The sequence below is a fragment of the Bombyx mori genome, chromosome 1 (genome assembly GCF_030269925.1).
Source record: "Bombyx mori chromosome 1, ASM3026992v2".
NCBI lineage: Eukaryota > Metazoa > Arthropoda > Insecta > Lepidoptera > Bombycidae > Bombyx > Bombyx mori.
Window position 1 is genome coordinate 6003442 of NC_085107.1, and position 59272 is coordinate 6062713.

Genomic DNA, 59272 nt, shown 5'->3' on the forward strand with positions numbered 1-59272 from the left:
AAAATCTTATAAATATACTATAATTTACTATAATTTTTTATATTATAATGAAAAAAAGTTCGAATATTCATATTATTTAACGACGGAAATTTACATATATTATAGTACATTCGTTTTTTATCAATACTTGGATTCAATGTAGCAAATTGGTATGACAGCAAACACTTAATCATACTTTTAATTTTATAGACAAATTCCAGTCAAAGGTGCACATTTATCACAAATGCGTCTTTCTTTAAAATCAATTCACTAATTGTTATACTTTAGAACTTTTATTTATATAAATTTTTAGAACTATTGCTCATAAATACATTTTGAGTACGAAATTTTACATAAGGAATTGAAAGTATTTATCTGCTATAATTAGATAGTATATAGTACATTATTGTGTACTTCATATATTGCTATAAGGATAATATTATGCTTGAATGCGCTAAGTATCTGTGCCTTCTCGATGGCTACGCCAGTGAATCCTCTATTTATATTACATGTATTAAGAAAATAAAGTTCTTGCATTACAATTTAGTTTCATTTTAATTAAATTGAGTTAGTCAATTAATAAAAAAATATAGTATTAAAAATGTACTATAAATAAATTTTAAATAATAACTAGACAATGATAAAATGCATCACTTTTACCTTTGGTATCACAATAATGAGTAGTAATAATAAACTAATATTTTTTGCATTTTAAACTACAATCTGGTCTTTTTAGAATGCAATTATTATTAGTCCCAATTATTATTAACTTAATATAAGTCTACAACACACGGACATCACACAAAGTCTTGTGCGAGCAATTTCACATTTGAATTGATTTGCTCCAATCAAATTTCGATAATTAATTTTTATCGCGAACTCCTTCACAAGCACAAATTTCTTTAACATTACGATTTACGACGAATAATTAAGATGTTTCCACCAATACTTTATTTCACTTGTCGAAAATACTAAAAACATTCAATAAAAACAATTATCATCTATTTCCTATTTGGTCGCTGTGTGTTGCAGTAATTATTCTTCGACATGAACTAATGTTATATTCTCAATAAATATAGTATCAGCCTTTTTGATCACCGAAGGGAGTAGGCAGAAAGGTGGGGGATGTGACCAATATCCGTTTTCAGTACAGACTATAGAAGACTCTCCGACAATGTCGTAACCGTCTTCGCAATCATATATCATAAGGTCCCCAACAGTATATTTGCCGTGCTTTGAAGATGGCTCTATTAGCAGACGTCCCTTTTCTGGGACTAATGGATCAGGGCAATAGATTGCTGTGGAAAAAATAATATTAATAAAATAATATGTTAAAAGACACAACTACAATTAGAAATAAATACAAATGCCTGCAAGCAGACCATAAATCCATTCTATGAAAAATTAGTAATATTTCACATCTTTAAATGAACCTGGGCTGATAATTTCACACACATTCTATAATGTAAGTAGTACTTCTTCAGTAGCACTGTAAATGTAAATTTTGTATTTCTACACGCGTTATACACAATGGGCAAATTACAGTTTGTTCTATATATGAGTCGACTATTATCAAAGCCGGCAATCTGACTTTTGGACAATGATTGGTAAATCAGAAAAACGAATTATTGACTTTGTATTCCATTGGCAGTCACAAAACTCTTCAGAACGACATCTTAGATAAATAACAGGTTAACTATTAACCTTTATTTAATGCAGGTTTTGAACCGTATTCTTTGAAGGAGACGATTATATTCAAATCAATCTGTATTGACATATCAATAAAAAAATTTTGTCCAAATGCACAGATTGCCACCTTTGATAATAGACGACTCATATTAGTGCCATTTACTCCTTATTTATATTTAAAAAAAATGGTAGAAACTAAAAATGTAACAGAAGTTCTTTGACAAGGCAACAGAGATATGGTTTTTTTATTTATGACAGCTACCTACTTCCAAAACACTATCCAAATAAGCTACCTAATGCGAAATATAAATTTGGCCTTACGTGAACAAATTGGCACCTCTCCAGACCACTGACCGTCATGTTCACATTCCAAACCTGGTGAACCCACAAGCCTGTAGCCCCAGGCACACTGAAATACGGCACGACCCCCAAATGACGAATTATATTCAACGAAACTTAAGTGAGGACCTAAAGACTTCAACATGGGACAGAAAGTTTCCAGGCATGTCGGAAGGCTGGTTGACCAATGACCTTTGAAAAAATTATGCAGAAATTATTAAATGAATTGAATACAACGTAGTTCAATCAACAATAATGCTAAAGTAGTCAAAGATACTTACCGTTTCCCATACAAGTCAAAATTGCAGAGCCATTAAGATGAAAACCAGATTGACAACTAAAGTGGGCCGAATGACCAAGTCTAGTTCCTTGTGTAAACTGACGTAGCCGAGGCGAAGACACGTTTATTGTTGGACAAACTACATCTGTAAATAAGTTTTAATGTCAGTATATTTATAAAAGTTCAGAATGCAGTAAATCATTATTATTTTAACTAACAATTGATTTGGATATGATTAATCATTCGCGTCAGGCATATATATAAAGCAGCATTCAAGATATACCGTGGTTCGTTTAAATGCATTAAAATACATAACATTATATACGATACGCACTTTTAATAAATTAGTTAAATGCCAAATTGATGTTCGTTGGGAAAACGAGCGTATGGTTTCAAAGTTGTGCTATGCGTTGATTCAGTGAATAAGTACCATCAACTTTGACCAACCATGACTAGCGAACAAACTCACTAACAACTTTAACGATCACTGTATTGGTGTGTCCCGTTGGAGTGGCACAAGTGTACGTGTCACTATGACGCGCGGACATCTTTGACAGCGTCAGTCTGTAATGGGTATACTTCTCGCCTTCGTCCGATGACCAGCCTGAAAATATTCAATCAAATATTAAGAAAATTCACCAGACATCAGAATCACAACAGTCGTATATTATACTTTTTGCAGGTTCGAGTCTTGTTTTTATTGGAATTCGAACATAAAACTATAACTTCTAGATAAATTAAATTTATTGTGTTTTAAAAATAGTTCCGTATTTTTCTAAAATGAACTAAAAAGTCTCTGAAGACTGAATATTCAATTTCAAAACTTCAGAACCGTCTTTACGCCTCCAATATCGTGAAATCACCTGTTAGAATATAATAGGGACATAATCTAAACCGAATAGAAAAACAAAGAAAATAAGGTGGAAAAAATGGCTAGACTAGATTTCACTTTGTTGTAACGTATGTAACTATACGTACTACTAAGGAGTTGGTTCAGTTACGTTACAAAAGTAAATGTTTAAAATAAAATAGAGTAATAATTCATTGAAATAAACTTACTGTCCACAATGACCTAATATTTGATCAGAAATCATCTTTATAAAGAAAGGAAAAAACAAGTAAACGGAGCCCACATATTTTATAGTGGCTGTATACACTTAGCACCAGGTAAGTTATGAGCTCTAATGCCCATCGACAACAATGAATAAATGGATAATTGAGTCAATCAGCGCAAAAGTGGCCTAAGCTTACTATAGTTAGTACGGAGCCAATGAGGTTTTAATTTTTTTTAGACTGCTTCATAGGAAAAACTACGCGCAAAAATAATATTTACAAAGCAAATATTTACAATCTGTAAACCAGGGGTGAAACTAGGGATAGGCCGGTTTTGTATCAACATTTATTATGTTTTAAATAAATTGCAATATATAAGCACGAATATGAAAAGTTGTGGGTTAGGCCACTTTTGCGCTGACGGCCTCAATTATACCTTAGAATAATATATTCTACAAACCGGTTTCGTAATTTCCAAGGGCTTGCGTCCAACTCCATTCCGGGTTGCCTAAAGCTCTTGGAGTAACACAGTCTAGACGTAGAGTACTGTCAGGGAAAACGAACAATTCTCCTGTGGGTTCTACAACTGCTGAACCACTTATAATTGCGTACTGTATAGTGGGTGGAGCGTCGCCTAAAAATTAATAAAAAAGATGTCACGTTTTTTAAGCTGTAGATGCAGTTGTATTAGTGCTGCTTCTAACTGTATTAGGTAGGCGCTGACACGAAGGATGTTTTACACAGTGAGTATAAATATGTACTGCTAATGTAAACCATTTACTGAAGATAAGTATGTACACAAACAAACTATAACAGAAGTGGTACGATAAAGAAATAACATATAGGAGTAGTAAAGCACTGACACGAACGATATCACAGCGAATATAGATATGTACTACCCGCAGTTTCTTCAGATTCCGAAGTGTTGAACAACAATAATAGATGATTGGCTGAATTCATAGGCGACAGCGATTTTGTCAAATTGTAAGGCGGTTGCCCAAGTAGTGGCGGATAGGTGAGTCGCCACAAAGCTTACTACAAAGTATAGTGTCTCATTCATTCTCCGCAATTTTCTTGCGATGCTCTCCAGTTCTTAGATATGTTTATTCAAATTCGTAGCTTAATTCGTAGTTAAAAATTTATTACTTCACTATGAATAAATGAATAAATTAGAGGAATCCCCACAAACAAACAACAACCAAGAAACCGAATAAACAAAGAAGTTTGTGGAGATTAGTATAGAAAGAAAATAATGCAATTAGTATAGAAAGAAAATAATGTGAACTCCAAAACTGCTATGTAATATACACAAGCCACAAACTAATAATAATAACAAAATTAAAGTTCTCATTTCAAGACATTATAATATTTTTTTTTATTGCTTAGATGGGTGGACTAGCTCACAGCCCACCTGGTGCTAAGTGGTTACTGGAGCCCATAGACATCCACAACGCAAATGCGCCACCCACCTCGAGACATAAGTTCTACTGTCTCAGTATAGTTACAACGGCTACCCCACCCTTCGAACCGAAACGCATTACTGCTTCACGGCGGAAATAGGCGGGGTGGTGGTACCTACCCGTGCGGACTCCCAAGAGGTCGTACCACCAGTGATTACGCAAATTATAATTTTGCGGGTTTGATTTTTATTACACGATGTTATTCCTTCACTGTGGAAGTCAATCGTGAACATATTTTGTTGAGTACGTATTTCATTAGAAAAATTGGTACCCGCCTACGGGATTCGAACACCGGTGCATCGCTACATACGAATGCACCGGACGTCTTATCCTTTAGGCCACGACGACTAATCTCATAATGTGTTAGTATTACAAAAAACTTAATATCTATTTAATTCATAAACTAAAACAGTACACCGAAATTAATTTTGTAAATGGATACCTGTAAAATTAGTGATGACACTGGTCGGAACGCATTCTGGAAACTTTGGCACCCACTCCCCATTCTCACAGTGCATTGTGTTATCTCCTTTCAGCTTATAAAAACCGAAATGTATACACCTTGCCACTATTGAAGAGCCATGTGGAAAACTAGTTTCTTTCTGAAAGAACATTTCATGAAGCTTGTGTATACATTTGTACGTATTTTTATTAATATTTAATTAACTGATGTATAAGTTTGTGTTATTGTAAAGCGCGATATTATTGCAACACTTTTTTTTAATGTCGTCGTCGATAAGTCGTCCGGTGCATTCGTATTGAGCGATGCACCGTTTCTAATGAAATACGTACTCAACAAACGTCCACGATTGACTTTCACGGTGAAAGAATAACATCGTGTAATAAAAATGAAACCCGCAAAATTATAATTTGCGTAATTAACCACCGCCCTGCCTATTTCTGCCGTGAAGCAGCAATGCGTTTCGGTTTGAAGGGTGGGGCAGCCGTAGTAACTATACTTGAGACCTTAGAACTTATATCTCAAGGTGGGTGGCGCATTTACGTTGTAAATGTCTATGGGCTCCAGTAACCACTTAACACCTATGTCTATGGGCTCCAGTAACCACTTGGCTACGTTATGTCTATGGGCTCCAGTAACCACTTAGTGGGATGTGAGCTCGTCCACCCATCTAGCAATAAACAAAAAAAAAAAATTTTAGCTTTATTTTGCTACTCAAGCTTCTTCTTGACGTGTAGGTGAGCTCACGGGGCTCAACCCGAGTGTTGCTAACACTGGCCCTAGCCAGAGCCGTGCTTCGCAGAATATACCACCGGATCGGAAATGCGACCCACTGAGAAGATCCGGCGAGAAACTCATTGGGCTGTGTCTATGGGTTAATGCAATCATCGAGCCTCATTCGTCGCAAGCGATGGGTTCGACGAGGACGGTGACCGGTGCTTGTGGTACCTAAAAGTACTGTTAATGGATCGGGATACACTCTAGCAAGGGACAATAGTACTGCTACAAAAAAGTGAAGTGGATGAATTCATATATCCATCCATCCATGTATCCAACTCAGTATTAGTTATTAATGGTGGCAGGACCTCTTGTGAGTCCACACGGGTAGGTACCACCACCCTTTCTATTTCTGCCTTGAAGCAGTAATGCGTTTTGGTTTGAAGGACGGGGCAGCTGTTGTAACTATACTGAGAATTTAGAACATATATCTCAAGATGAGTGGCGCATTTACGTTGTAGATTTCTATGGGCTCTAGTAACCACTTACTTAACACCAGTTGGGCTGTGAGCTCCTCCACATATCCACCCATAAATTTATGTCACACGTGAATAGCACTTTCTTGATAAACTATCTATGTTTTTTACTGCAGCCTTGAAAATGCATATCCATAATTTTATTTTGATTGGTTATGTAATGGAAGTCATATATAGTATAGTAACCGGCAAACTTCTTGAGCAAATGACCTTGACTGCGCAGAACCGAATTTTAGATCACTTTGGTGGTGAGGGTGAGGCGCGACGGCAGGGGAAATCGTATCGAGCGCGTTATTGGTAGATCAGTCGAACCTTGCGTCCCGCACCGCGCCCTCGTTCCGCTTGCTCCCAAAAGTACGCTTGCGTACAGTGAAAAGTCTATCGTTATTAATCGTTAAGTTATTTGTTATAATTGCTTGTTGACTTTGTTGCCATTGCTATTTGTTGAGTGTTTGTTGATTTTTTATAAAAAATACACTATGCCGCGACAAACTGGTGTAGTATTTAAAAGAAAGGGTAGAAAAATTGTGTACGACGTATATTGCTTCATTATAAAACAAGGGAAGAATGATATGGACAAAGTAAAACAGACTTCGGAAGCAACAAAAACAGGGGATCAGGGAAGAAGAAAGTTACCGGAATGGATAGTTTCGTTCAATCTGTAATAAAAAGATGTAATCATAATAACTACATAACAAGCAGCGAAACTCCGTACCGTAGAAAGGCTTCGAAAAATTTAAAGAAGATATAAATTTTAATGGCTCGGTATGAAGTTTACGACGAATTATGAAAGAGCTAGGCTTCAGATGGAAAAAAAAACAGAAAATAATCGGAAGCTGGTAATTGAAAAAACTTGCATTCGATTACTACGAATCGAATAACTTCAAAAAATAATTAATTATAGACAAAAAAGTAGACCGAACCGACCGAGTTGTAAACTACACCGATGATCCCTATGTCGACTCATCACGATGATAGCAACTCGGGTGATAAAAACAGTGATGATGATAGTCAAGATTATGATAACGAAAAAAAAATTACAAATACCTGCTTCGCTTCAACTGAACCAAGACCTGGCAACAGCTCTAGTTTTGACTTAATAGAAGGAATATCTATTTTACCCCAAGATAAAATTTTTAATCTATATTTTTTGTTGATGTTCTCATAAATATATAAATAAATACATATGTTGATTTTAATAATTTAATTGCATTATGACGGAGAGTAAGTAATGTTTTTGCACGTGAGTGTACCATGCGCAAACTTACCCCCACTACGTCGACAAATGCTCAAGAAGTTTGCCGGCTATTATAGCTGTTGTCTACAGCTTCACTCTCCTGACCAAATATTATCACTTTAAAAAAAATGCGTCATTTCATTGCTTTCAACGCGAAAGAAGGACAAGTTAACACATTCACATTTATTTTATTAGTCGGTGAATATAGATTTTAATATGAAGTTTCGATTATAATCTACGTTAAAATAAACTACAATGTGAGTTAGTGCAGTGAAGCTTACTTCAATTGAAGAATTTCTAAATGAAATTGCTAATAGTGGATGTTCGTGTTTGTATAAGCACTGCCTTAATATTGGTTGGAATCTACCATCTGAAACAGAAATGTGTAGTTAACTGTAAATGTGGGTAGTAATTGCATTTAATAGTATTTGATTCTTTTATACTATTTTAATGATAACTTTTGGAATGATTTCTAAATTTAAAAAGACTTAAGTTTGGTTCAAGAAATTTTGGTTTAAGCTCTTAATTACATTTGACAGAGGTAAATGTAATGTATTTAAGAACATTTAAAGTATACATTACCCGGAGTACTAGCGCAAAGCGGTCCTACCCAGTTCCCATCGATGCACTTAATTTTGCAGATTAATCTTTCATTTAATGGACCAATCAAACCAGGAAATTTAACCTGTAAAGTGCATAGCACAAAATATATCTCATTTGATATTTCTATTTATACATACTTTTAAAAACTTGAATAGATAATGTATATATACTTAATAAGATTCCAGCCTTTATGAAATAAGTTTAACAAAGTTTAAATAAATTTAAGAAACAACATTTAAGGTTTTTCTAAATTTATAATCCTAGTTGGTTTTTTATATTCATTCATTTCTACATTAGACAAAATCTAATGAGTCAGCTTCAATTAAAACTTTAAACTTATATATTATGTTTAAAATTATCTCTTATAATCATAACATTACAACAGGCTAAGCATTTCAACACTCAAATTTTTGTAACCAACAGGCTAAGCATTTCAACACTCAAATTTTTTGTTGGATCCACAAGTTAAAATATTGCTATTATTTTATTGTTTTCCTTTCATTTTTGTATTAAATTGTAATACAAAAATGTAAAAAATAGTAATGATATTGTAAAAGATATTCCATTTCCTAAACTGGATTACGGAGGTAATATTTTACTACAATGATTTAGTCATTTTTAAATAAAACATACCTCAGATATTTTAGAGAAGTCCGCACGAATCCTATTTATATCAACTTTTTGATTAGGACTGGTTACATCAGGTAGGGAGCACTTAAAATCTTCTGAAAAAGTAATATTTTTTGTTGAACATAGATATAAAACATTTCAAGCTGTACATACAGTGCCTGCGGTTTTATACTTTTGACATTTTATTACTACTAATTTTTGTGATCTGAGTGATTATATGGTACCTAAGAGGTACTTTCAACAGTTACGGTGATGGTGTTTTATGTTTTGTATTGACTTTATGAATCCTCTTAGTCAGAATGCTTATCAAGATCTTTAATGTAAAATATAATGAAACAGCAATCTTTTTTGTTTGCATAAAGCAGCTTGTCTGATCATAATTTTTGTTTGCATAAAATTGGTAAACCTCAACCCATTAAATACTTTACACTTGAGTATTTTTTCTTTGTGGACTAATAAGCAACTTAAAAAGTTTTTAGAGACAAGAAATTTATTAAATACAAAACTATTTAATGATTTTTTTGTCTCTAACTTAAAACGATTACACACATATCATAAAAACTTTTTTTTAATATTTCTTTATTTGTTCTGTATATTATTTCATAATATTATACTTTCAGATTTTCCTTTGTGATGCATATTTTTGTGACACATATTTCAATTGCTGAGATGCATGCCTGGCTTATCAGGAAATGTATTACAATATTATTATTAAATCATTTGATGTCTTTTGCTGCGATTATTTCTTTGACAGCAGATTTTGCAACCCATTCTAACTCCTATCAAAATATTATGCAGCTTTTCACTTGAGCTTTTGAGAAAAAGCCACCTCTTGAGTGTAAAGGATTAATTTTCAGTACCAACAAGGAATTGAATTCTGTAGTGTTACCATTCTAAACAGATAACACTAAAAACCATGCCCCAACAAACACTTTATAGTAGTGGGGTAAAGTTATTGAGTGATATTAATTTATACTAAGATATGACTATGAAAAATAGTACTCTGAATTGTGAGTGCTTACCTATTCAGAGGTATTTATTTTTTAATTAGACTACATTTAGCAACTAATTATTTTTTTACAATCATTTAATAGTACTGTTTGTGACATGTTTTGTTTAACAAATATTTAATCAATAAATCTTGGGCCCTCAAATTGGAAATTATTGCCACTATGCACCCCTTCACACACCCCATAGGTCAAACTGGTAGTAGATTTTGCAAAGCACCACTACTACTAGATGCCATTGTTAAGTTGGCAAGGTTAAGTTGTTGGGGGTCACCCAAATAGAGGCATGACATTCCGTCCACACATAGATAGTCCTCAACCAAGCCACATTCTTACATGGTTGTCTCTACTCCATGATCTGCAAGCTAAGTTAATTACCCCTTCACAATAAGGTATCCATGTAACCTCTCTTACCAACCAATCCCGTTTCTACAGGATAACTGTCAGAGTACTGTAGTATGTGAGGAATGAAGATCTTCATGATGATTTCCAAGTAGGTAGTATATGATGACAGTATCGGAACGCTTCTACGAAAAGGCGGCGCAACACGATAACTCTCTTATGTCGCACCTCTGACTGCATATCCGACCCAGGCGAAGGGGAAACGCTGCCACCATCGCCCTAAGCATGGGACTATCGGACCCTATCGATTCTTTTGTTTTTGGGCTCTACAACCTCCGTTCTTCGTTCTTGTCGAACTCTTCGAATTTGTTATCAAGTTCTCTTCAGTTGAAAGCCTGAGATCACCTACCCGTCGGCGGGTAATTGAAATAGCCCTTTAGGCAATGGACGATTAGGTAGGGAAAAAAAGAAAGTAAAGCAGTTTCATTTACCTTCTGAAAAATCATCAATACCAGTGTCCTCACTGACCACGAAGGGAATAAATATTAGCAACAAGAGCTGCATGATGGTATTTATTGATTGATTATTTATTAGTTTTTTTTACTTTTACTAATCGCTTAAACGATCACTTATGAGCAGCGATATTATTAAGTAATATAGTCAGTTTAGTTAGGTATGTACATACATACTGTATAGCTAATTGTAGGTATTTTCATTTTCATTTTACACTGGGAATAGTTTAATTTGAGGTATTTTACCGTTTTTCTTTTAGACTTTTAAAGTTAAATATTGTCGTCTTTTTTTAAGGGATTTCATGACCTGGTAACTGAGACCTTTAAGTCATGTCTTATATTAATTTATATTCATATTTTTATGAAAAATTATATTGTGGAGGGAAATGAAATGAAGATGATTAATTTGAGACATTAATCAACTGGGATGAAATTAAATGAGATGATACGGGATGAAATATATTATAATCTCAGTAAAATGGTGGTCAAATGACCAAAAAGTCCTTGTCGTATTATCTACACTTTGTAGACCATAGATGATACCACACACTCACTTTTTGGCGGGAACGCGAGCAGTGAAGTTGTGTGATTTGTCTTATTTTGTCAATTTAGTGTTTCTTCAGATTTAAACGTGTAATAACGGTGGTTTATTAATTGTTTAATATGTGTGAGAGTGCACAAATGTGGGAAAATGAAACAAAGCCGCTGGATGTAGCTTCTCGGGATCCTCCAAAAAGTCTACTGAAAAATCTCAGTAACTGACCACCATTTTACTGAGATTATATTTCACCCCTATTCATCTCATTTCATTTAATTTCATCCCAGTTGATTAATATCTCAAATTAATCATATTCACTTCATTTAATTTTATTTCCCTTCATATTATTATCAATCAATACATATCATCATCAATCAATACATATAAAATCGTAACTGGTCGCTGTCTGCACATGGAAGATAGCTCAGAAAAACTATTATAGGGGGCTTTATGAACGCAATAGAACCCAAAACAATGATTTTTAGAATTTTTGTCTGTTTATCTATTTGTCTGTGCGTTTGTGCACACTAATCTCAGAAACAGAACTGCCGATTTAAATGTGGTTTTCACTAATTTATTGTGGTAAACTTTACTTAACATTAAGTGTTTGTTTCATGTCAACCGGTTCATAAATAAAAAGTTATGCCAATTTAAAGAATCACGTAGCTGGGCGTTTGTAGATTGTTTACGTCTGTGCAGCCGCGCGGATATACAAAGCGTGCCGACTAGCCGGTGGGTTTTTCGTACTCACTTTGCGGAGCTGGTCCCCCGATTAATAAGGACGGCCGGTTCTTTGAGCCGACTGCTCCCGAATATCGGAGGGCTGGATCAGGTTCTACGCCGCCTCTACGCGGGGGTGGTGCGATCGATGGCTCTATACGGTGCGCGTGTATGGGCTGAGCCGCGCAATCGGGCTGCTATGGCTCGGCTCCTGCCCCGGCTGCAGCGCACCGTTGCTATCAGGGTCATCCGTGGACATCGCACCGTCTCCTTCAAAGCGGCGTGTGTTGGCGGGCGATGCTGCCGTAGGAGCTGAAGGCGGAGTCGCTCGCTGCTGACTGTCGGTGGCGCAGCGAGCTTCGTGCTCTGGGAGTGGCACGTCTTTCTAATAGTGAGTTGCGGGCGCGGAAGGCCCATTCTCAGCGGTCCGTGCTCGAATTTTGGTTGAGGCGGTTGGCCAACTCCACGTGGGGTCTACGGACCGTCGAGGCGGTTTACCCGGTTTTTGATGACTGGGTAAATCGTGGCCGAGGACGACTCACCTTCTGTCTGGTGCAGGTGCTGACTGGGCACGAATGCTTCGGGAAGTACCTGCACTAGATAGGAGCTGAGCCGCCGACGAGGTGCCACCATTGTGGACACGACCTGGACACGGCGGAGCATACGCTCACTGTCTGCCTCGCTTGGGAGATGCAGCGCCGTATCCTTGTCACAAAGATAGGACCGGACTTGTCGCTGCCTGGCGTCGTGGTGTCGATGCTTGGCAGCGACGTGTCTTGGAAGGCTATGCTTGACTTCTGCGAGTGTACCATCTCGCAGAAGTAGGCGGCGGGGCGGGTGAGGCAAAGCTCTCCTCACTACGCAGAAATCCGCCGCCGCCGAGCAGGGGATCAGGACCGGGGTCCCGTCCGTAATCCGGCCCCCGAAGAGCTTCAGGCACCACCCGTTTTGTGCGGGGAGGAACCTAGGCATGGAGCGGCGTGGTTATCCGCATTCCCCCGACCGCTCCGGCGGAAGGTGTAGCTCGGCGCCATCAATACGGGCTCTTGGCCTGTCGACCGAGGGAACGGTTCGGCGTCTGGGGGACGGCGGGATGGGTGTAATATGCTCTACGTAAACCCTGTGCCGCCGTTTCAATAGCTCCGACTGTGTTCCCACCCGGTTCGGGGTAGAGCCCCGGCTGTGAGCGGCAGGAGTTTAGTGAGGTTCGACTCCCACATACGCACGTGCGGGTGGGGATCCAGCGATTTTCTCCTGTGGAAAAAAAAACCTCTCCTAGTGCAGCAGAAATGCTAAAAGGATGAGATTAGTTCGATCAGAAGAAGGTAGGTTTTTTTTTTCGGGTAGGGGGCCGAACCTCCTACGGGGACCCCGCGCATAAGGGGCGCGCGGAGTACGTGAGACTCAAAGATCTGCATGGTGTTGTGAGCAGACCGCGGGCCCAAGGATTTTAGGGCCCACCCACTAAACGACTCCCCTGCACTCTTATACCCGTCGTCCGATCCCCTCCGAGGTCAGAACCCGGTTGAGGTAGGGGGGTTACTGCGGTCAATCTGAAGAAGGTCCTGAGGTCTAAGACTCACTACATCTCAGAAACGTCAGGCGAGGTTTCGTGTTACAGAAACTTCGGCTCAGCGAGAATCTCGATTGAGTTCACATTGTTCTCAAATAATGGTCACTCGAATTAGGGTGAACAAGGAACAGCGTGACGCACGTTTGTCCATCGATCGTGAATCTTATACACTATCGCGTGAGTCTGAGACTTCCACTGATAGGGAATCCCGCCTGAGCTCCTCAGAGGGATTGGATAGCAAATGCCCGGTCTCAAGAGGCACTTGCAGAATGAGAAGCACGTCACACTGCCGATCGCGAAGCGAATGTAGTATCGCGTGAGTCTGAGACTTCCACCGATAGGGAATCCCGCCTGAGCTCCTCAGAGGGTTTGGATAGCAAATGCCCAGTCTCAGAAGACACTTGAAGAACGAGAAACACATCTCACTGCCGATCGCGAGGCTCATTTACTATCACTTGAGTCTGAGACCTTTACTGATAGGGAAATCCGTCTAAGCTCTCAGAGGGTTTGGATAGCAAATGCTCGGTCTCAGGAGACACTTGAAGAACGAGAAGCACGACTCACTACCGATCGCGTTTCCAGTGAGCCTATGCTTTGTGATGATAATAAATAAATCCAAGGTCAGGCGCTAAAAGTTGTGGGTGTAGATCTAAGTGTTAACTGCTTTTCACACAGTCAACTCGGTCACACGGTTATGTTTCTCTGTCACATGTTAACAATCCCAGCAACCTGTATGCTTTGATCCCCGATGGCTATACGTCTAATGTCGTGTATAGAGAAGCATTACTTTATATTAGATTTTTCTAAATACCCAAATGAAGGTGTTTATAAACTAAAAGATATCCTAAAACCGCTGCCCAAAGTCGCTATTGCACGCGGACGGAGTCGCGGGCACAGCTAGTTTTTCATAAAAATAAGAATATAACCTTATATAAGGTATGACTTAAAGGTCATAGTTACCAGGTCATAAAAACTCAAAAAAAAATCGTTTGTGTACATACTACATCAACTACATAGCACATTGTTGTGGAGCACCTAACATGATAATACACAAGTGCTGTTATCTTCTAAACAATTAACTGAACGATAAATTTCGTATATCTATGTAATTATTATAATTCCATTACATTTAGTGAGTGTAAATAAAAATCGACAAAATGAAATATTCAATGAAAGTTTCATGGACATTATTTATTTTTATGTGTACTTGTTTTGCTGAGAAAAAGTTTCAAAATAAACTTCCAACTGTCGGTATTTCAGTTTTAGTTCGTAACAAAGCGCATATTTTGCCTTATTTCTTCAGCAGCTTATATAATTTAGATTATCCGAAAGATCGAATTTACTTATGGTACGTACAAAATATATTTGTTAATAGATTACTTAAAAAGAATAAAAATAATGTAATATGACCTCATAAATTTATCAGTTCCTGTTTATGAAATGAGGGTATCTCGGAGTATTGTAATCAACTTAAAATCGGAACTTGCTTGAATTATACTACTTCCGCAAATTATGAATTAAAGTTAATCTAGGTATATTTCTCTTAATATTGCATTGTGTCGATAAGCTTGTTGTTTTTAAGAATCTTTCATTTACATGGAATACCGATTGCACATGTTCATTAAAATTATATTTTAGTACAGTTTGTTGACCAATTTAGCCTCAGTCTGAATATGATGAAATTTTTAAGAACTCTTCAGATTGGCTTAGAGCATAATCCTGTGAAGCTTAGTACCACTTTTATCGAAATCAAATATCGACCAGCAAAGCAGGCGGGTATTATTGGTTTTCATCAAAATCTAGGAACATGAAATTAAATATGGACTATTGAAGTCATATTTATTTATTTATTCTATTCTTATAGCCTGGAGTTCGAGTTCGTCTACTCTTCTATTTTTTAAAGATTTGGCCATTGTTTAATTTGGCGTCAATTTAAAGAATTAAGTACTTTATTTTTGTAAGGATTTTTTTTCACTGAGCCTGCATATTTTCAGGATTCACAGTGATTTCAATGAAGACAAAAGCATAGAAATTATAAACAAATGGGTAGAGAATTATGGGTCTGAATACAATGGCATGTATGTTACGACGAATACCAGTTCTGGACCCCTACATAGCGATGAGTCAAGTTCAACTAATTGGAGTCCGAATCACTTTAGACATGTGATAAACATGAGAGAAGCAGCTCTAGACTTTGGGCGAAAACTGTGGGCTGACTATATATTTGTAAGTTTTTAAATAGAAGTATAATATGCTAAACATGGTATTTCTATTCTGCACACATATTTGAAAATGATATTAAAAGGTCAAAAAACTTTATTTAGCAGCAACCATTTTAAAACTTTTAAAAAGTATTCTTTGTCATATATAAAGAAAATATATTTGAAGATGTTTTGGTGGAATAGTAAACTTGGCAATTTAGTTCTAGGCTTATTATAGTTGTAAGCATATAAATAAATAATAGTAGGGTGAATTAATAGCTCTTAATAGTTTTTTTTTTTTAAATATGATGTTTATGAGTCTATAAAGATAAAGTTTACAGAAAGTACCTTGGTAACATCTTCATGTTAGACATAATGCTACTTCGACTAATTACTTATCCAAACCATGCGTCCATCCAACATATTTTGTCAGTTTCGATCCTCGTTGCTTTTAGGCCCGTCAAGAATCGATCACCATGCTCGTTAAACTCGTAGATTACAACTAACTCATAGACACACAGCCCACTGACTTTCTCCCTGGATCTTCCCAGTTGATGGCGATTCTGATTAAGTGATAAATTCTGAGAAGCACTGCTCGCAACGGCTAGTATTAGCAAATTCTCTCAGGTTGAGCCCGTGAGCTCAGCCCGTGAGCCCTGGAATAGCCCCTTAGGCTACCAGCGAATAGATAGGGAAAAAATGTTAGCATGTTTCTGTATTTAAATATAGTTATGTGTTTTATTTGTTCATACTAAAATGAGTATCATTACTTTTTGTTCTAACAATAAGTATATTGAAACAGTTTCATTGCTGTTTGCAAAATTGCCTGTATTATAATATTTTTTTTTTTTTTAATGAGGTTAATGTTCTGACATTACATATTTATTTCAGATGTTAGATGCTGACGTAATTCTTACAAATATTGAGACTTTGAAAGTCTTAATCGCAAAAGATTTCACTGTTGTTTCTCCAATGCTTATGTCCGATGGAGTGTATTCTAATTTTTGGTTAGAATCAATATTGTGCTAACGCACATTTAAGCATGAATATTGCAATCAGGTGTTTCAAACTATGCTCAAAATTATGAATTAAATATTGCCGCATGTGAAAAACTTACAAAAGAATGCCATTTTTAATCACAAATTCACTTGCGAACTTAATATATAAGTATGTGCATAAATTATTAATAAACATTTCATTATGTAGAATTTATTTACACAAAGTTCATTTTAGATTAACCTAAATCATACTTATCAAAAAAGATAATATAGCCCAAATGAGTAATTGATATAGTTTTATATTAACATATTAATATCGTCAAAAAGGCAATAAAGTAATTGCACTTCATGAATAAAAAATGAACTACAACCAAATCTAAAACAAAAAACAAAAACTTGGAACTATAACATCGCAAGAAATAACAGTACTAAACAGTAATTCTTCTGTCTGACAAATTTTAAAGTTGAATCATTATTAAATGTACTAACAAATTATTTAAAATCAAATACTTGAATTATTGCTTTTGTCTTTTAAGTTTTTGGCATCAAAACATTAAATTAATTACTCAATAGCTTATGGTATAAAAGCTAATAAAAGCATTTAGGAAACCTTGCGTGTTTTTGACACTGCATTCCTTAAAATATTTTCAGGTGTGGGATGACAGAAAACTATTACTACAAAAGAACAGATGACTATAAGCCAATATTAAATAGAAAGAAAACTGGCTGCTTTGATGTTCCTATGGTTCATAGTGCTGTATTGATATCAATGAGATATGATGTTTCTGACAAGTTGACATATTATCCTAGTAAGATCACTAACTATGATGGCCCTGAGGATGACATTATTGCCTTTGCTCTGAACTCAAAGGCACTTGGTGAGCATGTCATTTTCCAATGTAATCGGTACCTTTGCAGCCAAATTAAAAATAGATCTTAATTAAGATATGTTTATCAACAGGCATACCGTTGTATATTTGTAATGAAGCCATTTATGGTTTTGTTCCCGTTCCCTTGGAAGATAATGATCCTCTGGAGAAGGATTATGAACAAATGCTCAATATAAAACTGGAAGCAATTAGCCAAGGTACACCTTTACCATTAAACCATATGTTGGAAGAATATGTAACACATCCAAACAAATGGAAGTTTGGTTGTGATGAAATATATATGATTAATTTAGAGAGAAGGCAAGAGAGACGGTTTCTTATGGAGCTCAGTTTCAAAGAACTTGGAATGTCAGTGCAGCATTTCAGTGCAATTGATGGTCGGTAAGTAAAGAGTTTTTGTATTTGATAGTACTAAACAATAGCATTGTGATTTCGTTTATCCTGTGCTGTATATAAATGCGTAATCTCTGCATTCATAGTAAATAGGGAAACAATACTGGTTTGAAACTGTATGGTACTTGTATTAGTGAATCCTCGATATGCCTAACTCATACATATTCTAATTGCCATTAGTACTGATGTTATTTCCGCACTATGTGTCTTTTAAAGACGCTTGACACTACTACGACCTACTGTATTGTTATGATCTTATTAAACCAACTTATATAGGGTTTTGTAACATTAAGTAATATAGCTTGGAATGATTATTTATACATGGTTCTTCATCATCATCGACCATACCACAGTCGTTCATTGCTGGATATAAGCCTCTTCTCTCAATTTACGATTTAGATTATTGCAAACTTAATAAAGATCAACACGGACATTAGAAACCTAGTACAAATTTGATCTAATTATTTAAACAACAAATACCTATTTAAATTAGTAATTTTGTTTACAGAAATTTAGACATGAATGATCTAAGAGAGTACTCTATTACATTAATGCCAAATTATGAAGACCCATATCATAAAAGGTCAGTAATTCTATATTTAATTGATAATTAAAATTTAATCCCGGTTGTCTCAAATAAATGCAATGTATTTTTTAAATATTGCAGACCAATGAAAGCCGGTGAAGTCGGTTGCTTCTTGAGTCACTATTATATTTGGCAAGATGTGAGTATAAAATTTATTTAGCTCTGATTCAATCGATAGACGTTTAAAAAATAAAGTTGAAACTGATAGAATAGAATCCATCTATCAATAAAAATTCAATTTAAATAGTTTAGCTAGAAATCGTTCCAATGTAAAAGCGATAGTACTATTGTTTATCAAGATTAACGGCAAACACCAGTTATTTCTTTTTTTTTATTGCCCTTGTAAGCAGACGAGCATTCGGACCACCTGATGGCGAGTGGTTACTGTTGTCCATGGACGTCAGCAATGCCAGAAGTAGAGCTAAGGCGCTGCCTTCCCAAGCTAAGCACTATTTAGTACCTATTTATTGTTTTGTGACGACAGTTGAAGGATACCAATACGCTCGTCCCTTGCGCAATATTGTAATTGTGCTTGTAACGTGATTTGCAATAGTGTTGTGTTTAGATCAAAAACAAAAACAAAAAAAAATTTATTTACCAGAAATATAATTTGTGATCAGGACTTACAAGATAGTTGTATTCGTATTCTCTTTCGATTCATCATACCTGATGCAACTTCGAGTCTCACATAACTTTGCCATTTTCAGATTGTAAAAAATCATCATCGAGTTGCGTTATTGCTAGAAGACGATATACATTTTGTACCGTACTTTAGGCATCGATTCATTCAATTGATGGACGAGATCAGTGAATTGGACTGGGACCTTGTGTACGTAGTGAACATCTGATGAAAAGTTATATGATTAAATGAAATAATTCAACTTCTGAATATATATTATGTATAATGTATTATTTTATTCACCACAAAAAAAAAGTTTCGTTTGTTTTTGTGTTCCCACTAAAATCCTAAAGTATTATTTACTAATAACACGCGGAATACATTTGGGGTTGATTTAAATCTAATATATAAAATTCTCGTGTCACAATGTTCGTTCCCATACTCCTCCGAAACCGCTTGACCGATTCTCATGAAATTTTTTATGCATATTCAGTAAGCCTGAGAATCGGCTACTATCTATTTTTTCTCATACCCCTAAGTGATTAGGGTCGTCCACCCCTATCATATTTTTTTTTATTTGGACATATTTTTTTTGTTATAATGAGGTATTATGTGGTTGAATGAGGTTTTGTTATTTTTATTATATATTCCCTCATCGTTCACAGCACTACATACCTCTTTCACTCATTTACCACATCCTTACACACTTACAATAAGTTAGTTTTTTTTTCTACACTAGAAATTCCCTACAAATCTTATATATGGCAGAACAATGTTTGCCGGGTCAGCTAGTTTATTTAAAAGAAAATCTCAAAATAAGAATAGCCAAAAAAAAATCTAAATTATTTCATTGTGTCAAATATCGTAAAGCAAGAAATGAAAAGAATTCAAGAATGAAATCTAGTTTGAAAAAAATCCACGAGCTTCACCACTCTCTTGTAATTTTCCATTTACATAACGGTGTTAGTTTGTACTCGGAAATCCATGTATTGTGAGCACAATCCTTATCGGCTCTATTATATATAATATATAACATGTTTTATTTCAGGTACATAGGACGCAAGATCCTTCTAGATGGTGAGGAGGAGTACGCGACTCCTCATACCACGAGACCTCTGTATTCTTACTGGACCCTCGGTTATTTGATCAGCGAAAGAGGCGCTAAGAAACTCTTAAGGGCAGATCCGTTATCGAAAATGCTGCCTGTTGATGAGTTTCTACCTATCATGTTCGATCAGCATCCTAAGTAAGTTTTAGTTTGATTTTACGTTGATCATTTCGAGGGGTGGAAAGACTAATTATTTGGTTTAAGCGATATTTTTACAACTTTACAGAAGAGCCATTTAAAGTTTGAAATTTCGAAAAAATGTCATATTAAAAAAAAAAACTTCATCAGCTATTTGAATGCAGTAAACTTAATTGAAATTCAATCATCGAACTGTTGATGCTAATCTACCTATATCTATACTAATATAGAAATCTACAGTGGTTTTTACGGATGTTCCGTTAAAACTACTGAACCATGCATCCGATTGGCTTGAAACTTGGTATTCATGTAGAAAATACATGTACTTAATGGATAGGCTAATATTTATATGAGTGTTGGACTCCCTACACCAGTTGCGGGGCATTAATGATGAGAATCTTTGTGGGGGTGAGAAATAATAATGTTAATTTTAAATGCCCCGCGTAGCGGACGGGTACAGCTAGTACCTAATAAAACGGACTTTACATAGATAAATGTCGCGTATTAAGCGAAATATCGCTTAAACCAAATACCATTTCACTCCTCGATATGAAATATATCTACCTAATTCTATTTAGGTAATCAGGCATATACACTGCAGCATGTTTGGTATTCCCAGCACAGGTACACTGAGCCGAAATTTTAAAATCAGTTAAATTAGAATTTTGTTCATTACGTCCTCCAAATGGCAACGTACGATTGCTTCATCGCAACAATAAGAAAGATTGATCCCATTCTCATTCAATTCTCAAGACCGGAGTAAGAGGCAAGATCGGAGTCGCATAGGCTTATAGCAATACATACATACAATTGTTAAATCTCTTACTCATAAGTAAATATCCATCTTCTCTGTGCAAGCAAACGATCATTTGATTGTAATAAAACTCAGTATTGTTATATTATGCTCGCACTTCTAGTAAGCTTCGTTCATTGTAGCGACGGTGAACAGGTCGTATTTTATTTGCCTTTCAAATTAGATGAGCAAACAGTCGACCTAATCGCGAGAGTTTATCTATCGGACATCCGTGTGCTTAGTGCGAGTTTTTTAACGTTCGCGATAGCGTAAAAGTTAGCTCATATTTGTTGGAATGGGATCGTTGTGTACGTTTGCCGTTAGAGGCGCTGTTCCAACTGCATACAAAATTGACTTAACTTTTACGCTATCGAGAACGTTAAGAAACTCGCACTAAGCACACTGCAATGCCAAAGCCCTGAAACCGTGTTCTAAATAAAATACGTATCCGCCACGTATTCACGAGCGACTCCCACGATGACATGAAGGAATGTGACCATAAAAATCGAATACGCAAAACTTATGAGTTACTCGGCAGTGGTACCATAGTACCAGGCCCCTAGTGTATTTATAGTAGGCTTGCAACTGGCAGGTATCGCGACCCAGTCTGTTTCTGCCGCGAAAGGTAGTAACAGACGTTGTACCATACAATTGAGACTGCGACGTCATGACTTGAGGTCTAGCCGGTGTGGTGGAGCTCGATGGGGCTTAGTCAGAAACCCTCCTCGTCTCCATCTTCCTCTCCGGAGGCGCCGGAGTTCGATATAACCCGGTCTGTTCCGAACCCCTCGACCGAGTATTCGTAAATGGATTACCCACCGTAAAAAAAAGGTCTGTGGTGGTATTTGAGTCATGAAGTCTATGGGGCCCAACGTTCGGCGCTAGTTGGCCCTTGTAATCGTTCACCAACATGACAAACGATCTCCCGGAACACATTGTTGATTAACGCAGCCGTTCGAAGAACTTCAATGGCGCGAATCGTGGTACTAAATAAAATAAAAAATCCAGTAACCACTGCAGTATAATTTAGATATAGCACAGATTAGCATACTAGATTACTGGTGGTAGGACCTCTTGTGAGTCCGCACTTGTGAGTCAGTACCACCACCCTGCCTATTTCTGCCGTGAAGCAGTAATGCGTTTCGGTTTGAAGGGTGGGGCAGCCGTTGTAACTATACCTGAGACCTTAGAACTTATATCTCAAGGTGGGTGGAGCATTTACATTGTGGATGTCTATGGGCTCCGGTACCCACGTAACACCAGGTGGGCTGTGAGCTCGTCTACCCATCTAAGCAATAAATTATATTTAGCATAGAATACCGATTTATAATTTACCTCTGTTACAGTGAAGAATGGAAGTCGCATTTCGAAAATCGTGATTTAATCGCACTTTCGGCGGCGCCATTACTTGTCCACCCCACGCATTATACGGGCCAGCCGGGATACATCAGTGATACAGAAGATTCAGACATAGTTGACCCGGATTTCGTGCATCTCCAATCAAAAAATGAGCTCTAACTCGGCGGTTTCAGTAAGAAAAATAACAGTGCATTTAATAGTTTGTAGGTAGCTAGTAAACTAGAGAAAATGTTACTATTGAAATTTAACGAATTAATGAATAGTAATAATATTTTATGTAAATACCTTTAAATCAGGAATTTCCAAAGTATTTTGGTCAAGAGATCCTTTTTTCAACATGAACTGATAACATTGACCATTATAAGCCAAAAAACTTTACTTTAAAAGTTTTATAATTTATATGCATATTTTTAAAAATCTTATCTCCTGCTTTATTCCTGTTGATACAACTTATCAATTTAAAAAACAAAGCTTTTGATTAAGTTATCGTGTGCGTTAATGGTCCATAACGACCCCTTTGCGAATTCCTACTCTAAATAATTGGTAAATTAGTATTAAATGCTGTATACCCATAAATAGCTTACAGCGTTTTTGTTTCGTTAAAATCGTGTGTGGACCCTTAAATTGCTTTGTTAATATAACACTTTATATCTGTTCGGAGCTATGTAACATAATTAATAATTAATTGAGATATAAATTTGCTTCATTAGTTATGTTTTTATCAGCGAATTACCAACTGTACCTATTTTAATTTGTGTAAAATTAGTAGTTACTATATTATATTTCATCGTAATAAATAATAATTATTGTATACAATGAAGATTTGTTCTTGTATCAATTGGGGCCAACGTTCTAAAATAGTTATTTAGTTCTTAAGAGATGTTTAATATATTACTATAAAGATTGCCATATTACTATTAAGTTAACGAATGTTTTATATTTGGTGAATAATTAATAAAATATTAATAATATACGTGAATTGATTTATGAAAAATTAAAATAAATATATATATAAATGCGTAATGTAACAAAGGATGTCAATCTCGTGATCCCAAGAAGAATAAAACTGATTACTTTTAGCGAAGTAAAATCGACCTTGTGCCTCTGAAGAATAGATTTAAAATATCATCATTTCAATAATAAATTTGTAACATCTGTTATTAAGATTCGCGAATATCTTCTCGTTCATTACAAGCCGTGTAATCGAACGGCCGAGGGACATCCACATTTGGCTGACACGCAACATACCTCGCATAACTTTACGAGTCATCCGAGCCATATTATATATTTAGGATACAATATAAATTATTATTAACGCAATTCAGATGTCTGTTTTGATATACCGTTGAGTAAGTGATTGTATTGCCCGTATTGATTTGATTATTATTTTTGGAGCTTGTTTTCAAAGCGATGTTTAGTATATTAGTTTGAATTCAAGACCGATTTTTGATAATCGATTCAAAATAAATGCTAATTTGTTTATTGATAATTCGAGTAATTTTTACAAACAGTTTAAACTAATAACAGCTAAACTCTTTTTAACCAATAATAAAATTGTTACTTAAGAAGCAAAGCATAATTAGTATACTAATATGAATTTATGAATATATTTTGAAGAATAAATGGTTTATGCCTTTGTATGACGCAGTTTGTTTTGTAAAGTATTCTCATGCTTTTCCCAACATTCATTTCCAAAATCCACTTTAATATTAAAGTAAAATGAACCACTTACCTATTTAAGTAGATATAAATTAAACTAATCAAAACTAGCTACCTAACGAACTAACTAGTGAAACAGTTAAACTAATAAAACAATTAAAAACGTTTACAGTTGTTACCTAAAGAAGTTGTTTCCCTGACTTATTGTTAACCTCTAGTGTTTGGACTTAATTTGTGATGAAAGTTTAAATTACGAAAATTGGAAAGACCCAGTACTTTCATCTCAATTCTTGGTTAAAGAGACTTATAGTTTTCGTTTTTTTTCTACCTAAGCTGATGGTCGAAACTTTAGACCATCAGCTTAGGTTAGCTTAGCTCTTTAGACTCTAAAGAGACCATATCAGCGTAATCTTAACTAGTAGGTGAGCTCACGAGACTCAAACCTGACGATGTTGCTGACATTCGTAGGCAGCGGCTTGGCTCTGCCCCTGGTATTGCTGAAGTCCATGGGCGACGGTAACCACTCACCATCAGGTGGGCCGTATGCTCGTCAGCCTATAAGGGCAATAAAAAAAAGCATGAACCCTAGCAAGAGCGGTGCTTCGCAGAATCTACCACCGGATCGGAAACGCGACCCACTGAGAAGATCCGGCGAGAAACTGGGCTGCGTCTGTGGGTTAATATACTCGCCGAGGCCTTGGTCGCAAGCGACGGATTCGACGTAAACAATGGCCGGTGCTTGGGGTACCTAATAGCACCGTTAGTGGATCGGGAGGATCCGAAATGACGTGTTTTGGACGACGTCGACAAGTTTTCGTGTTTTCTAGCTACGATGAATATTTAAAGATGCAATAAAACCACTCTTTGAGTTTAAAACAGTTTTGTATTCAAGAAAATGATAATGGCCATATAAACTTCAAATTTTACATGTGTACATCAAAACAGTTTTATTAAATAATAATTACAGTTTTGCGTCAGCCAATAACTGAAATATGAATTCGAGAATGGTTCTTGTTGGACGACCGGTCATGCCGCGGCGAAGATATGGGAAATCGCGTCCTTTGGAGTAGGCGATATTGTAAGTATCCAAATGCACCCATTTAGTATCGCAAATGAACTGTTTTAAAAAAGCTGCACAATTTGGTGAATCGCCGAACTCATCCCTGCCCGTATTCGCAACATCGGCCGTATGGCAGTCTCTTACTCGATCTTCGTAAAATTTCCATAATGGCATTCGCCAAATCCTATCACCGGTCTGACTACTCGCTGATTGAAGGTAGCAAAACAATTCATCGCTATTGGTGTAACAACCGCAAGCACTTCCGTCTAGAGTATAAATTAGTTCTTTTGACATCGTACCTATATCTATAATAAGTTTTGGCCAGTAGTTGCGTGCATATACCAAACTGTCTGCTATGAGAAGTCGACCCTCACGAGACGGTAACCTTATGTGTAAAGATTTTCCATTAGCGCTATATGCCACGTCACCAAATTTGGGACTGTTTCCATTTGGCATTAATTCGCATAATGGAAGAATGCCTCGAATATTGATCGGTAGTTTAAGTCTAGCCGCAGTTCTGGTTATGGCTAATATGCATCCAGCACCCGCCATGTCTCCTTTCATATAACGAAGGTCTTTTGGAGATTTGAGATCTAAACTGCCACTATCAAAAGTTACGCCTTTACCAATTAGCACAATTGGTCGAGTTTTCTCACCTGCTCCGTAATAACTGATCTCAACGTAGAGCGGTGGTTGAATCGATGATTTACCTATAGCTACAAATCCTCCCATCTCATGACTGGCCGCCCATCCTTGTGTCTTAACTTCTACATTTATATCTAATTCACATAGGAGTTCAACGGCAATTTTTGCAAAGGATGTAGGGTTCAGCATATTTGCGGGCATTTCTTGAAGATACCTTGCTAAATTTTGAGCTTCAGCCTTCATTTGACCTATATGCCAACCATCTATATCACAATCGTCGTGAAGATAAATTTGGGATTTAGGGAGAATTTTCTTTCCCAACGTACTTTTATATTCTTCAAATTGCCAATTTGCTAAATATGCACCTTCCGCTGCGGCTTCTGCATTTCCAAAGGATTCTAAATGTATAGCTTTAGGATTCAGTGGTTGAAGAGATATTGCACCCACACCAGCAGCGATTCGGATAGCTTCTTTGTTTTCGTCCAATTGTTCACTAACATTGTAAGTTAAACATTCTGACCCAAGACCAGATACAGCTACGAATGCAAATGTTGGATCTAAGTCGAAAAATATTCTTGATTCTCCCAATTTCGGGATGGGTGATAATTTTAACATTTTCCAAAGTTTACCACCGGATTCTCTATCATACTTTTGTGCACTTGCAGTAAGAATGGCAGGTTCACCTTTGGCGTTTTCATTATAATAAACTCCCAAGACAAGACCTTTGTCTTTATGACCACAAAGTTTCGGATCCTTTATTTTGCGCGGCGTTCCGTATGGCACACAGTCAGTACGTTGTATTTTAAATTGAGAAATATATCGAACATGTTTCAAAACTAGACTTTTGCGAAAAAAACAATATTCTAACATTTTTAATTTTGAAAAATAATACTGAAACAATCTAAGGTGTATGCATGACCTACCAGACAAACTCATTTTATTTTTAATATCAATAATTAGTACGTATTACGACAACGAAACATAAAAGTTTAGATTCAATAAATATTTCACATATCACACATCATACAAATAATAATAAATACATTTTAATAGTAATAGCATAATTTGTCTTTTGGAAAGGGTCAGGAAGTCTTCTTATTCAGCCAGTTGGGTGTGTAATGTTTATACCAAGGTGGAATATTCTTGATAATTGTTTCTTGTAACTGACGATATACTATAAGTATTACAAAGGGGATAGCTAACCTTTCATCTTTAAATAAATAAACCCAAAAAGCCAATATTAAAAGGCACATATCAACGGTGTAGTCGATTATTGATCTCACTTTCTTTTTAGCCTTAGTTTCTAATTCTTGATAGTTGATTGGAATAACGATAGTGGCCCGTTCAGTTTTCTTAAGAACAGTTTGAATTTGCGGTATGCTCTTTTTCTGTGTTTGGTTGTGTTTGTCTGAAAATGGCGGCGCCTCTAGTTTGCTTTTATTTCGATCCACTGTGATGTTATTAGAACTTTGCTTTCTTTGTTTGATGTTTTTATCCACACGATTTTGTGGTTTATTTTGAATTATTGTTTTTGGCATATTGCTTTGGCTGCTTGTATTTGTTTCAGTAATTCCATCATTTTGCGTCTTCGTCCTTTCAATATTTTGTTTTTCGGCTACTTCCTTCAAATCTTCAGTGTTAAGGTAAATTGGTGTTGATTTTTTATGGGTTCCGTATTCCTTAACAATGTTACCGTAATAGTCAATGACCGTGCGACCTTCGTCATTTATTTTGTCAAGATTCTTTTCATTTGTACTAATTATTTTTTCGATTTCGGGTTCAGAAGTGTTTTGTTTTTTGTTCATTGAATTTTTACTCAAAATCTTGGGGAAATTGAAAGGTTTTTGTACGGGCATTTTAGTAATTTTTTTGAATAATGTTAGCTTTTCTTGTCTTTTAGCTTCTGTTTTTGGTGCTGATACAAAAGATTTAGGAGGCATCAAATTCTGAGCCGGTGATTGTTCAGGAATTTCTCTCCTTTTCAGAATAGGCTTTGGTACAAAATTTGGGTCAGGAAGTGGTTTAAGTGTTTGGCTTTCCGAAAATTCGTCTTTTTCTACGATAGTGTCTTTTGTAGAAACCGGGTGAGCTACTTTTCCTCGGGGATTGTATGTTTCTTCTTCATTTAAGTACTGAGTCCTGTCAATATCTCCGTTAAAGCTACCTTCGTCCGAATATTCGCCATCAGTTGAAACAGTACTAGCAGTATAATCTTCATCAAATGAAATTTGTTGCCATTTTCCATCTGAAGCCATCGACTCACGAGATAACTGCCGCGTGTCATTACTATAGACATTATTGTCTACAAACTCGCTTTCAATCAATATCTCTGGCCCTTTAATTTTCTCAACAGTTTTTGCTGTTGTTTCTCGACTACAGCTGTTTTTAGTTTGTTCATTAAGCGGAATGTTATTTACAGTTGTACTTGTTTTACTTTGTTTGTCTTTAGTCTGTTTCTCTTTCATTTCAATGGCTTTATAAAATCGAGCCATTGCACGTTCGTGAAGTAGTTGTGTAGTACTTACGGCATTACGAAGAGTCTTAAATGGTACAATACATCTAGAGCTCAAATCAGGTGCCGAAAGTGACAGTGGAGGCGGTGATAAAGAATCCAAGTCCAGTTGGAAAGACTCCCGTTTAGACCGCGCATCTGAAATATGAAAATTAAATATGTATTTAAAAGACGAATGTTGTTTTTGTTTTATACATTTGTAATTTGTTTTATGTAAGCATCCGAATTTCGCCAGTAGCTAGTGCAGAGAAAACAATCAATAAACATCCATGGAATGAACGTGTATAAACATAGAAACGAATGTAAAACACGTTATGTTTACCGTTTTCTATTCATTTCTGGACTCGACTTAGTTACGTTTAGTTTAATTGATTGTTTCATAAATAAACACTAAAATTCGCTGCTGCTCTGGTTTTTGTTAAACAAACTTCGCTCGTGCTTTAATCTGATCAACAACTGCCGTTATTGTTTCTGGTATTATTGGCGCGTGCTGTTTTGCTTAATACCGGGCTCTAGCCGACCTTATTATTAGTTCAAATACTCGTGCAAGTAAACGTCTTTTAACTATTATTAGATTTTTTAATTGTAGCTGTAATTAATAGTATTGTAGCTGTAATACAGTGCGCATAAAGCGAACCAGAAGAACATAATACTTGTTTCACAGTTAACTAATAGAAAATAATACATACCGGTCTTTTCCGCCAGCTTCTGCACTTCTGGGTAAAGCAAGAGCATAAACTCATTGCTACCGTTTTGTTCTGGAGCTTGGGAAGGTCGTAGATCGTGTCTTGATGTATCTGGTACAGAATTCGAACTTAATTCTTGTGAAGGCGATGGTGGTGGAAGTCGAGTTCGTTTTCGTCTTGGCGCCGGTGAAATACGTGGTTCCTCGCCATCTTCGCGCGTCAACGCCTCATTGATAATTCTGGCTTCCACTGCCAGGAAGTCCATATCTATGGCTCTCCCTGGTATGCGAACTGGTGATGATTCAGAACTTGGTGCGCTCATGCCATAAGGACTTTCTGCTTTAATTCGAAATTTATATTCACTTCCTTCAATAAGATCAAATAATGTGACGTTGGTTTTGCGACTAGTTATAGCTTTTAACCAGACATTCCACCCCGTTCGGTAGTATTCGACTATGTAATTACCAACTTTGCATCCCCCATCATCTGCAGGTGGCTCCCAATCTAATGTGACAGACTTATCAACTTGTCTCGTGACCGAAACATTTCGTGGAGGATCTGGTGGTGCGGTGACCGTTACGAGAAAAGCGGCTGTATCTTCTCCAATAATATTTTTCGCTTGTATTTGATATTCGCCACGATCACTTCTTTTTGCTGAATGTATTTTCAGTACGGAGAATTTAGGAGTGATTGAAATTTCGATTCGATCGTCCGTTATAATGGGGTGGCCATCGTGGCGCCATTCTATGGTAGGGGTCGGTTTTCCAACTATCGTTGTCTTTAAAAATATTGTTTCGTTTATTTCGTAAAGCAGCCCGTCTTCATATTGGCGGGGGTAACGTAATTTCGGTGCAGCTTCTAAACAAAGACGTGCTTTGGTAACAGCATGTCCGCCACGGTTAGTTGCTGTGCATTTAATTTCACCTTCGTCGCTGGGTAATATTTGATGAAATAAAAGTACGCTTGTCGACTCATCTGTTGTTATAGCGGTTCTCCTACTACTAAATATCTCGTAGTCGTCTTTGAACCACGCAATCGTAGGAGACGGTATACCACTAAAAGTGACATGGAATTCTACTTTATCGTTTTCTAAAGCAGTGACATCCTCCAAACGTTTAATAAAAACCGGAGGTTCCTGCGACGCTCGATCGGAACTAACTGTGAGTACGTCTGAAAGCTCACTGTAGTTAGAGTGACCGACGTCGTTCAGAGCTGCAACTCTAAATTGATATTTATGTGGTGGTTCGAGGCCTGTTAGTACCAGTTCGGGCCGCAATACGATTGGTGGTGCAGTGCGTATCCATTCTGTTGATCCTAACCTGTTACATTCGACCTGATATCCTCGTAAAGGCGCTCCTCCGTCGTGCGTCGCTGGCGCCCATTTTAATGTAATTGCATTCGGCTCATCGTCGGATAGTATTGGTATTATCTGTGGTTTACCTGGTGGTGCGGGTCTTCCTGTAACACGAAAACGCCAGTAAGAGCTCCATACGATTAAGTTTTGATTTAAATTTACTAATCGAACGTTAACCTTTCGCGGTAGTCACGTAGCTACCGGCCCACAGTCATTTGGCGAACCTCTTTCAAAATTAGACGCATGATAATCGTTACACGAAAGCGTACTGTCTTACGATTTGTTTTGTTGTGCCACGCGTTAGAAATCGAAGCGCGCAGTCTTTTTAAAAATAGAAACACAGGAGGGGCCTCGTTTATAATCACACTTAGGTATTAGGAAGGGAGGCGTGAAGTAATTGCTTTGGTAGATATTTGTGTGACGATGATTACCTGCAGATTTCCAATGAACGTTCTTCCTGGGCTTGAATGCATTGTGTGAGGCGGAATAGTGGTTGCCCATCGCGGCGGCGACGCGCGCCGACACACTGAGCGCGACGCCCGCGCTCCTCCCTCCCCGACCCCGCACCTGCTCCCACCCTGGGAATAACTTCGGGGCCTGTGTCTGGCTGCGTCGTCCGCCCGCACAGATGCGATCTTGATCTGTTTAATCGATTGCTTTTTATTACTATATGTCGAACGGATATGGCCTTTGGCTTATTGGTTTAAGCATTCTTTCATTTGAATACATTTGGTGCCAAAATTATTTTTAAAACAGCCATTTATAAACCGGAACTTACAGTTCGAAATGCATATATGTATTATATTTGTAGATGTAAATGTTTTCAGGAGGAATGAAAATTTTTAGTGACATCTAGCGCCTAAATCTAAAATTACAAACTCATAACTGAAGCGTAACAAAATTGAAAAAGTAAGGTGGGTATTTTATTTTTACAAATACAGTCCCGTTTCAAATGAAGAAGTATAGATGTCGTAGCTTGATGTTTTTATAAAATTTGCACATGTGGGAAACAGATGTCACTAGCATATACTTTACATAACTATCTGATGTAATTATGCAGGGCTGAGGTAAGGAGAATCATCTGTGTTGATCTGCGTTTTCATAAAATGAAATGTTAATAAAACGTTTGTTTGCATTACGCTTTGCAATTGTAGAATTGCTACGTTCATACCATACCCTTTATCTATACCAGCGTGATTGTGAGAGGTTTTGGAACTGTTATCTATATCATACAGCTGGACACTTTTCAACTTTTCTCTCGTATGAGATGATTCTCCTTACCTCTACCCTCCATAGATGTAATACATGAATAGCAAATATTTTAGTACTTTTATTGTGTTCATTATTTAATGTCGATATATATTTATGTTATATTTGCTTATATAGGTATTTTAAGCATAAAAATATAATAGAAATAATATTTAAATCGAATTTCCAAAGAGTAAGAAGTCAGAAAAGGGTTTTTTATTACACCCCCGATCACCCTCTTCGGTCAACCAATACCTGGATGCATCGATGACATTCCGCCCGCATATAAAATCAATCTGGAACCGCGCCGCCTTAATTCTCGACAGACTTTATTCTATGATTTGTATGCGAAGTAAAATGTACCTTCGGAACATAGCGAGACTTTCCAAACTTGCATAAAATCCGTCATGACTTACGCGAGTGTGGTGTTATACACACACATAGACACCCTTAATCCGCTACAATCTATGATCCCGCTTTTGCAGCTTAGCCGTCGATGGTCTTTGGTTCGTGAGGAACAACGACCTACACGACGATCTGGGCCTCCAATCGATCCGTAACACATGAAGACAGCGTCGGAACGGTACTTCGATAAGGCTCTGCGTCATGATAAACACCTGATCGTTGCCGCCGCTGACTACTCCCCGAATCCTGTCCACACAGGAGCCACTTACCGTCGATGCCCTAGACACGTCCTGACGGATCTATCAGATCCAATAACGCTTGCATTAGACGCCTTCAGCTCTAACACTAGGAGCAGGCTTAGGGAGCCCGGTAACCGTACTCCCCGAACTCGGCAAATAGTTCGACGTGTAACCTAACCTAAACATCAGTCCGCTGAGTTTCTCGCTGGATCTTCTCAGCAGTCGCGAAGCAGCTGCTCTTGAGTTGTTAGGTCTCCTTTGGAGGGGCTCAGACAGCTGTTAGCAAATCCAACCCCTCCTGACTAAAACCCTGCTCATCCACCTTTCCTGATGAATCTGAAAAGGCCTCCGGGCAATCAATAATCCCTCAATCATAAAAAAAAACAATTTTATGAATGATTAAAAATTGAATTTAATAAGATGATTTTACCAGTGTATATTAGATATCTTATTAATATGTCGTAAAATTTAGTAAGTGGGTACTATTTATTTATATCACTGGCGAGCCGTGCAGTTGATATTATCTGCGATAATCGTCAATTTACATTTGTAAACTTGGTCACCATATGTTTTTCAATAACGTCAACTACTTCATGGGAAATTCCCATGGAGTCAAATGTTCACAATTGACTTCCACGATGAAGGAATAACATCGTGTAATAAAAATCAAACCCGCAAAATTATAATTTGCGTAATTACTGGTGGTAGGACCTCTTGTGAGTCCGCGCGGTTAGGTACCACCACCCTGCCTGTTTCTGCCGTGAAGCAGTAATGCGTTTCGGTTTGAAGGGTGGGGCAGCCGTTGTAACTATACTTGAGACCTTAGAACTGATATCTCAAGGTGGGTGGCGCATTTACGTTGTGGATATCTATGGGCTCCAGTAACCAATTAACACCAAGTGGGCTGTGAGCTCGTCCACCCATCTAAGCGATAAAAAAAATAGTCAGGTTCACTCACTCAGTGATATTAATTACAGTGATATTAATACGGTGTCTTGTTACCTACTAATTTCAGTTTACTGCAAGCGCAATTTCAGTTAAGAATAAAAAATAAACGCTAATTTTAAATCGGTTTGATTGATTTTATTTACTGAACTGGTATGCAAGTTCGCCTTCAAAAGTACTTCAACAATCTCCCACGCGTTTTACATACATTTTGCAACAAACACATACATTCGAATGTTTCCAGATTTAACTATTTTTAATGATTCAGAATAAAACTAGGTTAGAAGAGATGTTTCTAGCTAAATGAAAGTTTCTTTTTTTTAGCGGGAAATCATTTAAGTATTCCTGCAAATAATTTGATACGTTGGATGTATTAAGAATTATTTTCATAACAGACAGAAAGTGTACATGATCCACGTACTACTATTAAAGCTCACTTCAAGAGACATACAGTTACTAACTATAATGATAATAATATAATTAATAAAATATAACTATACTGAGACCTTAGAACTGATATCTCAACGTGGGTGGCGCATTTACGTCGTAGATGTCTATGGGCTCCAGTAACCACTTAACACCAGGTGGGCTGTGAGCTCGTCCACCCATCTAAGCAAAAAAAATATATTTCTAGTTTGACCTACCTTATTAAAATAGGTATATGAATTACAATTGTACAAACGGCCAATAAGCCCGATTCTATGTGGCATTGCGGGTTCGTCAGATTACCAGCTTACCAAATTTAATGTAATATAAGATACTGATACTTACTTTGTTATTGCGGTTAACATTGATCTGCCTGTCTAAAAATAGTCGATGAAGAACAGAGAGACCAATATCTTTGTTGTTGTATTATTAATTTGAAAAATGATAATTAGATAATTGTAAATTTATCTTGAATTAACGCAACTCGTTAATCCATCTTACTAACGTATTTTGCTAGGTTTCTCAAAACTTACTAATTAGATGGTTGGTTAGGTAATTTTTTTTATAAAGCCTAATTATGCAAATTGCTTGAGATAATTTGTCTCTTATTTTAAGAAGTGTTTGTAACAAAATATTAATGTATGCTATGCGTATTTTATACCGTGAATATTAAATGTCGAAAAATAAAAGAGACTACGTTTTTGAAGCGGAAAGTGTGTACTTATAATTTCGATGTCGAGTCTAATCGACAAAGCGTATTTGGGAAACCAACATTCTCTGCGTCAATATAGAAATTCCGAGTTGTTCCTGCAGCCGGCAAAGTTATGGCTACTGTATTGTGATCTTGGGTAGAGAAAGAATCCTTTCAACCATTACATGCCGAAAGACTTTATCCACTACGTTACTCGATTCTAATAATCAGATCGATTTTCAAAAGTACCTACAGCGATTAGCAAGCAAGTAGTTAGATTTATTGGTTTATGACTCGCATACGATCAATAATCGAAATTCAACCATATTCACTCATACCTCAAGATTTAGGTTTATTTTATATCTTACATCTCTTTTGTCTTGTTTTTCACATAAAAGGAGATTATATATTTCGAAAATCAATAGTAATTCAATAAAAAATAAAAACGGTGAATACACAGAGCAGAACGTAGTACTTTTTTTTTTTTTTGTCAGTAGGAAATCGCCTGACTTCCGCCCTTTTCTGGGGATACTGGGCGGGGTATGTCAGAGTCGAACTGACTAAAACCTCCTGTCGCTCAACAACCAACGTCCAAACCTCGCATGAGACAGAACTCATGACAAGGCAAAGGGGGGAAAGCGTTTAGTGCGGAGCACATCTCTCCCATCACCCTCCCCCTCGGGACGCCGGACTGGCGGTCGTCGGCGCCACGACCACCAGCCCTCTCGGTCGGCAGACTGTCCGAAGCCCGCCTAGATGGCGCCAGTTAGAGTGGGTTACCCTACGGAATACCCCGCTGGGCCAAAACCAGCGTGGGTCGAGGGTAGCCGGCCTTCCATCACCCGGATGCTCTTGCGTTAAACGCGTGCAGAGCAGCTTGCACGTCGTCTTCTTAGGCCCCCCTTGCCGGTCCCCAGACCGACATGTGAGGGGGACCCGAAACACTTAGAGGGCCAGGGCTTGGGCGAGATCCGCCTCCCTGGCCCCCGCTCGACGGCGGCGGAATTGTGCGTCTCTCACGCACCCCGCCGCCTCCTTCTGCGAGATGGTGCACTCGCAGAAGTCGAGCATCGCCTTCCACGACTCGTCGTTGCCGAGCATCGATGCCACAACACTCGGCAACGACAAGTCGGTTCCTATTTTTGCGACGAGGACACGGCGCCACCCCTCCCATGCGGGGTAGGCAACGAGCGTATGCTCTGCCGTGTCCAAGTCGCAACCACAATGGTGGCACTCTGCCGTCGGCTCGGCTGTGATCCGGTGCAGGAACTCACCGAATCAACCATGCCCAGTGAGCACCTGCGTGAGCCGGAAAGTGAGGCGTCCTCTGTCACGATTCACCCAATCCACAAGGACCGGGCGAATCGCCTCGACGGTCCTACGACCAGCCGAAGGATCAGCCAGCCGTCTGGACCATGACTCCAACACGGATCGCCGAGATTGGGCCCTCCGCGCTCTGACCACACTGGGGCTGGGACGCGCCACGCCCCGGGCACGAAGGTCAGCCCGCCACTTATAGTCAGCGGCGAGCGCCTCCGCTTCCAGAACCCAAGGCGGCGTCCCAGCCAGTACACACGCCGCCTCAAAGGAGATGGTGCGATAACCACGGATGACCCTGACCGCGATGGTGCGTTGCGGCCGTTGCAGCAGCTTCGCCACCCCCCACGGCCAGGGACTGGCCCCACACGGGCGCCCCGTATAGGGCCATTGATCGCACCACCCCCGTATAGAGACGGCGCGTCACCTGGTCAGGCCCCCCGACGTTGGGCAGAAGCCGGCTTAACGCGCCGGCCACCCCCAACAAACGAGGGACCAGGTTCTGAAAGTGAGCACAGAAGGTCCAACGACTGTCCAGAATGAGGCCGAGGTACTTCAACTGCACCCCGACCCCGATACGGACGCCTCCAACCACGATATGGGCATCGACAGGTGGCACTCTCCGGGGCCTGTGGAACCACATGGCCTCGGATTTACTGAGCGCCACGTCGAGGCCCAATCTCCTAATTTTGCCGACGACATGCGCCACCCCAGCCGTAGCAAGACGGGCAGACTCAGCAAAACTCCCCCCCGGGCCACGACCAACGTGTCGTCCGCGTAACAGATTACGCTCAGGCCCGGGAGGAGGGCACCTCTCAGCACCCAGTCATACCCGATATTCCACAAAAGGGGGCCGAGCACCGACCCCTGTGACCCCAGAACGTAGTACTTAGCTGTTTTAAATATATTTTTTAATATATTTAAAACAGCTAAGTAGATAAGCAAGATTAATATTTTCAAAAATAATATTGATAAAGACATATGACGTCGTCCATAATTACGAAATTATATATATTTCGTAAATAAGAAAATCTATTTAAATATAGGAGTTTTTATATTGTACGTTAATAATAATTTCAAAATCTTTTCGATCCTTGCAGTAGCTGTTGGGGATCAATTAAATTTTACATAAATGATTTATGCAGTCTCATGAAGAGATGCCTAATATATTCAACTAATTTGTGCGACGAAGTGTTCGCGGTTCGTGAAATTTCTCGCTTCTGCATTTGATGAGGATATTGAAAATTAAAATAAGTGCAGTTATTCTCAACGATCCTTTTGCAAATGCACGTGCAACAACATACTTTATATAATAGAATGTATTAGCTGAGTTAAGCGAATTTATTGTTTATTATTTAAACATAGGAAGGTCAGTATTAATTTCGTTCAGGTGTTCATGTTGTTTTGTAGAAGTATGGCGTCATTGCTAGCGAGAATCACTGTTCCATTTATAAATGTATATGACTCGACTGTGCAAAAATATCTCGCACAGGTAACTAGTGATACAATTACATAGCTTTCAAAATCAGGATAGCTTTGCATGAAAAGTATGATGATGACGAGATGGTAATCGCGCGCGCGCCGACCTATATCTCGTTGGAGCATCGCCAGAGCACAAATACCTAGTATGACCACTACTCGTCGCCAAGGTGACTTAGTACACAGTAAAACAACATGAAATCCACGTTATTAGACTCACACGAATGTGAACATTGCTGATTTGCGATAGGGCATATATTCATTTATTTCTTTACGTGAACAAGTAATGCTTTCGGTTTGAAGGGTGGGACAGCCGTGGTAATCAAAAACTGAGACTTAAAATTCACGTCTCAAGGTGGGTGGTGGCATTTACGTTGTTGATGTCTATGGGCTCTGGTCACCACTTAACACATCTAACCTAACAAATGTAGAGTTCTAAAAATATTAAAAAAAAAGATTAGTTTAAAAGATTTTGAATATCGTTACTGTATTTATTAATTAAGAGATATTATTTGATAATGTAGGCAGGCCTATGCTTTTTTTTCCAAGGCTTATGCCTTACATAAAGTAATTAGAAAATGGCACATAACTGATTTAGTTTACTTCTTTATTCTCACATACCTATAGATATAGAAAATGCTGATGATTGATGGGTAAACAACATTTGAAGAAATACAATCCAACTATATTGTTTTAGTCTCGGCAAACTAGTTTTATTTTTATTGCTTAGGTGGATGGACGAGCTCACAGCCCAACTGGCGTTAAGTGGTTACTGGAGCCCATAGACATATACAACGTAAATGCGCCACCCACCTTGAAATATAAGTTCTAAGGTCTCAAGTATAGTAATAACGGCTGCCCCCACCCTTCAAACCGAAAGGCATTACTGCTTCACGGCAGAAATAGGCAGGGTGGTGGTACCCGCGCGGACTCACAAGAGGCCCTACCATCAGTAATTACGCAAATTATAATTTTGCGGGTTTGTTTTTAATTACACGATGTTATTCCTTCACCGTAGAAGTCAATCGTGAACAATTGTTGAGTAAGTATTTCATTAGAAAAAGTGGTACCCGCCTGAGATTCGAACACCGGTGCATCGCCGTTTCGATTTTTTTTTTTTCCTGCCTAAGCTGAGAGCCTTGAGAGGCTATTTCAGCGTAACCCTAACGTTTGTAGGTGAGCTCACGGGGCTCAAACCTGATGACGTTGCTAACACGAACCCTAGCAAGAGCCGTGCTTCGCAGAATCTACCACCGGATCGGAAACGCGACCCACTGAGAAGATCCGGCGAGAAACTCAGTGGGCTATGTCTGAGAGTTAATTTACTCGTCGAGCCCTTCGTCGCAAGCGACGGGTTCGACGAGAACGGTGACCGGTGCTTGAAGTACCTAAAAGCACCGTTAGTGGATCGGGAGGATCCGAGATGACGTGTTTTGGGCGACGTCGGCTGCTTTCCATTCTGTCCGCAGGATCGGGAATGTAGTTACCGGCGGCCACGATGAGAGGGTTCTCGTGTCGTGCCGCTTTATCGAAGTGGTTCAATTCGAATGCACCGGATGTCTTATCCTTTAGGTCACGACGACTTCAAAGTCAGCCTATGAGACTGATTAGCTTTTTAGTTTAAGGGTAGGTACACACGTAAAAATTAATCTTATTCGATTGAATTATACTTTACGAGAATTCATAGCTGGTGGAGTAAAACATTGCATGCGGTTCAACTTTGACAGGAGTTAAAGTTCCGCAAATCCTTTATTTCTCTTTGATGAAATGTTCCTTGCCTAATCGTTGTAAAATGAGACTCAGTATACTTGTATTAAATTTTACGACGAGATTTCACCGAGGCAGGCATCAAGCTTATTAAAAAATATACATAATAGTTCATACAGAATATCGTAGTTTATTGCTACAGGTGTTTATTTGAAGGGTAAGACAACGGCTAATGCAGTACAAGACTTACGTCTCAAAATGAGTAGCTGTATGCAGGTTGTTATTATTGGTAATGATTTAACTGAGGTATTGTCTACTTATAAAAAGTATAAAACATTATTGCTATTAGAATTTAAAAACAAATTTGAGATTGTAAACATTCGATGATAACAACATTCATGTTTTTAATTTCGCTTTAAAATTCGGTTTTAAGATTTCAATTTGTTCATTAAAAAACCCTCTAAAATATTACCACCTCCAGGAGGCTTATATAACTGCATTTGATATGCGATTTTCAACTCTAATAAGGGATTAAACAGGTCCTTTGAACTATGTTACTAAGATATCGATCTGTACCTTTGAATTACACTTTCCATTAGAATTCGTAATGGTTGGAAGTCTCTTAATAACTTAACGTTTGCCTAGTGTGATATTTTAAATACATACAATTTTGTAACATATGCGCAATAAGCACATCCATGCTAATAAGTTTTCTAACACAAAGCTAGCTTTGAACTTTAATAATAATTATGAAAACAAGTAAACATTAAAATAAGTATTCGGTACTTTTTTATTATTTCATATATCCGAAAATTTTAGTGATTAAGAATAAAACGGCATTGAAATTAGGTTACATTTTAAATAGATACATTAGTAAGTACCTGTACCTAGTCAACCATATTTTTTGGTAATAGAATTCAATAATAAGTGTAATTTTAACGAGCAAACTGACGCAGACACACTAGTGCGACAATAATACGTGATTGAATGCACATTTAATTTGATATTGATTTAATTGCGTGCCGTATCAATCAAATAACACACTGGTTTCGCCGAAAAGCTTTTAGTATATTATATTATGTCGCTTGTGAACCAGATAGCTCTTTTAAGAATACTGTTTGGATATAATTGCTTCGTTTTAAAGAAATTTAACGTTCTGCTTCTCTTTTGTGTGATCTATGTAACATTCCATTGCTGAGTACCCGATGCTATTCGTGACAAAACATCAAAATAATTTTAGAGGATCACCTCAGAACAACGCAAAATAGCTTGAACAAATGCCAAGTTAACGGGCAATATTCCAATGCTTGATTTTAATCTAGGATGAAAAGATCAGATTGCAGGAAATTAACTTCGCTTGAGAGAGAACGAATGCTCAGAGATGAAATTTATTTGATAATTGACAGGTTGTTAGGATATTAAGGCGACGATAGGGAACATTGTGTATTCGTATGCATATTAGTTAAAAAAATGTGAAGAAAAATTTAGGAACAATTAAAAACAATCTGTATAATTTCGAATATTACCAATAATCTTATCATATACTTAACTAGCGACCCGCCCTCGCTTCGCTTCGGAAACATTAAAACACACATGAAACAAAAAAAAAATATAAAAAAAAAATAAAAAAAAGTAGCCTATGTTCATCAGGGACAATGTCGGCTTCTAATGGAAAAAGAATTTTTCAAATCGATCCAGTAGTTTCGGAGCCTATTCGAAACAAACAAACAAACAAATCTTTCCTCTTTATAATATTAGTATAGATTGGGTATTTTCTAGATGTACATACGAGTTCGTGATGTTTATTGTGTAAATCCTAGTCAGTAAAACTAAACGCATTTTCTCCCTACCTAATCGCTGTAAACTGCGAAGGGTATTCCAGCTACGTACAGTTTATTAAGCGAGCTCACGGGGTCTAATCTGAGAGAAATTGCTAACACTATCCCTAGCAAGAGCAGTGCTTCACTGAACCATTACCGGATCGGAATCGCGACCACTGAGAAGATCCGGCGAGAAACTCAGTGGGCTGTGTCTATGGGTTAATTCACTCGTCGAGCCCTTCGTCGCAAGCGTTCGACGAGGACGGTGACCGATGCTTGTGGTACCTAAAAGCACCGTTAATGGATCGGGAGGATCCGTAATGACTGGTTTAGGGCGACGTCGACTGTTTACCATTCGGTCTACAGGATCGGGTATGTAATTCCCGGCGGCCACGACAACAGGGTTTTCATGTCGTGCCGCCTTTTCAAAGTAGCGCAATGATGCCGACTGTAGATACTTACTGACTGAGTCAAGCTCCAAGACATCATGGAGATCCTTAGGAAACATGGTGCTCCGATGGTCACCTCAAGCAACGCAAACTCAGGGGTTTTGTGTCTGCGGGTTAGGTTGCACGTCCAACTCTTCGTCGCATTCGACAGGTATACTTGCATAAGTCATGACCGTATTATACGTATGCAAGTTTTTAGAATGTCTTCTTGCTGCGAAGGCTCTCGGACAAACTCTTATTTTACATTAAATGTTCAAAAAAAGCTCGAGCGAGTGGTGATGGCCTGGATGCTCTTTCTAGCTTCACCACAGTATGTGGCCAGACGCGACAGCTAGCTCTGGGCGTTTGAGAATAATTTCCCGAGCGTCCCCGAGAATGGTCAAACAGTTCAAGAGGGCGAATTCAGAAAGATTGAGTATATTGCATTGATAATTGATAGTGTAGTGATGTTGCAATATTGCCTGCGTTCACATTATTGTTTGATCTTATCCAAATATTTTGATTTAATCGTTGTTTTTACAGTTTCCAGTTATAACTACGCATCGAGCACGGTGGTTCCAATCACCGCACAACGATATCCGCAGCTGTAATTTTTGTTTACATTGCGAATACCGCAGAGAACGGAAAATTAAAATTCTAAAAGATTTATGTGACTGTGGTTTTTATTTTACGATTGTGTTTATTGTTGCTTTAAGCAAATAGCTCTTGCTTTGTTTTTTTTTTTCTTTATTCATAGTTTGTCAATCCAACAAGTATCAGATTTCTATTGGAGCACCCACGTGAATGGACTAGCAGTTTCGCGCACTTACGTTGCAAAAATAAAATAATCTGAAATGAAAAAGTAACAATTTAAATATTTCATTTCCCAAAGGCTGTGTCATCGGGCTCCACTTTATATATTATGCACATCTGATTTACCTGAAACTGATGGTACGATAATGGGAACATTTGCTAATGTCACTGCCGTAATGTTCATGGGTGACGATCCAAAAGAAGCTTCTCATAAATTTCTGAAAAGGCTTAATTGACTAATTTGTCTTATACTCACCTTGAGCAATATAGAGATTCCGCAATCTGAAAATTCGAAGTACTTGGGGATGTATGAAGACTGACTTGGAGAAAACATTTTTTCACCAAGCGTCTTAATATACGTTAATTGTATTGGCTTCTTATTAAAAAGTCTCAATTGTCCGTTGAAAACAAGCTGTTGCTCTACAAATCCACTAAGCCCATTTGGGGTTATGGCATCCAATTGTGGGGTATCGTTTTTAACTCCAATATTTAAACCTTTCAAATATCTCAATCAAAAACCGTCAGGATGATAGTGAACGCGACATGGTATCTTACAAATGAAAGAATCAATTGCGATCTTGCCATAAGAAAAGCTAAAGATGTAGTAATCCATTGAGCTACAATTTACTGTGAAATAATAGAGAAACAAAACAAAAATTCGTAAAAAAAACATAGCGACCCCGCAGTGATCACTAATGGTTTTAAACATAATGAGTTATGCTTGTAAGTTCGATAAAATTGCCTACAGTGATTTGCTAGGGTCTCGGTAACTAAAACGTCTTTATGACGCCCAGTGTCGCCATTTTGTAGAAAAATTATAATTAGGTCGTACCAAAACACTACGTTTTCTAATTTCAATTAATTAATAAGTCGTTTCATAAGATTTTAATTTGAATATACTCGTCTATTTACTGTCAACAAGACAGTGGAGATTGAGACGCACCTATTCGCAAGTACTATTTATCGTAGAGGTTTTGTTTTGTAAATTTTAGAACATAAAAGTGGATACCTAAAAAGGGAAATCGTGTAATGTGTATGAGAAAGCTTTATTTCATGAATAAGTAGTCAGAATAATGTCCACGTCTAATATTTAATATTAATACTAAATGTTTCCTGAGCGATGAAAATGTCTAGTCCCTTTCACCTTCATTACTTTAGAAGTGCACATCTTATGCACTACTAATACACGCTCAATGATTTTGTAAGACCTTTCCAATTCCAATCACTTATGTTCGACGATCTAGGCCTCCAATTAATCAGGAAACACTTGAAGTCAGCGTCGGAACGCTACGTCAATATAGCGATGTGATAACTACGTAGGAAAAACAAAAACAAAACACAGGTGGTGGTACACTTTTCTCGATTAAGAAATTGTGGGAACATGGTTTTTGTTTTTATAAGAACGTTGATGATTATTAGATTGTCATTAGGTCATTAGATGAACATTTTCCATCTGGTGGTTACCGGAGCCCGTAAAACAACATATTACGAAGTAATTGCTTACCTTACCACCTCATTCTCAACATGAAGTGGAAAAGTCAAATGTCATTAATTAAGTTAAATACGACGACTGCATACATCAACTCTCTTCAAACTAGTAAGTCAGAAGAGATTTCATTACTGTAATAAATCAGAAGTATATATCGACGCTTGAAAGAAAAAACATGACAATAACTGCTTTGTACATAAATGATAGGCAATAACCATATTCGATGCGCAAAAAAAATATATTTCTAGGTCTATTAAAATCATTTCAATCCTACAGCTACTAGCTAGATTCTACTACAGCTAGATTCGTTAAAATCAATTTTGTTTTCAGGTAATTCAACTTTAAATTAGTCTAATGTAAAGTTCACGCATTGTCGCTTAGTCACGTTTGCCTTTCAAGCGTCGATATGTATATATAGATAAATTATTTAGCGAAAATGGAGAATATCAACAAAAGTTTAATATTTTCAAAATGTAATCGTGTACGTTGCAGCGATCGCTATATGAATACTCGATGTTTGCCAGCACTCGGCTGTAGGTGGTCGATATTTTCGTCGTAAAAGAAAAAAAACAGTCGAGCCGCCCACCACTCTATGCCAGAAACATTCGGTTCGCTGACTAAAACATGATGGTATTCAATGAGTAACCCTTTGCGCAATGCGTGTGACCTTCTTTTGCACAGAATTCCTGCATTTACGAGTAGGACCATAATTTTCACATCAGTTCTGTTGTGTGAAATAATTATTTGATTCGTTTTGCGTTTTAAAACGCTTCGGTGCTTAATAACTAAAATGTCTGTTGTCATGTAGGTAACTTGTACGATTATGGGGCTTTATTGATTATGCATTTAACACGTGCAGAATATTTTCTTCCTTCATTCAGGGTTTTTTCTTGTATTATTTCAGGTTTTATTTTAAAAAAATGTTATTAAAATTTAAATTGAAAAAATATAGCAAAATAAGTGGGGAAAAATGTCAAGATACCTTCAAAAGTATTAAAAGAAAGTTCAGAAAGGTGTATTTTTCTCATTTTTTGCTAGTTGTTTTATTATTTATGTTGTGTATATTGTTGTGCCTACTTCAAACGAAATTTGAAAAGAGTCCTGAGAGATTAACAACATTTCTGTATAGTTTAATATGTTAGGTACTAATGTTTGGCCTGAACGACGGAACCTAATTGCTCTATTACGGCTTACCTTCGATTTCAGTAAACTACTAAAGACTAATTATCATTATTCCCCATTTCAAACATTTAGTTTAATTAATCTGGAATAAAGAAAAATAAAATTATACACATAAACAAGCTATTTACAAATGCCGCGATGTAATTTGATGCGATCTCGTGAATGTGAAGTGTGTTTAATATAGACCTGTGTTCTTATTAATATCCCACTCACCTAGAAACAACTGGCACCGCATAATTCTACCTGTGCAACACGTGTGTGGGCAACGGCTCCAAAATAGCTCGGGAAAACGAAAACATGTTATAATTTTTTCATTTGTTTGTTCGATTCAATATATCTGAACGTAGCTAATTTTTAGAGACAGATAAAATCAGACATTTCAATTCGCCTTTCTTATGACAGTAACGATATACATATACGTTTTGTTTCCCTAACAAGAGACAAACCCGCAAAATTATAATTTGCGTAATTACTGGTGTTAGGACATCTTGTGAGTCCGCACGGATAGATACCATCACCCCGCCTATTTTTCTGCCGTGAAGCAGTAATGCGTTTCGGTTTGAAGGGTGGGGCAGCCGTTGTAACTATACTGAGACCTTATACCTGAGAACTTATATTTCAAGGTGGGTGCCGCATTTACACTTAACACCAGGTGGGCTGTGAGCTCGTCCACCCTCCTAAGCAATAAAACAAAGTGTGATTTTAAAACAAATGAACCAAGAATGAGCATTTTTATTACTATTTAAATAAAATATAGACACATTAGAAGAATACGATGGGTCGTTGCATACGACAACAAAAGAAAACTGGGTTTGAGCCAATTATCATGTCATGGTTTACGCGGGTGATTAATCAATTGCGTAATTGTTGACAATAAATTATATGATAATAAACTATAACTATAAATAACTATAGCTATATTGTATTTTTATATAAAAATAACTATCTATAAGTTCATTAACGTATGCAAAGTAAGTTTGACGAAAATAGTTTAAAATATTCGTCTACGAACGTTGTAGAGACATTTTCATTAATTCAAAGATTGAAGACTAGCTAGCGATCACGGAGTATTAACTCAGTGACTGAGTATTAACTCAGTGATTGCATGAACAGTCCAGTGTTAGGTTAGGTTACATTGCGGGCACTAGGATCTGTTAACGACGGCGGCGAAATTTACTTGGTTGTCATTTTGCGTCCGACTAAAAAAAATAGTTTCCTGCATTATAACAAAAAAGCCTTTGAGAACCATGATATTCTTGTAAATTTTAATAAATAAGAAATTTTGTACTTAATTAGCATATTTTAACCACGAAGTAGGATATGCATTATTCACGTCCAAAAAGTTTATATTTCAACAAAATTTTATATTGTTTTTATGAAATTACGCTCGAGAACTTTGTTCAATTTATGTAGGTACTACACATTAAGACAGGTGCACTTCTGATAAATATTAGATTTTAGACATTATCACAACTTTCTGTAACAATAAAATCACACACACCCTTTATTCCTCGCTATTTTCATATTCAGAGTTTCCTGAGCCCTATTCCTTCTTCACAAATTTGAACAAGTCCTCAGCGGTAGACTGCTGCTGAGTTCATCTGTTCCTCTGGACTGATGGTGTGTGCCTTTAATGTGGGCCTAAATGTAGTAAAATGCACCAAGGAACTTCGCTGTTAGGTTTTTCTATCATAAATGTAAGCGGTTTTGAGGCTTAGAATCTGCGGTATTCCTCTTCGTTTTGGCTTTGCTTGGCTTTGGTTAAGCTCGTAAGCTTCCGTCCGTTTCCCCTGGCGCTCATATACATGGTGTACAGAAAGCTTTCCTGAAGTCAAATTAAGTATAACAACTACCCACGAAAAACAATATTTACTAAGTTAGGCACAATTACTTGGCGTTTTAGCAGATTCATATTTCGTAAATCGGCAATGAAATGTAGAGGCAGCTGATCGATGCGCACCATTTGGGTGGACGAGCTCACCGCCCACCTGGTTTTAAGTGGTTACTGTGGTTACTGGAGCCCATAGACATCTACAACGTTAATGCGCCACCCACCTTGAGATATAAGTTCTAAGGTCGCAGTATAGTTACAACGGCTGCCCCACCCTTCAAACCGAAACGCATTTCTGCTTCACGGTAGATACAGACAGGGCGGTGGTACCTACCCGTGCGGAATCTCAAGAGGTCCTACCACCAGTAGGTAATTACACAAAAAAGTGTTTTTGTGTTTTTGTTTAAGTTTTATATTTAATTGTGTTTAAATATGTTATTTTTATTTTGTTTTTTACTTAATAGCCGACTTAACCTAATAGGTATATGGCTCTAATAAAGAATATAATAATAATAATTATTAACAAATTACAATATGGAATGGGGTGTTAAAGAAAATAGGATTGTCAAAATGGGTATGGAGCCGTATGTGGTGAGCTCGTCTACACATCAAGCAATAAACAAAAAAACTTAAAATAATTTAAAGTAATTTGATAATGAACACGAAAAAATATGTGAAATGGGACAAAATCGAAAGAAGTTTTTAAAATAATATACGTGTTCCAAATTCAAAGTAGGTAATTAAAAAGTTGAAAAAAAGAAAAGTTTTCATGTAGCCAACAGTGTTTATGGCCAGACTAGTTATATGTATTTTTTTTAAAACAAACATAGTACAGTGTAATTTTCGATGAGGAAAAATGACACCGAGCTTAAAATGGCTTGCGTAAATTTTTGTTTGCATATGCATTATTTGAAGCAACAAGTCTGATCGCATAAACTTGCAGTCATCTCGCTGATCCAGTAATAACTACACTACAGAGACGTATTCAGTAGAAAATGAAAATGTTTGATTATTCCCATCCCATCCTCATCACCACTTTCATATATGGATTAAAACATTTAATTAATTAATAAGCATTATTTAATATCAGCGCGCACTTAACCGAACACTTAGGAAAAAGACAAGAAGGAACTTGAGTAAAGAGCGAGATAGTTACATTTCAGAATGACAGGTGTCGAATGCGTTTAGGAATTGGTTTGATATTTCACATTTAGTATTCGAAAGCTTGTAAGTCACCTGATCTAAAGAGGTTATTTGGTCGTATATCAGTGTCAGAAAATAACTAGCGCGTACCTCGTAGTAGGTACTCCTGAAGGCCTCTTTTGAAAAAAACGCTACGAGTGTAATGTAAAAGCGATATCGCGAGGACTAGGTTAATAAATATGTATGTTAACTATGCTACAAAAGTATATCGACGCTTGAAAGGCAAACGTGACTAAGTGACAATGCGTGAACTTTACAGTAGTCTAATTTAAAGTTGAAATACCTGGAAACAAAATTTATTTTAACGAATCTAGCTGTAGTAGAACTAGCTAGTAGCTGTAGGATTGAAATGATTTTAATAGACCTAGAAATATATATATTTTTGCGCATCGAATATGGTTATTGCCTATAATTAATGTACAAAGCAGTTATTGTCGCTTAGTCATGTTTGCCTTTCAAGCGTCGATATGTAGGTACAAAAATGTAAAGACTTGTTATATGTGGTTCCTGAAGCGGTCTCATTATGAACATCAAAGACTACTTACTACTGATGTTTTTTATTTATTAATTTTATTGCTTAGGTGGGTGGACGATCTCACAGTCCACCTGATTTTAAGTGGTTACCGGAGCCCATAGACTTCCCCACACTTTAAGCCGAAACGCATTACTGCTTCACGGCGATATAGACAAGGCGGTGGTACCTGCCCGTATGGACTCACAATACGTCCTACCACTAGTAATTACGCAAATTATAATTTTGTGGGTTTGATTTTTATTACACGATGTTATTCCTTCACCGTGGAAGTCAATCGTTAACATTTATTAAGTACTTATTTCATCAGAAAAATTGGTATTCGCCTGCGGGATTCGAACACCGTTACATCGCTCGATACAAATGCACCGGATGTCTTATCCTTTAGGCCACGACGACTAGTTTTGCGTGAAAGTAAAGTAACTGAAATATATATTATTATAGAATGATTATTTTTACAGCGGTACTTTGCGTGCCCCCAGTGCAAATAAGATCCAGGCTATATATACCTTGGCTACATTCGCGTCATTACATTAATATTACGGAAACGATCTCTAATTTAATTACACGACTTTTACGACGACAATTACTTACCATGAAGTAAAATCACATCATACATTATAGTAAAATCATAAAATATATAAGTTACAAAAATGAAAACTTTGAATAAGATCGAAGGTTGCATGTTTTGTCACGGGAAAAAGCTCGGTTCTGTAGACACATTTTTATAATATTAAAATTTAACGAGTATGTAACCACAGAACACACCAGATAAAATTAAAACACTAATGAATTTACTTAAATAATTAATAATTAAAACTTCAATTTATATAACTAATTTCTTTTTTGTGATAATTTTATTAACCTTTAATTACATTTATTTTAATATTCGTCACTACAAAATTAATTAGACTTAACGGTCTTATGTGAGTTAAAGCGATGACCACGCAAGTATTTCTTGCATGACGCTTGCGTTGGCTCCGTGCCTGTAATTACCCTTTCCCCTGCTTCACTAGTTGCAGTACCTCCCCGCTCTCTGCCAGCTGACTCTTGCATTTCATCCCAAAAATAACCCGGTAAATATGCGTCATAGCGTGACTGATCTCACCATTACTGATGACTGTAATTCTGTTTTTCTTTCAAGAACATCTTCTACAGTGAATCAATAACATAAAATTTTGTCGTCTTGTTTTTTATTTTAGTGACACAATAATATACCTACGTCGTTTAAAAACGGAATGATTAAATTTGGATACTGTAAATGATATCATTTGAATCGCTCTGTGGCGAATTTAAGAAGTCGTTGGTTAAGTGAATTGAAATTTATTTTTTTCCTACTTAAGCTGATAGCCTTCAGAGGCTATTTCAGCGTAACCTTAACTAGTAGGTGCGCTCACCGGGCTCAAACCAGAGTGATGCTAACACTGACCCTAGCAAGAGCAGTGCTTCGCAGAATCTACCACCGGATCGGAAACGCGACCCACTGAGAAGATCCGGCGAGAAATTCAGTGGGCTGTGTCTATGGGTTAATTCGCTCGTCGAGCCCTTCGTCGCAAGCGAGGAGTTCGACGAGGACGGCGACCGGTGCTTGTGATACCTAAAAGCACCGTTAATGATCGAGAGGATCCGTAATGACGTGTGTTTGATCACGAACCATTTGCTGTTTGTATAATAATCGGTCTTATGTCGTTAAAAATCATACATATTGTGCCTATCAAGAAGGCCAGGATTTACGAATAACCATTAAGTTGCTTTATTAAAATCGATTTTACGATGTGAGTGCTTCACGAAGGTTGGCATCTTAACCCTCATCGAGATATTAGTATACATGGAGAATTGCTTCAGACTGAAGTGGTTCTCTGCACTACGCCAACGGCTTGTTATACAAAGCGCAGGTCCGTTATCGTGTAGAGTACTTGCACCTTTACTAATCTCTATGAGCATCTCTTGCCACCATTACGTGGGCATCGATGCCAATAAAATCTGTTTGAGGTCTCATCCTAATTAATAGAAAGTAGTGTTGATGAATTACATCAAAAGCACCCATTCACTTGGACCGTTTAGGATATTTTATAATGTAGTTGATGTACTTCAACTACATTAGAAAACGATCACATGGCCCACGTGATGTTAAATCGGAGAACATAAATTTATTAATAATCGGGAACAAAACAAACCTGATCAACTGGCACAAGACTAGGATTCCCTATAAGAATTCCCTTAGCGGAAAACGAAGGGAAGCTGTTCCAACTCCATACAAATTGGAGTTAGCTTTTACGCGATCGAGAAGTAAAAAAAACTCGCAAACAAGCACACTGATTGATGTATTGTATAGACTTTATAAGTTTAAGTGAAGATATTCTATATACATATAGATAAGAGACACTCAAATATAGAGTAAACGAGTTTGTTCATCACAAAAACGTTTGGCCGATGTGAGAATCGAACGCACGGCCCTCGGCCCAGCAGGGACGCTAATTACTGAACCGTCCACTACGAGACATTGGTCGAAGTCTAAATTGTTCGGGAAAATAATATATTTTAGGCATATAACGGCTGTTCTATCTATAACGATATCAGGTTTATTTGTACGGAATTTAAAAATTATATGATAGTTAAAATTAATACAAATCTTTCGTTACTTCATTCGTTGATCGTTGAGCTAAATTTAATATAAGCATGAGGAGATTTTACTTTTTTTTTTTTTTTTTTTTTTTTTTATTGCCCTTGTAGGCAGACGAGCATACGGCCCACCTGATGGTGAGTGGTTACCGTCGCCCATGGACTTCAGCAATGCCAGGGGCAGAGCCAAGCCGCTGCCTACCGCTTAATACTCTCCACAAGCCTCGTTTGAAGAAGGACATGTCATAGCGCTCGGGAAACACCGTGGAGGGGAGCTCATTCCATAGCCGGATGGTACGTGGCAAAAAAGACCTCTGGAAACGCACTGTGGATGACCGCAGTGGCTCCAGGTAGTATGGATGAACTCTACTCCGGTGGCGGGCGGTGCGATGGTAAAAACGAGATGCCGGTATCATCTCGAACAATTCCTCAGAGCACTCCCCATGGAACATACGGTACAAAATACAGAGGGAACCGAAGTCCCTCCGCAGACCCAGAGGTTCCAAACGATCCGTGAGACCGGGATTATCGACAATCCGAACGGCCCTCCTCTGTATGGAGTCAAATGGAAGAAGCTGGTATTTGGGAGCCCCGGCCCAGAGATGGGAGCAGTACTCCACGCGAGGCCGGACTTGTGCTTTATAAAGCAAAAGCCTTTGTCCAGGCGTGAAGTACCGCTTCGCTCTGTTGAGGACTCCCAGCATTTTGGACGCCAACTTGGCTTTGCCTTCCAAATGACTCCGAAACTGGACATCGCTCGAAATGTCGACCCCAAGTATCCCAATACTCTCGGAAGGTTGCAGGGATACTCCTTGGAATTGCGGCGCCATGACAAAGGGGTCCTTCTTCGCAGTGAACGCGCAAACTTGTGTCTTTAACGGGTTGAATTGAACCAAGTTCAATTCACCCCATTTGGAGACTCGCCCCAGAGAGTTCTCCACTTCAGACACAAGTTTTGATCGTCTCTCTTGCACCACGCTCCGAGAGAGACTCTGATGGCCGATATATCGCGCATCCCCCGTGCTGTCATCCGCATAGCAATGCATGCCATCAATAGACAGCATGTCATTGATATACAGGATGAAAAGCGTGGGGGAGAGCACCGAACCTTGTGGAACGCCAGCGTTAATGGTCATGGTATCAGAACAGTCACCGTCTACAACGACCGTGATGCTCCGCCCATCCAAAAAGCTAGCGATCCACTTGCAGAGACCCTCGGGGATTCCGTAAGATGGTAGCTTCGACAGAAGTGCCCTATGCCAGACCCAGTCGAAGGCCTTCGCAATATCAAGGCTCACAGCAAGAGCCTCGCCCTTGCTCTCCAAGGCTTCAGCCCACCTGTGAGTAAGGTATACAAGAAGATCGCCAGCTGAGCGACCGTGACGGAAACCGTACTGTCGGTCACTGATCAGCTGGCGATCCTCCAGATACTTCAGGAGTTGTATATTAATTATTCGCTCCATCACCTTGGAAAGCAAGGAAGTTATCGCGATAGGCCTGTAGCTCGATGGGTCCGACCGGTCACCCTTCTTGGGGATAGGGTGGACGTGGGCAGTCTTCCATGAAGACGGAACCCTGTTAGCGCAATAAGAGAGGCGATACAAACGCGTTAGCGCAGGCGTCAGCTCAGGGGCGCACGTTTTCAGAACCACTGCAGGGATGCCGTCTCTCCCGCTCGACTTATGGACGTCCAGGAGTCGGAGTTCCCGCCTGACTGCACACTGTGTAAAGCAGATCTCCGGCAGGGAACTATCACACCGGAGGATGTTCGGTGGTGTGGCACCCCCGTCGTCCACAGTCGAGTTCGAGGCGAAGAGTTTGACCAGAAGGTCAGCCTTCTCTTTCGCACTATGGGCCAGACTGTCATCGGACTTGCGTAGTGGTGGGAGACTAGACCTGCAAAAGTTACCTTCTGCAGCTTTGGCGAGCGACCAAAAAGCACGGCTCCCAGAGGGATAGCTCTTCAGTCGCTCGCCAATTCTAGCAACGTGCTCCGATTTCGCCCTGGCAATAACCTTCTTGTAGGACCTGGAAGCGGCGTTATATTTCCGCCTTTCCTCTGAGATGTTAGGATCCCGACGTCTCCTAGCATCATCCCATGCAACGTATGCGGACCGCTTGAGGTGTGCAGCATCCCTGCTGGCATTGTTATACCAGGGTCTGCTGCGACCCCCAACGGGCACTTCAGAGGAGGGAATAAACAATTCCATCCCCTGGAGCACCACGTCTTTAAGACGGTCCGCACAGACGTCAGGATCAGCAGAGGAAAAGCAGAACCGCCCCCATGGGTAGGATGCGTAAAACTCACGCAATCCATCCCAATCTGCTGACAAATACTGCCAAACTCTTCGATACCTGGTCGTCGTTCGACGACTAGGACGAGAGAGTGGTGTGGCAGCACGGATAAGGCAGTGATCAGACGATCCAAGTGGAGCGTCGACCACCACACTGTATCCGGCTGGATCGGTGGTCAGCAGAAGGTCCAACAGAGAAGGCTCGTGCCCCTCAATATCTAGGACACGGGTGGGCTGTGTCACCAGCTGGGAGAGGCCGTAGGCCAAGGCGAAATCGTAGGCAGTCCGACCCGGGAGGTCAGTGGTTCTGGACCCCAACCACTCTTGGTGATGAGCGTTAAAGTCTCCAAGAACCACCACCTCCGCAGATGGGTACTGCTCAAGCACGCGGTTAGTCCCCTCTTGCACATGCTCTATCAGAGCTGAACCTGCATCACTGCTGTGGGACCTGTACAGGCACGCGTAGACTCGGGTACAGCCCCCGTGATCTACGCGCAGCCACAAGAGGGACAGGTCCCGTTGTTCGAGGCTTCGTAGACGGCGACAACAGACATCAGCCCGGACGAATACACACACCCCGGCTTTACGCAGGAAGTTGTGCTCCAATACGTAGCCGGGGTATTCAAGGTACGAAGTATCATCCGGAGCAGATATCTGCGTCTCCGTCAGAAAAAGAAGGGCAGGCTGCGCCGTCTCAAGATGGTGGTGTACGGCGTCGAGGTTGCTATGTAGACCCCTTACATTGCTGAAATCCACATTAAATGTGGAATGGGGAGTCGCCGACAAAACCCTTTTCCTTTTTCGAACTTTCATTTTTTTTTATTTTTTTTTATTTGGAGAGTGGGATTGGGCGGGGTAGGATGTTCGAGGCGAAATCGTGACAATACCTGAATAAAGCGCGGAGCACAGTACGTGCTCGACCACGGGTTGCGTGAGCGACTGACGCAGGGCATGGAAGGGCCCCCAGTCCACCCTGCGTGCGATCGCCGGGATCCACTCCGGTCTCCGACTCCGGCACGACGACCGCACGACAGGATTTTACACCGGTTGGCGGGACAGCTTCCCGGGGCGGAGTTTAGTAGTGACACCCGGGTTCAGGTCCCCAACTGACCGGCGGGCGGCGGCGAACACCGTTTCACTGGGTCTCCCTATACCCCCGTCAAACAATCACGTCCCGCGAGCTCACACGCACGTCTGCTCCGCATGTTCCAGGTATCGCCAAGATTCACCCCCAACAAGGAAGAGGAAAGGGTAGGAATAACACTGGCTCTCCAACCCACACGCCGGAACACAGCTAGGCTATTTGGCGGCGGACTCTAGTTGGAGGGTGGTCGCCAGCCAGTCGGACAAGTCCTACCACCGATTATGTATTCGGCTCCCGTTTTGCACCACCCAGGGGTTACTTGTAGGGAATCGCGGGTTAAACCTACGGAAGCGGGAAGCAATCAACCCCCAAAACTTGTTTATATTTCATGTTTCATATTTTACGTTTCAATTAAACATAAAATATAAGTTGTTATCACTAGCACTGCATGCTTAGAAGTTAGTTATTCCTCCAAGAGTAAGTTATTCCTCCAATTTTTTACATGAAATTACTTAAAATTACATTTTAAGAGGAGAATAAAATGTTCGCTACCAGAAATATAGACTAGTAAAAACAGAGGACTAATACTGTAAAATTTGAAAATAAGGTTGAAAAGGTGTAATGGCATCGGCCGATATTAAACATAATAAAAGATAGCAGCCTCCGATAATTTAATTAAGTAAAATGAAGATCGTTTGGTTCAGAAAGCGCATCTGAATCGAATGTCTAGACGCCGACCGGTTTGGCCCTTGATGGAAGAACATGGTCGACCTTCGTGAGCTCCGAGTCAATAACTCGCTTGAGACCGTGCTAAAAGCTGGATCGTTGAGCGAACATATTTTTTTTTCTTTCTCCAGCCTTTCTTTAATTGTTGTGTCCAAGGAATCTAAAGAGGTGACCACACGAAAAGGCTTAGCAGTAATATCCAGGTAGCCCTAATAGGTAAAACTAATTTGTCTTGCAACGATTAGGTATTTTTTAGCTTAATCGAAAGGTGCCACCAGTTGCCCCAAAATTTGTATAATAAGCAACAGTAGATTTGATGCTTATACACTTTAACTTGTTCATCTTGCTAGAGATTAAATTCCACGATGGGAGTCTGCTTGTAATGATGCTCGTACTTGAGCAATGGCAATAAAGTCATTCCACTAAACAGAATGAGAATAATTAATTCCTAAAATTATCGTATCTCATAAGAACATGCTTTATTTACATCTAAACAAGAGATTTTTACTCCTTTTCGTATATATGGAAAGGGCTCGGACAGAGAGCGATCTTTGTTAGAAGTATCTTATCGAGTTTACCATTCTGCAATTTATTTACTATAAACAACATTAAGTAAGTTGAGTTTCTGTATTTTGCATTTATAACGCGGCAGCAAATGTAAAAAATCAACGCGCGTCGGTTCGTTTCTAAGGTCTATAGGGAATAGGGATTACAACAGTCAGCACAGTAAATTTTATGCTATGTTAATGTAAGTTAGTGTTCTTAGGGTTGTTAACGTATATTGTTTATGCAGGGAAATAGTCGTGCTAACAAGTATTCATTAGAGTTAAACTGAGACTTAAAACTCATGTCTCAAGATGGGTGACGGTGTTTAAGTTTTTGTGTCTATAGGCTTTGGTAACCATTTAACTCCAGGTGGGTTTGTCCACTTATCTAAGTAATAAAAATAAAACGAAAACCTCATCGATAAAAGGTAGTTAGTACCTTTCATGCAATAAGCAGGTTTAAAACATTGGATAAGAAGTTTAAATTCCATAGTACATAATGATGACAACCAAATCAGGACGCTTGACGGCTACGGTACAGAAATAAGTAGGATGGTGGTGATGGACGCAAATTATGTTTGATTTGATTTTTATCATGCGTGCTTCTTCACGTTGGTTCTTCGTGGAAGTATGTTAAGTACGTATTCTGTTAGAAAATTTTGATACAACTGGGATACATACTGGGATATTAGAACCAAGGCGTAATCGCGTCCCATGATGTGAGTACACCTCGCGTCCAACTTTAGGCCACAAAGACTGCAAGTTATTTAAATGAAACGATTGTTATTTTTATTGAAGTTATACTTCTTTAGCCGCGTTATGAAAAATTGATGAGAGTGAAATTTTACGATGCGCGTGCACCGTGACACAAGATTAACAGAAATGAAGTTGCCCTCTAAATCGCTCATTTCAATACGACCGACGTAACTTGGCGAGTCTGAATATAGCCACAGGTGAACTTTTGCGCATGTACACTCGTAAAAAAAAGTGTTATTAGCATTCATTTTTTATTAATATAAATGACAAAATTATTATTTAATATAATTCATACTAAATATTATTAAATTATTAACGTTAAATATCTATTATGAATTATTTAATAATAAAAAAAAAAAGGAAATAAGTTTAATAAAAATAAAGTATAACTTCTTACGCGCGTACATAAGTACACGCACCCTTTTTTTTACTGAATTAATTTATCCTCCTATACAATTATTTTTTATTGACGTTCATTTGAAAACGATTACAAGATCAGCTATTCTTGAGTGGAACTGTGTTCCAAAAAGAAGTACATCGTGTCTACCGTTACCTATCCCCACAGATTCAATTGAGTCCTCAATTGCTTTAGACTAACAGAGATCACACCCTTCAAATCGAAATTCGTAATTACCTACGCGACATTACCAAGAGGCTAGCGACTGTTAATATTATTCTCTTTAGAGTTAACTCCACACACTGTTATTTTAATTGATAATTATAATTTATTATTATAATGAATAATTATAATTTACACTAGACGGACGTATGCCCCTAGACAGTATGTAACAGCTTATAATTATGTAATACTCTGTAATGCGCCCTGCTGTTAATCATCCAACACTGGATTCAGGATTCTGCAGGCTGCCTCATTTCTGCAACACATAAGAATTGTTTTCAGATACCAGCGTGAACTGCTTCTGTGCAACCATTTTGCAAATCATAAGCTTCTTTTATCTGCGTAATAAATGTATTTTTTTGTTTGTATAGACCTTGCTAGCCGTATTAAGCAATAATAATATTTACCAATCTACATCGGTTTACAAATGCTACTAAATGCTTATGATAGGAATCAGTGATAGTTAGGTACTTAGTAAAATAAGGTGAGAATGCTAATAACAACTTAACGGCCGTCTGGTGTAGTGGTAAGTGACATGGTCACTACACAAGGGGGTCACGGGTTCGGATCCCGCCAAGGGAAGATATTTGTATGATAAATATAAAAATGTCTTTTCCAGGGTTATGAATGTATATTATATATATTATATATGTGTATAATAAAAATATTACATTTATTTCCGTTATCTGGTACTTGTAACACAAGTTCTTTACGAACTTAGCACGGGATCAGTTAACGTGGCGTGATTTTTAATAAATATTTATTTATTATTTATAAACTACATAGATGCTCTATAATAAATAAAAAATATTTGGAAAGGTTTTTATTTTTATATTGACAATATGGTAATTAAAAAACGGGCCGCTATACTCGTCTTATCTGGACATCGTCAATACCAGCACGTGTTTTGCAATACCTGCCTTAAACTGTGAATAGCAGTTTTTCTTTACACAAGTGACATTAAATCAGAGGAGGTAAACTTGTTATCGTGTACCGCTGCGTTGTAACTTCAATTATTCTGAAAAACATTGTATGACCCTCGATACCTAAAAGGAGTTTCAACGTGTTATACAAAATGTTTTTTTAAGTCTTTGCAGATAAGCACCATTACCCTGTCTATTTCTAGTATGAATCATTTTAGCGAGAATACGAAATTGGTATTGGGAACTCATGTCTCGACGTGGCCGCAATATTCACTTTAAGCAATTATTTAACCTAGTGGGGGTGTCTTAAGTTTTTTTTTTTTTTTATTGCTTAGATGTGTCGACGAGCTCACAGCCCACCTGGTGTTAAGTGGTTACTGGAGCCCATAGACATCTACAACGTAAATGCGCCACACACCTTGAGATATAGTTCTAAGGTCTCAGTATAGTCACAACGGCTGCCCCACCCTTCAAACCGAAACGCATTACTGCTTCACGGCAGAAATAGGCGGGGCGGTGGTACCTACCCGTGCGGACTCATAAGAGGTCCTACCACCAGTAAAAGTTAAGTTATGTTAATCGATTATTCTTTATATATTTTACAATAAATAACCTAACTGCATAAAGCCAACTGAGTCTACTATGGTCGAATGTACTCAAAACGCTTCGAACCGTCAGACCTGGAATTCCGGTCATCGTTCTCATCGAACCCGTCGCTTGCGACGAAGGCTCGACGAGTAAATTAACCCTCAGACACAGCCCACTGAGTTTCTCGCCGGATCTTCTCATTGGGTCGCGTTTCCGATCCGGTGGTAGATTCTGCGAAGCACGGCTCTTGCTAGGATTCGTGTTAGCAACGTCGTCAGGTTTGAGCCCCGTGAGCTCACCTACTAGTTAAGGTTACGCTGAAGTAGCCTATCAAGGCACTCAGCTAAGGTAGGAAAAAAAATCTGGAATCGTATTGCTTGGAGGGCTGTCCTCGGGAGCATGGGCGACCTAACGGGTGCTTCTGTGGACCACTCTGACAGTGTCCGACTGAAAAGAAGAGAAATAACATAAACGTAAAGTGAATTAAAATTGAGATTTTAAGAAAAAATCGTAATTCGGAAAATAAAGTATGCGAAACGAACAGGCTTGAGAGTGCGGGAGGGCCCAGGTTCGTGGAGGAGGGCACGCGGGAGCGCGCATGGCTCGAAATAACTCGTTGTATTTCGGTCGCACCGCCCCCCGCCGCCGCCTCTGCAACGCCGCCGCCGGCGCAGCGCTGCTTCT

The 59272-nt window shown here is 38.5% G+C and overlaps 4 protein-coding genes across 5 annotated transcripts; 1 reads left to right on the plus strand and 3 right to left on the minus strand.

Annotated features, from left to right (window-relative positions):
- Positions 1–1014: 1014 nt before the first annotated feature.
- Positions 1015–14120, minus strand: Hig (hikaru genki). The gene is given in 11 exon segments (NM_001114996.1): positions 1015–1277; positions 1990–2199; positions 2289–2432; positions 2757–2891; positions 3801–3974; positions 5243–5423; positions 5513–5613; positions 8315–8476; positions 12585–13066; positions 13143–13377; positions 13847–14120. Coding segments are annotated over 11 exon segments (2361 nt in total).
- A 2647-nt stretch (positions 14121–16767) lies between these two features.
- Positions 16768–20612, plus strand: Cap-d3 (chromosome associated protein D3). Its single transcript, NM_001115001.1, is given in 7 exon segments — positions 16768–16883; positions 17526–17810; positions 17813–18145; positions 18666–18740; positions 18825–18882; positions 19451–19550; positions 20359–20612. Coding segments are annotated over 7 exon segments (1221 nt in total).
- A 4670-nt stretch (positions 20613–25282) lies between these two features.
- Projectin (projectin-like protein) lies at positions 25283–31294 on the minus strand. 2 transcript variants are annotated; one of them, XM_012693420.4, is made up of 3 exons: positions 31108–31294; positions 29326–30780; positions 25283–28774 (listed from the first exon to the last, which is right to left on the minus strand). In XM_012693420.4, exons 1-3 carry the CDS (start codon positions 31175–31177, stop codon positions 27207–27209), a joined length of 3093 nt encoding a protein of 1030 aa, XP_012548874.2. In that variant the 5' UTR covers positions 31178–31294; the 3' UTR covers positions 25283–27206. The 2 variants fall into 2 exon arrangements, with proteins under 2 accessions (XP_012548874.2, NP_001108467.1); NM_001114995.1 differs by having other exon boundaries at positions 27207–28774; positions 29290–30806; positions 31044–31177.
- Lap (leucyl aminopeptidase-like protein) lies at positions 25381–27060 on the minus strand. The gene has a single exon (NM_001114998.1). The coding sequence runs from the start codon at positions 27058–27060 to the stop codon at positions 25381–25383; it is 1680 nt and encodes a 559-aa protein (NP_001108470.1).
- Positions 31295–59272: the final 27978 nt, after the last annotated feature.

Bases quoted from the DNA above. Each gene is read 5' to 3' on its own strand.
- Lap (NM_001114998.1), bottom strand. From the start codon at position 27,060: ATGAGTTTGTCTGGTAGGTCATGCATACACCTTAGATTGTTTCAGTAT.
- Projectin (NM_001114995.1), bottom strand. From the start codon at position 31,177: ATGGGCAACCACTATTCCGCCTCACACAATGCATTCAAGCCCAGGAAG. The intron at 30,807-31,043 runs GTGTGATTATAA...AATCGTATGGAG, and splicing joins CCTCCCTTCCTAATACCTAA to CTCTTACTGGCGTTTTCGTG. The intron at 28,775-29,289 runs GTATTATGTTCT...TTCATATTTCAG, and splicing joins ATTAGTTAACTGTGAAACAA to ATGCGCGGTCTAAACGGGAG.